Source organism: Ursus americanus, chromosome 15 (genome assembly GCF_024610735.1).
Source record: "Ursus americanus isolate L20-20 chromosome 15, mUrsAme1.1.p, whole genome shotgun sequence".
Taxonomy (NCBI): Eukaryota; Metazoa; Chordata; class Mammalia; order Carnivora; family Ursidae; genus Ursus; species Ursus americanus.
In genome coordinates, this window is record NC_142141.1 from 26,429,407 (window position 1) to 26,501,495 (window position 72,089).

The window sequence follows — 72,089 nt, forward strand, 5'->3', positions numbered from 1 at the left end:
AGTTCTCTGACACTCCTCCCATAGAGTGGAGACTTTGTCCCCTCCCCTGGAATCTCAGTGGGCTTGCAACTTCTTTGACCAATACAGGATGGTAGAAATGACGTTATATAACTTCCAAGGCTAGATCACAGAAGGCCAGACAACTTCTACCTTGTTCAGTCTTAGAACCTCAAGGCACCATATAAGAAGTCTGCCTACCCTGAGGCCACCATGTTGTAAGGAAGCACAAGCCATGTGGAAAAGCCACATGCAGTCAGCAATCCCAACTGGGCTCAGAATTCCGATTCCAGGTGCTAGCTCTATGAATGAAGAAAGATGTTTCCAGATGTTTCCAGACCCGAGATATTCCAATTATCCCCAGCCAATTGAGTTTTCCCAGCCGAGGTGCCAGACTTCATGGAATAGAGGCAAGCCATCCCTGCTGTCTCCTGCCCAAACTCCTCGCCCAGAGAATTCATGAGCCATAACAAGGTAGTAGCTATTTTATGTCTCTGAGTTTTAGGTTGTTTTGCGTGACAATATAACATGAATAAACATCATGAATAGTACAGTCACATTTTTCAGAAAGTCTGAATGTAGGTGCATGCCCAGGAAAAACCTAGGAGGTTTGACCCCAAACACTTAACAGAGATTATTTGGGAAGAGGGGTACACTCTTCTTTATACTTTTCTATATTTTTAAAATTCTTCAAAATGAGTTCATATTACTTAATCAGGAAAAAAGAAAATGATTTTCATTTAGAAAAGAAGTTAACACTGAAATACGGTGGTTGTGTTTTCAGCCACAAGTAATGAAAGACTCTTGGTGAAAGTTGAGGCATCTCTGGATGGTAACTATAATTAACACACCAATTATTTTGCAGTCAAAGTTTATTTCAGTGATGTGACTACAAATCCCAGAGCTGAGTCTCGTCTCTTCAGAGCTGGGTCATATGGAAGTAGTGGTGACTGAAAAGAAGGTTCAGGCACTTCCCTGGCACTGTCCTTCAGGTGGCCAGACCCAGAGCTCAGACAACCACCCCATTCTTTGGGAATGGGGGAGGGAAGCGGTTGTGCAGCAGTGTGGGGAGGGGAGCAGGTGGAAAGGACAAGAGAAGTGGGAGTGAACTCTCAGGGCCTAGAAGATGGACACAGGGTGCTGGGGCTTCCCTCTCCTGGCAAGGGAAGGGGACAGTTTACGCATCTCCACTGGCTTGGCATAGGGGTGCCCCCACACAACCACGGAACTGGGCCTGTGTGCTGCCGATGTTATGTCTGCCACTGCTAACATTTCTAATGTAAAGTGTGTCACTGGAGCACATCCTTTTCCTTCAGAGGAGTAGTATTCAAAGGTTAACAACACGTCCTGCCAAGAGCACAAACACAAATCTTGGCATGACAAATGAAGCCTTGGCCCTCTTGAATGGTCACACTTTAGAAACCAAGGGAAAGCAGGGAGAAGCAAAAGGCCACAATTGAAAAGAACAGTCCTTGTGACTTCCACAAAAAAATGTCAGAATGGAGCCAAGGGTGAGTTAAGTATTATATGCATGGTTTCTAAGGAAACTTTAAAAGCAAATAGTGCATCAGGGAGGAAGACACTCATTACACAGATAAGTTCCCAATCCCAGGTACCAGCCTTCCCTCCCAGCTTCCACAGAACATACCATGCCAACGATCCCAGGCACAAAGGCACCCAGTGGCCTCCACACAGGTGGAGGGAGTCTCAAGAGACCAGGCAAGAATGAGGTGCTAAGGTGCTTTGAGCTCTGCTGGGCCCATGTGAGAGACTTACGGTGTGTCTTCCAAGGTGCCATCACTCCATGAACAGCCAAGAGCATTTTCTGCTAAACTGGTGATCCTCTGTGTACCCACTTGCCCCTCAGCAGGTACTTGGGTACAGTTAACTACTTATGAGGCTCTGGTTTCTAGAGAGGAAGACATGGGTGGAAAGCAAAGCAAATACTTCCAGCTGCTGCCTTTAGTTCTTCCCATCACATTGCCCTGACAAAATGAAACATCTTCATTTCCCAGGCAAGGCAGTTTGGATCTGGGGAAAGCCCCAAACCCATCTGCTTTACAGTCTATATGATATTCTCTGCCTGTTCTGGAACCTCTTTGGCTGGTCTTCCGTGTTTATGCACCTCTGATAGCTTCACACTCCACACTCCACACTCACTAACCATTCCTGGGCCAGAAAAATCTCCCTCTCATTCCCAGTGAGCTTTGTTCTCACTCACAATTCCTGAGGACCACAGCACACCCCATGCCACCCCATTTTAGTGTGTACATGGGGGTATTCACCCTCTTTAATATTCTCATGAAATTTCATAGATTATTTTATACGTGTTGAATGTTTATTCCTATGTGTTCATTTCTTGCTACGAGTGTGATTGTTATTTTTTTTTCTTTCTGTTTTATAATTGATTATTCTTTGACTATAAGGCAGCTTGGTTGAATGTCTTTGATAATAGATTTTTTTCTCCACTAAAATTATTACCTTCCAGAACACAGTTGGGGAATGTCATAGAGTGTTAGAAAATGGTTATTATATGGGGTGACAGCATAATTCTTTATGAAAAAATGAATTCATAGTAGTGAAGTCTGCTTTATTCTGCATTTTGATATATTACACTGTAAGTTTGTCTCAGCTAGAAATAGCTTCGGTTTTCTTGTTACAGGACACAGCATCCATTTTCATAGTGTAAACACAATATTCAGCTCTAGTGCTGAAGTTGCATATGCCTGTCCTAAGATTGAACTTGTTTCAATATGCCTTTGCCCATTGAAACTTTGCATCTACAAAAAGTAGAATCCTAATGCACTCATATTTTTTTTTCCTTTAAGAGAGAGAGAAATTAAGTGCGTGCATGCATGAGCTGGGGGGAAGGGCAGAAAGAGAGAGGGAATCCTAAGCAGGCTCCACAGCCAGTGTGGAGCCCAAAGCAGGGCTCAATCTCACAACCCTGAGATCATGACCTGAGCCAAAATCAAAAGTCAGATGCTTAACCAACTGAGCCACCCAGACGCTCCTTGCACTCATGCTTTTAAGTAAAAGAATGAGAAGGTCTCTATGTGATTCATCACTCTAAAATAAAATAAATCATAATTAATCATGGCTATTTTAGAACATATAGAATTTCTAGATCAGAGATAGCATAGTTATTTACCCATACCAATCCTATTTCAAAAACCTATGCAGAGATAAGAAGAATGGGCACAGTATATCACCATTTGTATAAAAAGGAGTGACACATCCTTACATATGTTTATATATGTATAGAATATCTCTACAATGATATATAAAAATCTGGCATCAGTGGTAGCCTCTGGGAGAGACTGAAGGATACAGGCAAGCAGGAGACTTACTTTCCACTGTGAACTCTCTGGTACTCTTTGAATTTTCTATCACACGTGGGTATTGTACTTATTAGTAAGCTTCTATGTCAAGAAGATATTGAAAAACAGTAATATTTTATGCCAGCAATGGCATGGTGAGAATGAGATGGGAGTTTTTTAAATTTGCAAATGGGATATAAATTGGTATAATTGCATTTGACACGTCAGAAGCCTTAAAAAGTTCTTTTATCTGCATTTCTGATTCTTCCTACAGGATAGATTCCTAGAATCTATTGCATGTGGTAGGCAGAATAATGGTTTCCTCAAATGGTCCCACATGTCCTAATCCTTGGAACCTGTGACTATGTTATGTTACATGGCAGGAAGGAATCAGGTTGCAGAGGGAATCGAGGTTGCTAATCAGATGATTTTGAGATGGAGAGATTATCCAGGATTATCCAGGCAGTCCCAGTGTAATCACTAGGATCCTTTTTGTTTGTTTGTCTGTTTGTTTTTTAAAGATTTATTTATTTATTTGACAGAGAGAGAGACAGCCAGCGAGAGAGGGAACACAAGCAGGGGGAGTGGGAGAGGAAGAAGCAGGCTCCCAGCGTAGGAGCCTGATGTGGGGCTCGATCCCATAATGCCGGGATCACGCCCTGAGCTGAAGGCAGAAACTTTAACGACTGAGCCACCCAGGCGCCCCAATCACTAGGATCCTTATCAAGTGAAAGAGGGGGACAAAAGAGTCAGTGTATAAAAAGGAGCCAACCAGCCATTGCTGGCTTTCAAGATGTAAGGGGCCATGACTCAAGGAATGTGGGCAGCTTCAGGAAGTTGGAAAAAGCAAGGAAATGATCTTTCCCTCCAGCCTCCAGCCCTGGGAACACCTTGATTTTAGCCCAGTGAGCTCATTTTGGACTTCCAACCTCCAAAACTGCAAGACACGTTTATGTTGTTTGTGGTTTCAGCCACCAGGTCTGTACTAAGCGGTTATAGAAGCAACGTAAAACTAATATGTTGTGTCAAAGAAATACTCATTTATAAGAGTAAAAAATTTGGAGAGAATCTAAATGTCCACTAACAAAAGAATAGAAAATAAACGATGCTACGTTTATATGAAGGAATATTACCCTACTGTCAAACACTTGATTTTGAAATTTTTAAAATGTTTATGAGAAAATATTAAGTTGAAAAAAAAAGCAGTTTGTAAACCTGTATCGGATTCCAATTATAGAAATCATATACTCATATATACATCACATCAGTCAGGATTCAGCCACAGAAAAGAGAAATTACTCAAGCTACTTCAAATAGACATATAAAAAATCAGATCTATTCAAAATGCCGGGGAACTGTAGGAGAGGGACTCAAGAGGCCTCTTGAGAGGTCGGCCAGCCTGCCAAGGTCCTAGCTACCTCCACCCTGATCACAAGGGGGTGTCAGACGGAGCCTAGCCAGAGGCTATGCCTCCAAAGGCAGTGGAGAGATGATCCCTTTTCTTCCCTTCCTTTTCCCATAATCACTACATTCTACTCATATAATGTAAAGAATGTTTAAATTGAGCACCACATTTTCCTGCCTCCATATTTAGAAACAAGAAACAAACATCAAAGAATCAATTGCTATGAAGAATGTAGGCTCTGGAGTTCAATGACCCAGATTTAAATCCCACGCCATCTTTTCCCTCTTTTCTTACACGACCCTCCCTCTTGGTGCCTGAGCACCTTTGTGGGTAAAGGGAGTAGTATCAGTGCCTTCCTCACAGGGTTGCCTGAGGGTCCAAGGTCAGGGGGCCACGCACTTAGTAAAGTAAACTGCTCAAAAAATGGTAACAATTGTCTTTATAATATTTTCCTATACTTATCAGGTATTATTTATCATGTATTGATTTTATCATCAGAGAAACAAAAACCTCATTTTAGAAAAATCCGAGCTGGATGTTAAGCTTCCAAAAACAATCACAGTCTGAAGAAAAATATATAACTTTTAAAACTGCTTGTGTTGCATCAGGTTCTGTCCGCGGTATATCTGCTTCCTGTTGATAAGGGGAAGAATAAAGACACAAGCTCTATTTAAAAGTCAGGAGTCAGTAGACTGAGTATTTTCATTCTCAAGGCCATTAATTCTGCACAGCAAATGCCACTCTCCATCTTTTGCATAGAAAGCACCCTGTTTTGGCATTTGACAATGAAGGAACACATTTGGGGGGACAAAGGGAAGAAGTGATCATAAAAAAGGGTAAAGAAGAAGATTGGTTTTCAGTGAAGGCTGCTTTGCTAGTTTGACTATTGATTAGATAGCCGTCTAAATGTGGACATTTATAACTGATTAAATGTAAACTCAGAGGTCACCCCTTTGGGAGCAGCTACTCAATGTCCAGCCCGGTGCCCAGATGTGGGGGCCACTATCTCTCCTTATGGAGCAGGGACCCTGAGGGAATATGCTTGACAGTTTACATTTTCACATACGTGCTTTGTCACTCAATGCCATGGCCTCCCTTTGGGTTAATCAGCTCCAGATTCTCTTGCCAAAAGGGGACTCTAAGTCCGGTGCTCCCATCATTGCCCTGTGCTGCAGAGGACATCTTCAAAGAGCCACGTGGGTGATTCACTTTACAACAACAGCCACCCTTTTTAATTACTTTTAAAACCTCCCTGCTTGGATGAGTCAGGTCTTAAATCCTTGCAAATCTTCAGCAGGTTGGGGAGTTGGAAAGACATTCACCAGAGCATGGATAGTAGGTAAACCATGACCGTCCCTGAATTTCAGTGTGGCATAGTTTATGGCTTGTTCCTTTTCAACCTCATGGTCTCCAGAGACACAAAATCATCCAAGTACATGAACTTTAAAGGACTTAAGTATAAACCCCAATAGGAAGTGATTTTACTTTTATTTCCAAATTCCATTACACACAAGTAAAGGAAGTAAAGCTATTAATTTGGTCAGCATTACAGATAAGGACCAAGCAGGAAATGACTTTTTATGTGACATCATTGAGGGCCTGTGTCAGAGCGGGGACGGGCGGGACCTGTCCTTTGTCCCTTACAGATCTTTCCCAGCCTTCTCTGAATGAAAGAATGGTACAGGCAGGAACAAATTTAATTATGTTACCTCAGCATGGATTGTACTGTTCTGTGTGACCATGATGCAGACATTAATAATGAAAGAAACAAAGAATGAGAAAAGAGGGTAGAGGGGTCAGGGGGGAGGAAGTTAAAGCTCTAATTATTTAATAAGATAAACCTTAGCTGGAGAAGCCAATGCATGTTTCTAGGAATTTTATATCCTAGTTAAGTAATTGTGTCCTTGTGTCATTTTTAATAAGAGCATTTCTACTTTAGAGAATACTTAGGATGGTGCTTGATGGAAATCACATTCATCTCACACATGCAACCTTTAATTGTCAGGCATGAGGATGCAGAAGAAAGACAAATTGGGCTCAAATCCCAGTTTGCGCGACTCTGGGCAAGTCGCTTAGTTTCTTCACCTGCAACATAGTGTCAATTACACCTACCACCCAGGGTGGTTGTGAGGATTAAATGAGATGATGCTTGACACCCAATAAATGTTTGTGGTAACTTCCTCCCCATGACTGCTTAGTAGATAACTGATTTTTGTTTTTGTTTTTTTAGATTTTTCTTTAAATTGTGGTAAAACATAAATGACATAAAATTTGCCATTTCGTTCCTTTTTGAGTGTACAGTTTAGTAATATTAAGTACATTCCCACTGCTGTGCAACCAAACTCCAGAACTGTTTTCATCTTGCAAAACTGGAATGCTCTACCCATCAGCCAGCTCCTATCTCCCCCTCTCCCCAGCCCTTAGCAGCCAACATTCTATTTTCTCTTTGTGAATTTGACCACGCTAGGTCCCTCATATGAGTGGAATTTGCCTTTTTGTGACCAGCTTATTTCAGATAATCAGTTTTTTAGATCACTTCCCATGACTTGACAAATTTTTACGCTCAGAGAGGTTTTGGCAACTGTATGTTATATTGCAATACTGCATGATTCCTAACTAGGTAAAAGCATGAAGTTGTCAAAAATAAAGGTGATCCATTATGACCTAGATCATGTGAGTTGCATGGATGGATTTTACCCAAGTACAGTCAATTCTCAAATCACCTGCCATCACTTGTGACTTACCCCTTTTACTGCTTGTAAATTCCTAGAGGTCAGGTGGTCCCTGGCATGCATTAAGAGTGTGATAGCTACTAATGGACTAATTAATAAATCTATGAACTGCTAGCAAGAAAATATTCATCACAGGGTATTTCCCTTACTGGTGATTCTGTGCCACATCTTTATTCATCAGCTGATGGTACTTAGAGAATGCAAAAAAGATGAACTTTTGGATCATGGACACATCTGTGTCCCATCAGCTTCTTAATGTCAACATGCGTCAGATTTGTTTAGTTTTCAAATTCTATAGTATTAATTGAGTTTTAACAGCAGGATTGGCAAAGATTTTAAACATTAAAACATTCAGAATTGGTCAGGGTGAGAAGAAATAGGGGCTTGAATACAAGTGCTAATAGAAATATAAACCTTTAAGAGGGCAATTAAAATTTTTGTGCATTCTCCCCCTCTCCACAACTCTGTAAGTTTCTCATTAATTTATTCCACAGAGATGATCATATAAATGTTCAAAGATATAGGACTGTGGCAAACTGAATAATGGTTCCCTAGAAATGTCTACGTCCTAATCCCCAGAACCTGAGAAACCACAGGTCATGTTGCTGACAGGGAGTAATAAAGTTTGCAGATAGAATTAAGGCCGCTAATCAGCTGACCTTAATATAAGATTATATCAGGTGGGTCCAATGCAACCCGGAGGGTCATTTAAATATGGATGAAGAAGGCAGAAGAGTCAGCGTAGGAGTGATTCAAGGTTAGTGTGAAAAGACTCAACCAACATTTGCTGGTTTTTTAAGGTGGAAGGGAGCCAGAAGCCAAGGGATGTAGCGGCCTTTAGAAGCTAAAAAAGGCAAGAAAAAGGATCTCAAGAGCCTCCAGAGCCAAATGCAGCCCTGCCAACACCTTGATTTTAGCTCAATGAAATCTGTTTTGGATTTCTGACTTCCAGAACTGGAAGGTTATACATTTGTGTTGTTTGAAGCCACCAGGTTCATGATAATTTGTTACAGCAACAATAGGAAACTAACACAATGACTGCAGATGTTCAGAGCAGCATCATTTGTTACAAAATCTGTAAGCAACCTAGAGCCCATCAATAAAAGCCTGATAAAACGTGTGTCATTACCATGGATGTGAAAGTTTCTAGACCAGAGAGAGAGCTGCTGGAGGTAACCTCTCTCTGGTTTTGGCAAGGGCTTGCCAATCAATTTAAAATAAAAGAGAGGGAAAATACAGAAAAGAAGTTCCAGTTCATAGATTGTCCTGCTTGTAAATGCACCGTAAGTATAACAACATGGAGACAGTAGTACCTTTGGGTCACCCAGTCTTATATCTTTCTGAAAATAAATCTATAAATATGCCAAGCACTGTACCAACCAGGGGTAGGCACAGAGAAAAGAAGCTGACTGAGCAGAGAAGGAGAAGCAGGCACGAGAATTCTATGAAATGCAGGAAAGGCCAAAGCAGAGGGAAGCATGGGCACATTGGGAGCACAGGGAGGGGTACCTCACTAAGTCAGGGTAGGAAGGCGGGACAGGGAGAGCTGCCAGGAGGAGGAAATGCCTGAACCCAGTCCCAAAGGAGGAGTGGGATTCAGCCAGACAAAGAAGACTTGGAAGGCCTTACTGGCGGAGGAAACAGCTTACAAAAGGCTAGCTGGCATGATGTCCAGTGTGGTGTGTGGGTGGGGTGGCACAGGAGAAAACCAGTCAATTCAAAAATGCTACACAAAGACGTTTACAGAATTAACTGTTTTACGTTCTCAGAACCTGTTTCCACACCTTCATAATAGAATTATGAAACCTTCCTTGCAGGAGAGGATGAAGGGATCTGCCCAGAGTCTCAGGGCCAGAAAAGGAAGATCTGGCTCCCGGGAGTTGCCGCCCCATACTCGTTCCTTCAGGCCCTGGCTGCTCCCCAGAGGAGCCCCTCAGCCCCAGGCAGGCTGGAACCACTTCCGGTTCTTTAAAACCTCGATGCATTAAAGAATGAAAAACATTTCGTGGTATATTTTCATTATTTATATTTAACAGATCACTGCTCTTAACACATACAAAATACAATGAAATAAAGTTGTGCTTTTCAAATGGATTACAGACTAAAATTATATTAATTCATCGTTCATTGCAGGCCATGTGTTCTGGTAATGGAGCAGACATTAGAATTTATATAATGAATGTTTTCTTCTTTCAATCCCTTCACTGACTCTCTCTGACTCTCCATAAAACCTCACTGAGACAAGAGAGAACCTTTGAGCGCCTTAGAGAATGAGCAGCCTCAACAGCCTGCCGGTGCTAGGCCCTGTTTATACTGCCTTTAAGAATGAAAGCAATTATTCAAAAGCCTCAAAATCTTTGGGTGCGGAGGGCAGGGGAGGCTTTTAAAACATACCGAAGCCTGGGGGCACCTGGGTGGCTCAGTCGTTAAGCGTCTGCCTTCGGCTCAGGGCATGATCCCGGCGTTCTGGGATCGAGCCCCACATCGGGCTCCTCTCCTGGGAGCCTGCTTCTTCCTCTCCCACTCGCCCTGCTTGTCTCTCTCTCACCTGCTGTCTCTGTGTCAAATAAAAAAAATCTTTAAAAAAATAAAAATAAAATAAAATAAAAAATAAAACATACCGAAGCCTGTGCCCCACTCTCTAGCTTCTGATTCAGTTGGTTTAGAGTGTGGTCCAGGCATCTTCATAGTTTTGGAAGTTTCTCAGCTGATGCTAATGTAAAGCTAGGGCTGAAAAATACCACACCTGCAAGTAGGAGAGCCTGGCAAAGGAGTCCTCTCAAGTTTTATTAACTCATTTGCATATATTTGTGAAAAGACGAACAATGGTTAAAAAAAAAAATCAAATAGGAGCAAAAGGAAGTTTCAATAAAAAGTCTCACTGAGGACAGACTGGGGAGTAGAGAATAGGCACCCTGGCCAGCAGGCAGAGCACAGGGCACAATGAAGGCCCAACCACCAAGAGCAACAGACCAGATAGATGTTTGTACATTAAGGGAGAGGGAAGGAATCCAAAAGAACAGTCTGATAAAGTTTGCCCATTCAGTCTGCAGACGTCGTGCGGCAGCATCCTGAGCAGAGAGTTATGAGGTCCCCAGGTGGATGGAGAGACACCTGCTGGGCCCTCAACCCCTGTTGGAGATCCCAGCTCTGGTCAGAGGGAGCCACCACGGCAACCAGGCAGACAGAACTGCGCTGAGAGAAAGAAAAGATTCTCAGGCCGTAACCAGGATGGCCAATCTCCTGCTAAAATATGGATATGCGTCCCCAGAACTTTGGAAGTCAGTTTTCTGTGTCAGACCTCTCTAGTCGGGCTACTGTACCCGGGGGCAGGGATGAGGTAGCCCCTAAGAACTTAAGAGTATTCTCTGAGAGCTGAGTTATAAAATCAATATTTAATAGATCAGAAGAGTCACTCTAAGAACAAATGGCTCTTGAATCGCAGCAAGATAGACCATTTAACTATAAAGGAAAAAGTTATCCATCAAAAGGGCAATCGTCAGCCGTGGAGGCATAGAAAACAAAGGAAGACACTGTTTGTTCTTGGGCTTGCTAAGCTCCACACTGGGGACACGGTGCCCTAGTCAAGGAACTCAACCTGACTATCCTCAGCCTCCACTGCTTCCACCTTAGTGTGGGCCCCCATTATACCTGGATTATCAGGAAGTCTCCTAACTGGTCTCCCTGTTTCTGCCTTTTCTAACCCCATAGATCGCCAAAGTGACCCTGTTACAACATGAGGTAACTCATGCTTTTCTTTCTGCCCAAACCCTCCCCATCTCAGAGAAAAAGCCAAAGTCCTTATAATAGCCTATATGTGGCCTTCTATGACCTGGATCTCCCCACCTCTAGGAGTCATCTCTTCCTGCTCAGCCCTGTACCACCACCACCTCTACCCTCTGCCCCCCACACCTCATTTCCACTTCCATCCCATCCCATCCCATCCCACCTCCCTGATGGGCTTCTAACATGCCAGGTAAGCTCTCCTGCCTCAGGGCCTTTGCACTTGCTGTTAGTGTTCTAGAATGTTCTTCCCCTGGGTATTCACATGGCTCAACACTTGAGTCCTTCGGGTCTTTACTTCAGGTTGGAGGCTTGTTCTGGCCACTTTACTTAAAATAACAAATTCTCCCACCCCTTACTACTCATACCCCCCTTCCCCACTTTATTTTTCCCCACATCCCTTATCACCACCTATATAGTATATATTTCACTAATTTGAATATTATATCTCCTCCCATTGGAATATACATTCATGAGGGCAGGGATGTGGCCTGGTTTTGTTCACTGCTGTATTCCTAGTGCTTAGACCAATGCCTGGAAATTAGGAATTCAATAAATATTTGTTGACAAATGAACAAAGTAATCAACCCAAGTGTCTAGGGTGTCTCTGCTGTGCCGGTGGCTTCGTCCAGCTCTTGAAGCTAAATGCCTCGAATGTGAGTTGATGCTGGGTAACTACCTTTTCCATAGCAACCTTTCAACCTTTTGATGATGATTGGGTCTCCCACGAGGCAAAGTAGGAGAAAATATGCCGGTCAGAAGACACGTAGCCTGGTCCCATTCAAGGTTTCTGTCATGACGTTGTAAAAGAACCAGCATGGCAATTTGTCACTTGTTCATCTCATTCAGGGCTTCAGACGGCAAACAGCTCTGAGGGCGGTGAGTTCCCGGTCTTGACCGTGAGAGGCCCCGGCCGCCCGCTCCGAGGCCAGCCTTCCCGTGACTCCCGCAGCCTGGCTTGCACTTCTCGTTCAGACCCCGCCGGCTGTGTCCAGGGGGAGCAGACAGGAGTCACCTGGCCTACGGGGATCTGACAGTCCAAACAGAAGCCGTTCCCAAATGGCTGGGGAGGGCGTGAGGTGCTGCCACGGGTCGCGTCGCTGCCACAGGAGCAGCCCCGCCGCGGAACAAAGGCGGCACTGTGGCTGGCCCGGCTGCTGTCCCCTCCTGCGGCCGCCGCCTCCGGCCCCTGCAGGCACAACAGAGGGCTGTCTGTGGCAACTGCCCCAGGAGCAGCCCCACCGCTTGTGCTGATAGTGCGGGCGCGCAGGCCTAGCGTTTGGCATTCCGTGCTTTCAGAAGGTGAAGTTCCGTGTTATTCAGAAACCTGGTGAGTCACAGTTCTCCAAACTACAGTTTTCCTGTCCTTACCGCCGACGCCCAGCATCTCCCAAGGAGGAGAAAGTCAGGGGCAGGGCTTGTCCGCAGGGAGACTACCACACCACCTCCTCATGGGTCCAGAGCTTCGCCCTGCATTCCCGAGTAGGTTGTGGGCTGGCTGGTGACGCGCTGTGGAGTCAGGGGACCTGGGTTCAAATCCCAGTGCTGCCTCTTTCTGGCCGAGTGGCCACTGAGGACTGTTTCCTTGTTTGTAAAATGGTCTTGCAGGAGAGCTCTGTAGATCAAATAATGTGGGTGATGGTAGGTAACAGTATCCAATCTAGAGCTTTGAGGAACACTTGATGTCTAAGTGGTGGGATTAAGAAGTAGATGTCAGCCCAGATCTGTGGATGGTCTATCTAGCTGCTAAATGCCATCACCAAAGTGATAGGGGTGTAGGCAAAGCTTGAGACACTGGGATTGGAGCATGGTGGGAGGCTTCCCAGGACAGGGAGGAAGATGAGGGGTTACCACAGAGGACAATGGACTATGGTTTGGTCATCTCTCCCTTTACGGTCTACTGTATATGTTCTCCTGAACAGCACACGTCCTAACGCTGCGGCATTTCAACAAGGAGTGACACAATGAAAACTGACTTGGTCATTATTGTGAGTCCATTGTCCGTACAAGATTGTTCCTTCTACGCTTGTACAATTTTTTCCAGGTCTCAGAGGGGTTGGCGCAGAGCTGGAGTCCACCCTCCTTCCTACATTTTTTTTTTTTCCGGTAGTGCCTCTATCAATTTTAAAATTCATCTTTAGTTATCTTTAATTTTATTTTTATTTTTTAAATGGAAAATACATTCAAATTCAAAAGATAAAAATGTATACAATAAAAATCTTCCTCCCACCCCCGTCCCCCAGCCACCCAGTTCCCAGACCCCAAAGCAAACGTTACCTTGTTACCAACTGTTCCCATCTACTTACAGAAATAACCTATGAATATATAAGGAAATATATTTATTTTCTCTTTTAAAGTATAGCATATAAAATAGTTCTGCCCCCTTTTATTCCCCTTGGGAAAATTCCATATTGCTATATAAAGAGCTTTCTTGTCTTTTTTTTTTTAATGACACCTACAGTTTTTAATCCTTCAGATAACTGTGCAATTTATCATGAAATCACCTGTCAGCATGCGCACCTAAAAGGTCAAATTTTCTTTCCATGGATTCCAGAACAGGAGCCATTAAAAAGCAACATTTTTCAAGAAGGCCCTTTTTCTGGGAGTACAGGTTTCACCTTCCCTGTGAGTACGCTGGTTCAGATAAAGAACACAGGCTCACGGACTTGATGGTATGCCCAGTTGCAGCTTGTACCAAATATGTAACTGGCACTTGCTACTCCAATTGGCTCACAAGAGAGTCCACAAATGGGCCAGGTGATAAAAAATGATCAAAGCTAGATGTGGACGTATACCAACAGATACACTGAAACATCATCAGTTTAAAGCTGAAGCTAACTTGCTAAATCCTTACCTGTTCTCCAATATTTTTTTCCAAGATTTTTCTCCTCAAGGGAATCATTTTGCATTAAAACCGAAAACTGCATTTTCTAAAACTTCTAGGTTGAACAAAAGCAGAACCAAGCGGTCTAACCAAACTTGGTCTACACCAATATTTGATTTGATTCAGGGCACGGTTACTCCAAAAGCCACTCCAAAAGGCATTAAGTTCGACTTCCCAGAGTGACCGTCATTTAGAAATATCTGCAATTGGCAGGAGGTCAGGGCTAAGATACTAAACACTGAGCATACTGCCCCTCTTAATCCTGGGCTTCAAGTACCTTATTTTTAAGGTGTGAAAGCAGCAGACATCAATACAATCATCATTAATCTGGTGAACAGAAACAGAATTCTGAGCTGTCTTCTGCAGATATTTCTGGTAAGAGCTGCAGGACCACTTTCTAAATATACTGGTAGCTGGCTCTTTAAGACCAAGTGGGGAGCCTTATTGGAAAGGGGTTCTCTCTGAAGAGGTGAGCTCCTCCCAAGTGCAAGAGAAGGAATTTGGAGTCTGGGAAGTGATGTACGAGGCTTCCAGGAGGAATACGTGAGGACGCTGTGCAGGGTTCTGGGAGCAGGGACCTGGAGAGGTGTCTGGACCTGGGGCCGGGCTGGTTTGGGGGAGAGCTAGCCAAAGCAGGTAGAAGGTGAAGAGCCGTGCCGAAAGCAGGATCTCCTGACTCACTGGGCCCGAAGCGTGGATTCTTTAATTTTCCACAGCAGAGCTGATACGAAGTTCTTATGGCTTAAATCCTTCATCCTACCCCTTCTCACATAATCACAGAGGATCTTTATTGTTCTCACTCCTGCTTTGGGCTCAGGGCTTTTGATTTGTTATTCAGTTCTCACAAGACTTCTGTGAAGGGGATACTATGTCCCCCTGCAGACAGAAAACTGTCTCAGAGGGATTAAGTGACTAGTTCATTGTCACCCAGTGTTTGGGAATGTGGCTATCATTTATTAAGTACCTACTTCTGGAATTGTTTTTAAATCACTTCCCATGTTATTTATAAAGGGAATACTGCAAAATGATTGAGGACTTTACTTTCCGGTTAATCTCACACTCTCAATAATTCGATAAAATCTAAGTAGGCCTGTCCTACCACTGAGGAAACGGAGGCTCAGAGGCGGGTTGGTGAGTTGTCTGAGGTCACTCAGTAGAGAAGTGAGGCTGTGACCCCTAGTTCCAGCATACAGCCTTGCTCACTGTAATGCTGGGTCAGCTTCCCCGCTGTGCTTGCAGACAAGTCCAACAACTCAGCAGTTATTAAGCCCCGAGAGCCATTTCCTGGAGCGACTGAAAATTTAAACCACTACTAAAATAAGTTCTGATGCATCTGGCCCCTTTCAAGTTAGAAAGCATTTCCAGATAGGCTGATGGGACTCATAGCAATGGAATACCACGTGTTTCTAAGCCCCTTTGAAGGTAGCTTCATAGGGACAATTGGCCTTGCCCTAATCAGTCTTCTGGTACAAGCTCACCCAAGGAAGTGAACCTGTCCTTCAGACAGGCCGCTATAGCAGTATTGGAGCTCCATCTCTGCTGCAGGAATGATGGGATTGGGACATCTTGGACACAGAGCCCAGTGGGAGGAGCCAGTGATCCCTAGAAAGGCTTTTGCTGTGACCCAATCCCAGATTAACGGCTCCCCAGCCCAGAGGCCAGGGACAGAGGCAGATGCCCAGCTGGCTTCTCCAGGTTCCTGCTCCTAGATCCCTAGCACAGCATCCTTCTGTACTCTACCCAGAAGTCTACCTTACTTCCCAGAGCTTACTACATGAGGATTTCTTTTTTCTTTTTTTTTTTTAAGATTTTATTTATTTATTTGACAGAGAGACAGCCAGCGAAGAGAGGGAACACAAGCAGGGGGAGTGGGAGAGAAAGAAGCAGGCTCCCAGTGGAGCAGGGAGCCCAATGCGGGGCTCGATCCCAGGACTCTGGGATCACGCCCTTGAGCCAAAGACAGACGCTTAACGACTGAGCCACCCAGGCGCCCCTACATGAGGATTTCTCTTGCTTCTGTGACCAAGTAGAACTTGCCATGGCCAACTGTGACCCTGACCAACTGGAATTCAACATTCAACTTGACATTAGTGTCCTGTGGTTCTGCCAGGGCCATCTGACGGCAACTGAAAACTTCTATTTGCATGGAGGTGGGAGTTGGAGAGAAGAGGAAACCACTGGGTTTTGGTTCATTTCCTCTCTCCCTTATCACTATGGAAATGTTACACCTTGCCTGCTTCCCCCATTGAGACAGAGCAGAGCAGCACATAAATAGCTGGGGACATGGTGACAGGACCACAGACTCTCATCTTTCCCAACAGAAATGAATGCAGAGAGGGGACTTTCAGAGCTTCCCTTTGCACCACCTTCAGGCCCAGGGCACAAAGCAGAAGAGAATACCTATCGATCTAGCAGTGGGGACCTGGGAAAGGTGCTGGCGTTTCTGAGAAGCAGGGAAATGGCATCCAGTGTAATCTGGTTTAAACTAGCACAGATTTGAGTCAAATCCCCATTTGACTCTGCTCCATTGCTCAGTTTGTGTAATCTTGGGCAAAAGATACTAGATATCTCTGATCCTTTTAATTCATCTATAAACAGGAGATAAAATCTCCAGGTTTATTGTGAGGACTACCACATAAAGTCCATTTTAAGAGGTTTCAACCATTTCCTTTCTTCCCTCACATACCCTTTAAGAGAACCTCTCCATCTCATACCCACCCCGCTCCCAACCCACAGCTGATTTGTCCAGCTTGGGTCAGGTGTCCCCCAAGGACACCTGGGAACTAAGGAACCCTGGAAACCAGAAGATGTCTGGGCCATTTCAGACATACTGGAAGATGCTGAGAAAGCCATGCCACAGAAAGTAAAAAAAGGAAAAAAGAATAAAACAGATTCATAAAGAAAAGAAGCTGACAGAGATTACAAAGCCCCATTTAGAAGGCAAGCTTAGTTCCAGATGAGACTTTGGCCTCGTGTGGGATTCACCAGGTCCCTATACCCATCCATGATCTTTTATAGCTTGAATGAGGATGGTCTGAGCTGTCTGATTTCTGGCAACTAACAGCGACAGACCCCAAGAGAGACGGTATGAAGTACTTTACTCAAGTACCTATTATGTGTCAGGTGCTAGACTCACAGTAGCTATTATTTCAAAACATCTCACAATTCACTGTTCTATGCCTCATAGTTATGGAAGATACCAACATAAGCAGATACTCAGTGGGACAACCTGAATGGCTTTAGTCAAACTAGCTCGTTTCATGAACAATGTCTATGGCAACTGCAGAAGGAAGCTTAGGAGAGTGAACACCCTCTTCTGTTTTTCTATAGAAGTCTTTCACATTAAATAAATGCCTCCTTGAGTACTGGAGAAAAAATAATTATCATATTCCACTGAAGCTGAGAAATAAAGCAAACTTGGTTTATTTTTTTAAAAGATAAACATGACTGATCTGCACTAATCATAACATTTGAATGAAATAAAACAATGTTCAACATTTTTAGTCTATAAATAACTAATACCCTATTTTACTTATTCTGTTAGTCAAAGATAAGACTGCAAATGAGAAAATTGGATAATGCTTATTGATTTAAAGGTATCAGACATGGTATTTGATTCTGAGGAAATGAAGACATAAATGGGGGAAAAAAACACCTATAGCAACGAACTTGGTAAAGAATGACATTTAAAGGTCGATACATAAATTTTACATGCTTGACTTGACAGACTGACACATTTTTCAAGTCCTTAATTATGAGAACAGCAGCAAAACACAAGACAATTAAAACCTGGCATTTAAGAATCTGCTATGTTGTTACGAATACATGCATGACAACTCTATCAGTGAAGCCCAGGAAACTACTCTATTCCCAATTACTACTCTATGCAAGCCAATGTGCACGGACTTTGTTTCACTTTCCAATGTGTCCCCTTGTTCTGGGTTTAAACTGTAGGTTTAGATACGACAGCCTGAGCGTCGCGGGGTTGTAATGCATGGCTGCAGACCCAGTCTCGCTGCATGACAATTACAGCACAGCAACAAGTCCGTTTGTAATGATAATTAAAAAAAAAACAGGCTCAAGTGGACGCCCTCATGTTATAAATACATCACATATCAAAATTACAAATTACAGAAATAAAGACAAATAATGGCATGAAGGGCATGATAGTTTATTTTAAAAAATTGTACCACACTGATCATAATGACCAGCATACACATTATGATGGCTTTTCTCTTGGGTATTAACATTGCAGTATGTTTGTATACTGAAATGTTTCAATAGGACCAAGAACGTTAGAGAAATAAAGATCTTAGATGAAAATGAACACTAATAATTCTGGTGTCCTACCCCCACAGAATTCATTTAAACCCCTTATGAATCAGTGGCATTATAATGTTATGTAGTTATGAAGAACAAAAGTTCTCTTCTAAGTAGGCAGCATGAACTTATACCTCCTTGTACTTTAATCTTTAGTTTTTATAATTTAAGCTATGTCCACCCTGGCTAAAGCACAATCATAAAGACACCCCAGATAATTTCCATGCTACCACTGCACAACTTTAGTGATTTTACTTAAAAAAAAAAAAAGAAAAAAGAAAAAATCAAACCACCATCAAAATAAAGAGGCAAATAAAACTGATTTTCAAATCATTTGAAAAGCATAGTGCTTATCTGTCCAATACAGACTCAAACTTAAATTAAATGCTATAATTATAACCTCCAAACTTCTGCAATAAAATTAACATATATATATGGGTTTTGTTCGTAGAACTGTATTTTGCAATCAACAAGAGGAAGTTACTTTTGAGAGAACAATATATTTGGTTACAATTCCATGTATCTGTAGTAGAGACGAAGCCACATGATGTTAAATCTGGCTCTAAGTTACCTAAAGTATAAAATTTTGATCAAAATTATGACACTCTGATAAAAACTTAACCCATATGAGATGAGTTTTTAGAGTAAATGTGCTATTGAGTAATTATCTCAATAATCGTTTCTTTTTTGACTGTCTGCAAATTGACCCTTTCTTTTTTAACTAATGTGACTCACCAATATTTCAAATTGACCTCTTTACTTCCGTGTTGCCATTTCAATATCCAGGGACTTCTGAGGCAGCATAAGTCTGACTTCATAAAAACAGTAGATACTTTAACCTTTCAGTGACAATTTTTAAATCTGTAAACTCAAGAATCACATTATTTATAGCTCAGCAACTATAAAAACATTGAGATTTTGGCATCTTCAGCCAGAATCTCTTTGTGCTTTTTAAATTAAGCTGCTTTTGAATCTTTTTGGTATTTATCAGCCATTCATATTTCCCTTATAATAATAAAAGAATATATTTAAAATAATTTTTAAGGTTAAATGTCCTGGGGGCTTATCAATATTTAAAAAAAAACAATTTTTTTTTTTCCTTCAGCATTTGGAATAGTAGAAATTATTTCTGGTCCCTCTTTAGATCAACCAACACTACTTTCAATCACGTGTAACACTGAATTTTACAGACATCCCTGAAAAGTTTTTGATTAAGTAAACGAGTGAATCACAGTGGAGTCTCAATCAGTTAACAGTGTAGATCCATTAAAACAAAACAAAACAAAACTGAATATTAAAATCTTCAAGCTAAAAGAAAAAGAAAGAAAGAAAAGAAAAGAAAACCCTCCTAAGAATTAAAACCAAGTGTGTGTCATCACTGATTCTGTGCTTGTGTCCCCAACTGATTAGACTCCTCCTCCTCTGTTATAAGACATGTTCGTTTCGATCTCCACACCAAGTTTCCAGGACACTTGAGTGAAGAGGCTATGCTAGTACAGCATCTAAGGGAATTGAGTGGCACCATTTTCTTCCCTAATAGAGGTCATGTTCAAAGATGAGCATCAGGCCTCCCTCCACTGTGCTCACCAGCGTGCATCAGGATCCGAAACTCACCCTGCAAACCGATGACAGCTGATCCGCCCACCCCGCCCCCAGCGCCAATATGAGGTTACCAACAGGTTTGTCATTATATGCACTGGCCTTTCACTCTTTCCATCAGAAAAGTTGTGGTTGCTTAAAAAAAAGACAGGGGGGTGGAGAAATGAAAAACCAAGAGTTTAAAGGCACAAAGTCGCATAGCTGCTCTAGTTGGAGTTTGTAAACAGAGAATAGGTTGAATTTAGGTAATCCCAATCTATGAGAGTAAAAAGGCATCCACAGCAGGCTTTTAACCAGCCAGCTTCTTTGAGACCCTTCATGGGTTTTGAGGTCTACAAAGTATGCACTAAAATACCCATACTTCAAAAAGCAATAAGGCAAACAGTATAATCATTATTCCAAAAGTTACAATGGTAGTGTAGGCATACATAGTATAATTTAGTTACAATGTGTGGTACTGTTTCTATTATATAACCATATTAACTGTTTCTTTCCTACATAATTATATATTCAGCGGAGCTTCAGTTGAACACAAAACCATCCTTGTACCACCACTGATAGTTGGCAATAGCTCTTTGATAGCAGTTTTTATTCTGCTGTAGAAATATCCTTGAACTGAAGAAAGTCCACAACCCAACGTCCAGTCATTAAACACTATCATATTTGTGAAGAGCTTCTTCCAACTTCTGTGTCACTTTTTGGAAAAATATTATTTGCTGTTGTAAGAAATGCTGCATCTGTGATTTAAAGTCTCTTACTCGAATTTGATGGAAGTGGTGAATTTCGGCCAAAGTGGCAAAAGAAATAGTGTTACAGCGATCTTGAATGCCATCAGCCTTTTGCAGCTCCATCTTCCCTTCTTCCACGTGTCGCCTACTCTCCTTTACTTTGGTAAGAGCTCCTGTAGTTAAAAAAAAATTAATTAAATATATATTCGCATGTATCCCAGTGGCATAGCTACATAGTAAAGAGACTCTTGAGCATTATAAATACTTGCCTAAGCTATTTAAAGCCCTTTGGAACTTAAAGAGGTAACTGTTATTAAAAAACAAAGAAATCGACAGGGTTTCTGAAACCCACCCTCCACTGCTGCGATTTCACTTCTCAAAACCAGCACTTGCCAAGTGATCAAGTATCGACAGTATGTTTTATCTCCTCCAAGTAGAGAGACTATATGGAATAGATCATAAACTGCAAGGAGCTGTCTCTAAACTACAAACCAAGAAACTGTGATTTTTTACTTAAGAGAAAGGGTGTGACGCCATGACACACACCTATATAATAAGAAAGTTAACCATAAACACATTATCCCAAAGAAGGTGCAAATCTACTTCCTCAGCAAGTCTCCCTGAAGAATTCTTGTAGAAGATTCTAGAACTGTACTCTGAAACAAGTTAGTGCCAACTTTGTGTCTTAGAAATCATGCCATGTCATGGAGGCGTGTTGGAAATGATGGCAGTCTACAATGGGAGGCCACCATCAGTGGGGTTGGCCAATGAAGGGGCGAATTCATGTTCCACCTGGAGCACTGAGCCCTATGAAGTAAGAATTTGCCACCTTTTCTTTAGGGGCTGTAAGGATCAAGGAGTTTTGAGTCTGCTCTAGGGATGACCTAGGAATGAAGCCAGAGGGGCCACAGCCTCTTGTCAAGAAATGTCACCACAGTGTGTGTGCAAGGGGGAAGGAAAGGGACGGTCACTCTGGCAGGTGCCACATGATGGCATAACTTCCCCCAAAAGCATCATCACATAAAGACACAGAGAGCTAATAAGGATGTTTAGGGGTAGGAAACGAAGGATGATCTTCATGGGTTCTTGGAATTAAATGATGATAAAGCTCAAAAAACTTGAACATGGCCAGCTCAAGAATTCAGATTTCCCGACTCCATCTAGCACTTACTCTACCAACCCATGACGAAAGGTGAGAGAGAAATGTCCAGGACACCTGGCTGGGCAGTCTTGAACATGGTGATACTAAGGGGGACAAAAGAAGGGAACCTGTTTAGGAGGAGGTGGGAAAGCTGAGGAAGTCTGGTTCAGAAATACTCAGTTTTAGCTAATGGTGAAATACACAAGGGGTAAAGCCCTATTTCTAAATTTCTTCAAATCTTCTAAATAATATAGAGTTAAACCTAGCATTACATAAAACCCTTAAGGGGTAAACAGCGTGCTTGTTTTTGGGGGGTGTTTTGGGGCATATCTCAAGGACCTGAGAAATTAAAAGTGTTATACATCCATTTACAGATATGTATGTACATTTTCATTTCTTTATTCTAAATGAGGTCTTCAAGTGAGCAGCAGTAGAGACTTCCACTTGACCCCATAGCAGAGATGCAGGTAGCTCCTCTGCAGAGAGAAATCATTTGCATTAACATGGCTTCAGGAAGCACCCTGACCAATCCCACCAGGAAGCCATCCCTCTGAAACTGGGCACTTGTCACCGGTCTGCCATTGCTAGAAGGACTAGTGAAGCCATAAAATCTGCCTGCTTGTCATTCATAACGAGACAGAACTCTCCCCCAAAAAAGAGAAAGAAATTTTTATAGCAAATTTATCTTTCTTATAATTTACAAGTCTCACAACTTATATACAAAAAAATACAGTCAAAAAGACCAGGAAAGCATATGAGGCAGAAATAAAGGAAAAATTCTGCAAAAAGATGACTGAGAATATGCAATTATGAAATATATAAAATGGCAAAGATAGAGACAGACAGACTGACAGAAAATGGGAAGTTAAGAGAAAAGACTCAGGTGATTTGACTATTTTTTTTAAAGATTTTATTTATTTATTTGACAGAGCGAGAGAGCACAAGCAGGGGGAACAGCAGAGGGAGAGGGAGAAGCAGGCTCCCCACCGAGCAGGGAGCCCGCCGCCGGGCTTTGATCCCAGGACCCTGGGATCATGACCTGAGCCGAAGGCAGACATTAACCATCTGAGCCACCCAGGCACCCCGAGTGATTTGACTATTTTATCATGATTCCACTCCCAGGCGCCCGAGAGCACTGGGCAAACACGGAAGACACACGGCGTCCCACCCTGCACATCCATGCTGCGTCTCTGCAGCACGCTGCAAATAGTACTTGTTCTAGTTACTAGAGCCTGGAGAACAGAGTCCTGCAGACAGGGCTTCTGAAGCCTGGCCTGGAGCTCGGTGAACGTCAACTAAGTAGCAGCTTGTCCAACTCTAAATGAGATCACCATACTGTTAGAAAAGACCCTATAGGATACAGAATTACAGATGTGCCTCTCTAGAAACCAAGTCTGAAGTCCTCGCAATTTTATCACATGGGCATACATTTTTAAAACTCTTGGACACGACAGCAAGTATTAAATCTCCCTGAGGCCGAAGGACCTTTGGCATTTAAGTTTTAAATGTAAGTTTTTTAAGTGTACATCCCAAAGGAGTCAACAAGAATTTAAGACTCATTTTCTCCCAACTATGAATTTAGTAAATAACACAAATGTTGGTACCTTCAAAGTCCCCAACAGGTTCGGCTCTGAGGCAAGGGTTTTAATTCGTCCAACAAACGTTTATGGAAGACCTGACATGTATAGACCATACTGCTACAGGGAGATTTAAATATTTCAGCATTCAACACCCCACTCCCCACTTCCTTCTCGAGGAAGCCACTTGGCAAAGCACACGGAGGACGGCACAATCAGGACATGAAGTGAAATAGGGCCACAAAGTACGTAATTCTGCATGGAAGTTAAATATGTCTTTCTCCAAGATAATATGTGAAATTGTATCCAAGGGAAAACGCTCAGAAGACCTACTCCATGCCAGGCACTGTACTAAGGACAAGTGTGTGTGGGGAAGTAAGCAGGGAACAGGTATATATAAAAAGTAAATGGCAACTTCCAAACACAGTAACAATATACACTAGACACTATCCTAAAATGTGTATGGAACCACAAAAGACCCTGAATAGCCAAAGCAATCTTGAAAATGAAGAACAAACCTAGAAGTATCACAATTCCAGATTTCAAGATATACAAAGCTGTAACAAAACAGTATGGTACTGGCACAAAAACAGACACACAGGTCAATGGAACAGAATAGAGTCCAGAAATAAACTCACATTTTTATGGTCAATTACTAAAAAGGAGGCAAGAATTTACAATGGGAAGAAGACAACATACAGTGCTGGGAAAACTGGACAGCTATATGCAAAACACTGAAAATGGACCACTTTCTTATACCATGAACAAAAATAAACTCAAAATGGATTAAAGACCTAAATGTGAGACCTGAAACCATAAAACTCCTAGAAGAGAACACAGGCAGTAATTTCTTTGGCATCAGTGGTAGACACTTTTTCTAGATATGTCTTCTCTGGCAAGGGAAAGAAAAGCAAAATTAAATTATCAGGACTACAGCAAAATAAAAAGGTTTTGCACAGCCAACAAAACCATCAACAAAAAACCCATTTACTGAATTGGATATTTGCAAATGATATTTCTGATAAGGGATTAACATCTAAAATATATAAAGGACTTCTACAACTCAACACCAAGAAAACCAAATAATCCAATTAAAAAATGGGCAGAGGACCGGGACAGACATTTTCCTAAAGAAGACATACAGATAGATGGCCAAGAGATACATGAAAAGACGCTCAACATCACATATCATCAGGGGAAATGCAAATTAAAACCACAATGAGATTATCACTTTATACATGTCAGAATGACTAAAATAAAAAAACACAAGAAATAACAAGTTTTGGTGAAGATGTGGAGAAAAGGGAACCTTCATACACTGTTTGTAGGAATGCAAATTGGTGTAGCCAATGTGGAAAACAGCATGAAGGTTACTCAAAAAATTAAAAACAGAATTACCACATCATCCAGTAATTCCACTATTGAGTATCTGCCCAAAGAAAATGAAAACACTAATTTGAAAAGATACACACACCCCTATGTTTATGGCAGCATTATTTACAATGGCCAAGATATGGAAGCAACCTGAGAGTCCCTGACAGACTGGATTAAAAAGATGTGTGATACACACACACACACACACACACACACACACACACACACAGAGGAATATTACTCATCCTTAAAAATTAATGAAATCTTGCTATTTGCAACAACATGGGTGGAGCAAGACGGTATAATGCTAGGTGAAATAAATCAGCCAGAGAGACACAAATATCATATCCTGTCACTCATATGTGGAATTTAAGAAACAAAACAAAGTGAAAAAAGAGACAAACAAACAAAATAGATTCTTAAATACAGAGAACAAACTGGTGGTTGCCAGAGGGGAGGTGGGTGGGGTATGGATGAAACAGATAAAGGGGATTAAGAGTACGCTTATCTTGATGAGCACTAAGTAATGTACAGAATTGTTGAATCATTAAATTGTACACCTGACACTAATGTAACACTGTATATTAATTATACTTGTGTAATATATATATGTGCGTGTGTGTACATACATACATACACACACACACATATATATATATATAGAGAGAGAGAGAGAGAGGCAATTTTCATATACTATCACTATCACTAACCCTATTGCAATTTTACAACAGATGTTACTCTTATTTTTATAAGAAAACTGAGGAAGCTACTCAACCTCTTCGAGTTTCAAACTGGCCAGGTAACCAGGTAAGATGTGGAGATGGAATGGGAATGCATGATTGACTTCAAAGCAAACACTATTTAGAAATACTCAGAAAAGAAACTGAAGCCTGAATGGGCAAAGCAGCCAGGCGGACCTAGGTGAGCAGGGTGCTGGGGGATAACAGCTGGGGGGCTGAGAATCAGCTAGTTCTCCTCCTTTGGGCCATGGACCTCCCCACATGCCCCATACCCGTGGCTGAGACTCCTGTACCACCCTCCTCACCTTCCTGATGACGTCCCTGGCTTCTGTTTTGATACGCAATTCAGAAGGCCTTGTGAGCATATAAAAGAACTATATAGGTTTTGAAAATTTCTCTCTGGAATCCTATTAACCTCACTGAATTCACTAATTGTGCCTGTAAAGCAATTTAATATTTATAAGATGTCTGATTTTCTTGCCTTTGTAACAACACTTAGGTGCCACAAAACAAAACATTGAAGAAGCAGCATATACTTCATGATTTTGAAAAATCTAAGCCCAAACGTACAGGGGAGGGAAGGGGGTATCTTTCTCTCGCTTGTTCTCACTCTCTATCTGCTTAGATCCTATTGAAAGATTATATAAATTAAGAACTGCAACCAAAAATAGTAACACACAATCCCTTTAGGGATACACAGACTTTGCCTCTGTTTGCTCTGATACAGTTGGACATCCCAGCAAAAAAAAAAAAAAAAAAAAAAAAAAAAAAAAAAAAATTACTTTATTTGCAAACTAGGAAGGACAGAATAAACCATTAAGGACAGTAAGCACCCAAAGGCCAATTCCACTTGGAATTTTGATTTAACCCACTTAATGAAATTCAAATCCATTAGCATAATGTGTCAGGACTACAGTAGTAGGGTGATAGAAGATATAAGAGATTTTTTTTTTAAAGAGACATAGTTCCTGTTTTGGGGCCTCAAATTATTTTTTAAGGTGACTTCCATGCCTCAAACAGTTAAGGACCCATACAAAACAGCATCTGAAGGTACTGAAGAACACACTTTAAACGTACAAACTCTGGTAGAATAGTGAATGCCATGTATAAGCAAGGAGTTGTGAGACTGGTACCATGAATTAAGAGCAAATTTTAAAACAACCTCCTTTTTAACTGAAATGTAGCTAAACTGATTTACTCCAGATCTGCTTTCAGAAGAAAGATGATTAACAACAAAACAAGCTGAAAGCAATATACTTTTTAAAAAATCATTAAGAGTTCCTGAATATATCCTGCGTTGAAGTGACAGCAGCCCAGTACCCTCTATGAGCTAGTTGTTAAAGTTCAGTAAAAGGAAAAAAAGCACCATCTTTTGAACAGCTCGAGCTGTCCATGTGAACAAACAGCAAGGGTGTTTCTTCTCTTGCGGTGTGACAAACGGATCTACTTTCTGAAGTTCCCCAGAAGCTTCCCTCTACCTTCCCTCCACCGGCTGCGCTTCTAAACCAAGTCCTGTCATGATGAACGCAGGGACCTATTTCTCCAATAGAAAAGGCATCACAAACACTGCTTGGATGTAAATGAAATAGTATTATTAGAACTAGAATTTGGGTTTTGTCATAAGCGGCTGTGTTCCTACAGTTGATTTGACAATTCTCAAACTGGGAATTATCTGTACGTGTTTTTACCTGTCGCACACATTTTCATATTTAAAATTTTGAATGTCACAAGAAAGGCGGAGATGGCCAAATTTTCAATCAGGTTTAGCCTCTAAGGAGTGAGAGGCTGGAAAAAAAAAAAATTGGGACAGAGTTAGATCACTACACACTTGCTACTTTTAGGATGGCTTTAAAAATTAATGTGTAGCTGCCTAAGAAGCAAGAGCAGAGGTTCGTGGAACCAGCTGCAGAGCCGTAACAAGGCATTACAGCACCATTTAAACATCCTCTCAGCTGCACTGCTTCTTACCAAACCCAAGAGGAGTGTAAATAAAAGTCAAAAACATTGCCCAGAATCCAGAGAACAAAGGGAACACACACTTTTATCACAGAATAAATATAAAAACAGGCAAAGGTTTTCAAAAATCTCTACTTTTTAAGTGGCTAATTTAGGAGGAATCTGCCTCCTGCCAGCCCGCTCCCCTCATAAACATCATCCTGCCACATTGCCTTCAAAATAAACAACAACAACAAAAAATGAAATGAAATGAAATGAAATGAAATGAAATGAAATGAAAGAACACAGCAGAGAAATTACATCCGAAAAGTCAAAGGTCCAAAGTGGCCACTGCTGGATTAAACAAGAGACCCCGCGATACTCATGGGTAGGACAACGGTTTTAAAACAAAAGAAAATTTAAAATAGGTACGATGAGAGGGAAGAACATTTTAGAATGGGAATGTAAGCACAAAACTATGAAACTGTTTCTTGGGCTAATGGGCAGACATTAGGTAGTTGCAAAGATTTTTAAGTTACTAGGAGTTTCTTATGAAAAGAAAACGTTGGCTTGTATTTAATTCTGAGATTAAATAAGAAGGGGCTGACAACACAGAGCAGCGTGAGTACATTCTTCTTCATAAAATAAATAGCCAAGAGAATGGTCACATTTTTGGTTTAGAGGAAAAGAAACCTGTAAGGTTAGCACATGAAACACTGCGGCCTCCCCAAGTTATGCAACTGAAAATATGTTCTTCTATTTGAAGTACAGGAAAAAGTATGATCCAAAGTGAGGCAACATATTTCAACCATTCCCCATGACTGTGCTCCCTAACCAGCCACAGTCACTGGGCTGCACCCCAGGACCCCCGGCTGAGTCCGTGCATTTCAGTTGCTTCTCTGCCTCAGGAATCTGTGGAAGGAGGCAGAAAGGAGGGATGGCCTCCCAAAAAGGCTTACAGGTTAAGAATGAACTTTCCGTTGAGCACTCAATTTATTAAATTAGCTGGGCGAATTATTAGAATCTCTCCACAAAACAGCAAGTTCACTGAGGAACTAATAACCTGAAGACTTTATTCCAAAAGGAGGAGCAGGGACCCTGAGGACTTTCCTCTCCTCACTGCAGCCCTGACAAGACACCCACTGGAGAAGTCAGTAGGGCTGATTCTGAGATGACAAGAGTACAGCCAGTTCCCAGAGTCTGCATGTGTGTTGCTGTTGTTTTCTTAAGAGTGAAAGGGCCTTCGAAGAAAGAGTTTCTGGTACAATTCTCTCAATCTTACCAGTAAGAGGCTAAGTGCCTCGTCCAAAGTACCACAGCTACTTCACGACAAAGAACCCCCCATACCCACCTGCCAGCCAGTCCTGCCACTCTCCATTTCACACTCCCTGCAGGGCTCTGCTCCACTCTGTTGAAGAGGGTCCCTTCCTTTGCACAGTGGGAGCAGTGACACGAAAACTACACCAGGATTTTCACTTTGCTCTGGGACCTGTCGTAAACATGATCTCCTGGACGTCTTTGGCATTGTCAGCTGACTCTGCACATGCGCAGTTCCTTCCGACAGGTTCATTTTTATACTTACCGCCATCGCCCAGGCTCAAAGAAAGGCACTCTGCCCCCTGCCCCATCACTGCCCCCAAGCTCCACGGAACTCATGTCCTGAATTCAATCCCGCCCTTCTTCTACCATTTTCTTTGGATCTCTCCACTGGGAGCCATCTCCCACAGTTTTAAAGCATGCTCAGGCTGCAAAGAGCCAAGCATATGAAACCACTATGTCCTGGTTCATAATCCACATGTGCTCAATTTCTGAGCCATTACATTACGCATGTTTCCAAAGAATACAAAATAATTACAACTAAGGAATTGAATCATATGACAGGGTTCATTCCTGCAACAACTTTAAAGGACTCAAATTCGTTTTATAGATTAATTATGATCCGGGAAGTCAGCACCATTTTCAAAGGCACCCTATTATTTACATAGCATTAAATTATTTCCATCAGTAAAAACTGTTTAAGGAGCATTTCAGTGTCACTTTGGTTTCTGTAAAATGAGAGGAGCAAGGACTGGTGTCGTGTAGTCAATTAGCACATATCAAGAGCCCGTTGCCAGCTCGGCTAGACGCACCAGCAAATGCAGTCAGTCACACTCAACGTTTCATTTCCTTCTGATTTCCTGGCAAAACTGGACGGGCAAGGGGGGGGGAACCTCTCAAACGCTGTACTGTTTCAGGCATTTTAAACAGGAGTCTTCAACTCAGTTGAAGAAGTTGGGTGGCCTCCTTTCAGCTTCCCTCTTTATGCCCCTCTCTTCTACCTCCTCCGGCCCCCCAGGGCTTGCTGGCTGCTTCAAAGGCTTCCACCTCCAGCCAGGGCCAGCAGTGTCAGCACCTGAACTTTGCCTTCCTTCCCTCAACCAAATCTCTTATGCTCAGTAGGTTTCGTCCCTCCCAGACCAATTATACAAAAGGCCTAGTCACTAAGCAACAGGGATCCAAAGGCTACATTTTCTGTTTTTTTTTTTTTTAAAAAAGGAGGGGAAAAAAAAAGCCAGCACTTTATTTAATTTTGAAATCATGAATGTGGCAAAAACATTAACTAGATTTTGTTTTCCCAGGGCCTTGTCCCAGAAAACCCGAAGCCATGGTGCGAGGGACAGAACAGGAGGAGGTGGGCTGAAAGGCAACAGAACTGAGTAGAAGTTGCCCAAGACTGGACTAGGCCTGTTTTTCTTCATTCCCTCCTACACATAAAACGTTGAAAGAAAATGCTAATTTGGTCAAAGTGACCAATCTGCTCTTATCCTCTCATCACTGGTCACCACACCCTCTGGCCCTGCTAACTCCCCATTAACCTCTGCCCCTCCCCTTTCCTTCCTCCCTTTCGGTCTCCACCCACACTGGTTGATTACTCTTTCCCCTCTCCGCTCCAATATTTACTTTTCTGTATTTTTTGAATAAAACATCCCAAAAAATGAAGGCCAACATCCCCTTCAGAGAGAGAGGCAGAATGGCTGTCCATCCAGGCAAAACAGTCATAAGTGAGTGAATCACACCTACTGTGTAAGCCTGTGCTCTGCACTTGACGTATCTCATTTCCTTCTCTTTAACCTCAAAAGAAAAACAATTACCGCTCCCATTTTCAGGGGCAGAAAGTGAAGTTTAGGGACGGTAAATCACTTTATTGAAGATGTCTGGATGCATGGGAACCGGGTCTGCCCAGCTTCCCAACTCAGGTAGGTAGTTCCCTTGTCCTTGGCCCAACTAAGGCTACCCCATCCATCATGTCCAAGACCTTGGAGGAGCCCCAAAGCAACACACGAGGGCGGCACAAGGACAGGCCCTTCGGGAGCCTCATTTTGGGGATAAGCAACCCTAGAACCACCTCACTCCAGGCTCTCAAATCTCTTTTCCTGCATCAAGTCATACCCCGTGGTTTCCAGTTTGGACCACATTAATGAACCCTGGGGGGTGCTAATAGGAATACTGAACTCAAGTCAGGGAAAGAAATTTTTTGAAGGGACTATAGGTCCCTAAAGCCAAGAACTATCAAAATCCAAAGGTAAAATTAATGTAAAATTTACTTTCAATTCATAAATACAATAAATGGCAAAGAGAACTTTTGAGTAATTTTAAAAAGGAGGGAAGAGGGTCAGATACAAGGGTAATAAACTGCAAAAAAGAAAAAAAATATTGGTTGCTTGATGATGTAAAAATTAATCGTTTAAAGAATTGAGGCCTCTAAGCTTGGTTGGGTCCTGAAGATAGAGTAAGCAGGAGTCTGTTCTAAGTAAAAGCCTAGTTCTATCCTAATGAAGCAGCCCTTTCAGCTCCATTCAGCAATCACCAGATGTGTAAGGGCAAGAATGACAGTATAAATGAGAGCTACTCACTCAAGTGTATCACATCTTACGACATTTGATTACTTTTATTCACCATGCACATACATTCCCACACCTCACCTTGTTCCAAAAATGAAGAGGGAAACCGCATGATTCTACCTCTTGTGGCTTCTTTGGCAGAATAGGCTGTTCTTTGCAAAGAAATTTTATATGAAGATTCTTGTGTTTCAGCTTATACTGAATATTAAATATGTATTAAAGTTACTAGAGTGATAGAGTCAAGAGAACTCTGTAAACACAGTATGTTCTTACTTCAGAAGAGTCCGGATACAATGGTGAAAATGTTTACTTCCCCATGGCCATGCAAATATAAAGACTTTAAAATTTGAGAACAGGAAAAGAAAAGCATGTATTGTTTCTTTTCTTAAAGATTTTATACCCACAGAATCCTAAGCAAATGAGGTAGAAAGAACATCCTTGATAATCATGAAAATAAAATAAAATTTTTAAAAACAACCAATTTTGTAAAATAAAGTCCACATAATGGTTTAGATCAGAGAACACAATTGATGCCTACAGTCTGCAGCTCATAATCCCTAATTTCCTAAGTCTTTTAAGTCTTTTGTTAGCTTACATACATGCAGGCACACTGATCTGTACCAATCCAGGAGCATTAGGGATGTTGGCGAGCTGCCAGCACTTTGGGTTTAGATGACCTCTGACATACGATAAAACATATCTGAACCAAAGAGAAGAGTGAACTTTGGAAACTGCCTTTAATAGTTTCTTTCTTCTCTAGGAAGATAAAGGGAGACCCGTGCTAAAACCTCTCACAGAAGCTGCTAAACAGACAAGCCGCTCTGTCGGGGCAGAAGGAGAGCAAGGTGGCAGCAGCTTGGTAGAGAAACCAGGGAGGTGGGAGCCACACGTCCGAAGCCAGGTTCTTGACTGTATAAGTGCTTCTGAGAGGGCCACCGCTAGCACTGTACTTAGACATGTAGTCTCAAAGAACAGATTTTGTGCTTTCAAGTATTTTTCCCAAACAACGTCTAGTTTTTAACTTTCGAACTGTAACTGTAAACCCCAATGTTAGAAACTGCCACTTAAACTATGGGGGGAGTAAGTGGTGAGCAGCACAGTATTTAGCACGGCCACTATGACTGTGTGAAAGGTGAAATGAAATAGGGTCACTTATGTCAGGGGGTTTTAAGGGTGGAGCTGGGAGGCCACGAACGAGATGGGCCTTCTGTACGTTCTCGTGTCCTCACTGTGTGGGACTAAGAACTTGTGAACTGGGCCAAGAGACCAGTGTCCCAAGGACTCAGCCCAAACCCCTGCCGCTTGCCACAGCGAGACTCTGCTGGGTGACAGTCTTAGAAACCAATTATATTCAGCCCAGCCTTTAGTTTTCTGCCACCAACACCCATCGAAATTCTTTGTATGCAACATATACATTCCCTTTTGATTTAAAAACCCTTGATTTTGTTCCCTGGGAGGCACTATTTGGTCTGCTGCCCAAATCTGTGTTCATGCAACTGTAATCCTGAGACCCTAAATAAATGCTTTTGTTTTAATTTCAGCTCGGCCTCTTTCTTTGGTTGATAAGCAGTACTTCACGGCACTTTACAATCACTAAGCTCTGGGGACAATTCCTAAATCAGCTGTTTCAAACTTAAGAACACCTCTGACCCTGGGGCTTTCCTGCTTCCTCATGCTGGCAGGGACCAGGTTTCCAGGGGTGATGAGTCTTTACTCTGGCTGCATCTGAGCTTCCTTGAACTAGACCATAAGTAACCATCTCAAGACAAAACAAAGCACTTATAAATACATCATTTTTAAAAAGACCTGAAACACATGTCATAAAACATAAAAACTTACAGAGGACCCCATGCTGACACCCATTTTTATTTAAAGATGTCTCACGCAGACAATAGGTAGCTTCTGTGATTTTCACAAATGTCAATATAACTAAATACAGTAAAGGCCCAGGAAATAGGACTTCTAAGACTCCCTTCACCCCCATTCCTTATCTTTCCTTGTAATCCTGCTCTTCTTCTTAACCTGCCTATTTCTCTTCCTGGCATCACTACTTTCTGTCACCAAATTTAAAACCTGGAAGGTAACTCTAGACTCCTCAGGAGAGCCGCTCCTCACCAAGTCTGGCCACTCTACTTGGCAGGTATCTCGAGTTCACCTGCTTACTTTCCAAAGCCACCCTCATGCCTAGACAACCTGGACTACTCCGGCAGCCCTCTCATCTCTGCACTCAGCCAACAGGAAGAAGCTTCCGGAAGCCCTGGCCCTGGAGCCAGGCTGTACATAGGTGAAGGACAGCACCAAGAGCTCGCAGTTAAATTTCTGTGGCTCACCTCCTTTCTGAAAAATGGGGATAATGAGAGTATTTACCTTAAAATCTCCTATGCGGTTTAAATGGATATAAAGAATATAAACACGAAGCAACATGCCTGGCACATGGTAAGTCCTCGAAACATATTATTTTTATCATGATTCAGACGTCACTCTTCAGTTTCAGACCCTTAATGGCTGTTGCCTGTCCACAGAACAAAAAATTTTCTGGCAGGCATGCTACTGATTGCAGCATGAAGAACACAGGTTTTAAGTCAAGGCAAAAAATGAACGCAAATTCTGGCTCTTCTTATTAGCTGTGCAATCCTGAAATTCACCAAACCTCCTGGAGCCTCAGTTTTCAAAGGTATCACATGGGGACAATACCCCTTTGGGGAAGTTAATAGCGGTACTGGGTTGAACAGTATCTCCTCCCCCCCCCCCCCCCATTCACATCCACCTACAGCCTGTGACTGTGACCTTAATAGGAAATAGTCTCTGCACATATAATTGGTTTAGGTGAGGTCATACTGGATTAGGGTAGGCCCTAAATCCAGAATGACCAGTGTCCTTACAAGAAGAGGAGACAAAGAGTCAGCACACAGGGAGAACATCAAGTGAGGAAGATGGACGCAGAGACTGGAGTGGCGAGTCCACAGACCAAGAACAGCAAGGATGGCCGGCAACCCCCAGAGGCTGGAAGAGGCATGGAAGGATCTGCCAGGCGCTTTATATGGAGTGTGGCTGTGCCGACACCTTCATTTCGAACTTCTAGCCTCCAGAACGGCAGGAGAATAAATTTGTTTTTTTAAGCCACCAGCTTGTGGTAATTTGTTACAGCAGCTCCGGGAACCTAATACAATAGCTAATACTTCATGCTTCAAAGTATTTGGCATGCAAAATGATTACTCCATGTTACAGACAAGGAAACTGCAACAGGTTACGCAGTGACGCTGGCGGGAACTCCACGCCCCCTGGTTGTAGAGGGCACGTCTTCATGCCCGCTCCTAAATGGGATCGGACACAGTGTATGTAACTGCCCACAACACTGCTACTCACACAGCACGGACTCCACAGAGTGGTAGCAAGGGCCATGAGTACTCATACTCCAGCTCCCAAACCTGCCTTTTCCTTAGGAGTCAGATAGTAAATATTTGAAGTTTTGCACATCAAGGCAAAATCGAGGCTTTTATACTCATTAAAAATGGAATAATTCAGAAATGTAAAAGCCACTCTTAGCTCAAGTGCTATAAACAGGCACATGGGTGGGTTTGGCCTGCAGACCCCTGCTCCATCACCCAGCATCTCTGTTGGTAGCTCCAGTCTCTAGTCTGCTGGTCATTTTATTCTCCTCCCTACCCTGTACCTCACTCCTGCAGGCAAATACCCCTTCTGTCTCCTCCTCCCCAACCCCACAGATACCGCCTCAGTTTAGGATTTCATCATGTCTTGCCTGAATCACTGCAAGAAGCTCCTATCTCTCTTCACCCTGAGCCATCCTTTACACCTGTCACTAGGACCTGTCCATCTCAAGTGCAGGCCTACACATGTCAACATCCTGTTTGATCTTCCACGATGCTCCCCTCCATCCCCTCCAGCAGCAGCTGTAAACCCAGTGGCACATTAAATCCCACGAGGAGCTCTTTCAAGAACACCAATGTACAGGCCACATGTCCCTAACATTCTGATTAGATTGAGGGTGGGGACCAAATTACAGCTGTAACCACTCAAGGGCTGAATCTGAGAGGCAGCCAGGATTTAATCCCTGATTTTTATACATGATTGATTCCCTCTGCCCAGAATGCCTTCCCCCATTCTGCCTGGTAGGCAAACTTCCATTTTTTTTTTTTTTTCCAAAAATCTTCTCAGAGTAAGACTGGGAGAAGCCACCCCTGAACTCTCTCCTCTCCCCAGAGTTGATTACCCCAACTCTGGCCTATTTCACACCACGGCACATGCCCATGACTGCATGTGTCACACTGCATGGTGACAGCTACTCACTTGTCAGGTGGCCTTGTTGACCTGAATACTGGGCATGCAGTGTATCAGTTATAATATGCTCACCCTAAAGCATTTTCAAGATCAAGGATGCACTTTCTATTTTCCTCTGAAAAGTCAAAATATGACCATCTTTCAGAGGCAAAAAAAACAAATGCTACCCACCCAAGCCCCTACCACAGTTGACAATGACTCTTCATCCTCTGGACTCCCACGCATGCTTACCATTGGCACTAAGTTAAATCGATCTCAATCTCCCAATTCTCTGTACAGACATCCTACTTCCGTTACAGAACTGGACCTTCCATGACGGTAGGCACCTACTACTCAACACCTAAGCTCAGTGCTTTGTGTATCCAAGTCATTCAAAGAGGTGAAATGTATTCTCTCTAGATCTTGTGCTTGGAATTAAGCAAAAGGGACTCCAATAAATGTATTATATGAAAGCTTACCAAAGACGAAAAGAGTGTGTAATGCAAGTTTAAACATCAAAAATCAATATAAAGTGAAATCATGAGGTACATAACATTAATTTTTCTGGCATATAAAATAAAGCATTTTTAAACTTCCTCTCTTCTCCCCAGTAAGTTTTGGAAAGTTACTTCATAGATATGTAAGTTTAAGACTTCTAAAGCATTTTCACATTAATTAACAACTTCACCTATAAAATATATCCAGATCCTATCTTTATTTCCTATACTCTTTTATAAACTCTGGTATCCACCACCATATGAACAGAAAAACACATTCTATAATAGAAGACATCTATTTCAAAATCAAGAAGTACTTATCGAATGCCTACTTTCTCATTCAACAAGCATTCTTTAAGCACTTACTATGCACATACAAAGTAGTGGTGTTACATAGTAGAGGAACATAAAAACATGACCCCCACACACTACCCAATAATCAAACAATGTATACTGTTTGGCACACCAGTGAGCATGCTACCAGCCGTGACTACTTGGAAAGGACTGGGCTCCAAGTAGAAAACTCCAAGGAGGGAACAAGATCTAGGGCTTGACTAACTGTGTATGTGTTGGGTGGGGAGATGTCAACAGAATGTAGGACCCCATCAAAATAAAAGGATGAAACTCAAGTCCTGATTCCCATTCCCACCTCTCTTCCACTCACGCCTTTCCTCATTTCAGTGGATGGAAACTCCATTCTTATTGTTGGTCAGGCCAAAAACTGCAGAGTCCCCCTTAATGATTCCTCTTCCTCTCACATGCCCCATCTGATCCTTTAGGAAAATCTGATGATTCTACCTTTAAAATATATCCAGACTGGGATGCCTCCTCACCATCTCCATCGTCCCCACTCTAGTCTGTACTCCACCGTCTCTCATCTGGATCATTGGGGTAGTTTTCTACTGGCTCTCTGCTCCTACCTTTGACACCTTACCTCCTCTCCACTCTGTTGTCAACACAGCAACTGGAGTAAGTCTGTTAGAAGATCCAGGTGGATGTCATTCCTTGGCTTAAAATCCTGTCATGGCTCCCACCTCATTATAGCTTTTACTCTAAGTCCTGACAATGACCTACAAAGCCCTACTAGTTGGACCTTCCAAGACCTCATCTCCTACCCAGATCCTCTTAGCTCCAATCACCTGGCCTCCTACTGCCTGGCAGCACACACCCACCTCAGCACCTCTGCTCTAGCCATCTCCTCTGCCTGAAAGGCTCTCCTCCGCACACAGCTGTTTGGCTAACTCCCTCACCTTCTCCATGCTTCCACCTAAATCTCACCTTCTCAATGAGAGCTACGTTGATCACTTGCCCCGCTCCACTTTTATGTTTTCCCCTACCGCATATGTGATAATGTACTCACTGTGTGTGCTTTTCGTTGTGTCTCTGCCCTGCTAGAATGTAAGCTCCACAAGGGCGGTGATCTTTGTTTTGACCACTGATGCAACCTGAGCATCTTTAACAGTGCCCGATCTAAAACGGGCACTTACATATTTGTTGAATAAAGCAGATGTCTCTCTCAGACGATCCTCTGAATAAATCTAATGATCTTGGCTCCTGTCCCTAACTGCTGTCTCCCTACCTGCCAATAATACATAAAATTTCTTTATCAGAAGAGTAAAGTCCAATTACAGTGAGAGATAAAATTCTAAAAAAAGGAGTAAAAATGACAAGTGAAGTAACACTCATTCACACTAAAGTTCAATTAAGCTACAAATACAAGATCAACAATACAAGATTGTTTCTACTTTTCAAGAGGGGATAGTGTTTAAAATTAAAAGTGAAGTACACTTTGTAGGAGGGAAAGCCCATCACAATTTCTCTCTCTGGTGGCTCTACTAATGATAGCCCTCCTTCGGGTCAGAGAGAATTTCTCCAGCTGTCCACCACACCTCAGCTTCCAAATACCTGGGAGCTCTCACCAGCAGGCAGGAGGCCCGGTGGTCATCACTTTTACACTCACAGCACCTGGTGGGGTAAGCCCAATGCGTGTTTGCTGATCTGAACCAAAAGTTCATGAATTTTCTTTCACATCAACTTGCCAGTTGCCAATATCAACTGATAAAGGATGTTCATGCTCCCAGGTGTACTTTCCTAAGTATTTTATTTTCAATGTATGGATGTTGCTCTTTTTTTTCTAAAAAGTCAATCAACAAATGATACCTAGGAGATCAAGAATCTTATATTTACAGATTAGGGAAATGAAGCTCAGAAATGTCAAAGTGATTTGTGCAAGGACACAAGTAATTTAGAGGATGGGAACAGTTAGCTGACAGGAGACAATTTACACAAATCCTTAATGTGAACAACAAACCAGTGACTCTAAATAACACTGGCATTTATTGGTTACCATTTTTCTGGTGGGCAGTACACACCAGCCATGTTAAAATACAGTATTTAACTGCTACACCAATGACTTATTGGCTTTTTATACTTTTGCCTGCAATTCTGGTGGCAGCTGGCTACCAGGATGGAAGGTAAGATTACTGGAATTGTCTTTTAAAGAAGAATGCTTCCTATTTTAAAAGTATCTTTCTACTTTTCAAAATTAAGCATTTAGTGAGTAACTACTGAGAACCATAACATTTAATCTTCAATGTGACCTTATGAAGAAGCGTTCCCACTTTACCAACGAGGAAACTGAGACTTACCGAGGTTAAAATAACTTGTCCAAAATTCCCCTCACAGCCATACAGTGGTCCCCAGATTCCATAGTGGCCCACACTGAGGAGACTCTGGACATGAACCCTCTTTGTTTGTGGGGCCAACTAAGCTCCCTTGTCAGACTCAGGCCAGCCCCATCTCTCCTGAGTAGCCTTGGGGGGGCTCTCAGTAACCTGGCACATGGTTTCTCTGCCACCAAAGAACTCAGTGAGGATCAGAGTCCTGCCCCCGCCCCCATGCGTGAATCTAGCCTGTGCTAAGTGAAGGGTGACAGATGGGACAGGTCCTCCAAGGACAGTATCTCCAAACAAAGAGCTAAGCTTTACTGTGCCATTTTATTTGTGATAATCATTTAGTTTGTGGTATTATAAAGTTTCATAAATAGATGGCCAATTAAATCGAACTTCGTATTAAACTTTGATTTTAAAATACTTCGAGACAATAAAGCAATAAATTTTTATTCAGCCTGAAGAAAAAGAACATAATTTAAAGGAACGGTCATGTTTATAACAGGATTGACACCTTCTCACAGAACTTCTTCGTTGTTTGGGTTCTGCCTTCCTGTTTGGAAATCCTAAGATGACCATACAGGAACCTGTGGGATGACATTTCCCAATAAAGAGGGAAATCCAACTGAGCCAAAGAGTTATCTGAAGAACATGAGTGGGAGCTTAGGTACCTGCCTTTTGATTCTGCTGTGATCAGCCTAACAGGCTAGGATTCCCCAGTGTGATTTCAAGGAGTCATGGCTCAAAAAAGAAGTCTGAAAAACCAAGGACAGGCTTATATGAATAGTAACCCCACCTAACTTCATGACCAAGACTGACTGTGGCCGGTCACACTGACGTTTTAACCAAAGAACTCAGTCATCTCTTTCAAAAGCCCCAAAGGTAACCTCATTTTCATTAAGAAAATACAGATAGGGACAAAGGTTACAGCTAGAACTGAAGTCTCCTTAAAAAACAGCTGGAGGTGGAAGTAAGGGAGAGGAGAAATGGGTTCAATTAAGACGGAGCTAAAACAAAACAAAACAAAAAATGAATGACCTCAATTTCTAGCTCAGAAATTTCAAAATAAAGATGAGTTTGTAAACAGCCTGCTTATTAGACCCTTTCTCTGTATTCCTGGCACCGCCCTCTCAGGTCTATTTTTAGCCACAGGAGAATGGGGAGCAGACAGGGAAGGGCTGACTGTGGCCCAGCCTTACCTTGGGTGCACTGCCAGGACTCTAGCTATCTTTAATTAATGTCTGAGGGACATAAGACGGACCCTACACGTGGTGAAAGGAAGCACAATGGTGAAACTCTACCCCGGAGAACTGACAGGCCCACGACTGGTGTACCATTCCTGAGGTCCCAGGGCTGGGTTTTGTTGAAAAGAAGGCTCCATCTGGAACGTTTACAGAGGGCAATGTGGAAACGCTGCATATTTAATTTAGGAGTACAGAAAATAGGACTGTTTGTTTACCTAGTTCTGCCACCCTGCTTCATACACTCACACTACATTTTATCAACAAATCACTTTTACATGACCTATACCTTTTCTCAGGAATAAAGAAACTTCCTTTTAAGTAACTCCCTCCTGCTATCTAGTCGACATTCCTAAATAAAGATGAAACCAACATTTCTCATCACCCCGCATCACAGTCTTTCCCTTTCATGATATTCCCCAGGAGATAAGCCTAAAGCTTTTAAACCACAACAACTCACTGTCATCCAGAGTAAGCCTTATTAAATATTAGAGATTAATCATATCTTTGGAAACAGAACCAAATAATCTAAGAAACTGATAGTGAAATTGATTCTATGTACTACCCCAAACTGGCCAACATCAGCATTCTAAAGGCATACTACAGGCAGAGATGATAAACGGGAGGAGATAAAATGCTACCATTTCAAAAAAAGAAAATCAGACCACAGGGTTACAAAGCTCGGCAGTGACAGACATGTGACTAGTCAGGAATCAATGAGCCGCCTGTGAACAAAGAATTTAAGGGACTCCTGTTAAGACAGAGCAAAGTATGAATAAAATTCAAACAGCTTCTGAATTCCCAACTACTATACTTCAGACTACAGCAAATTGCCTTCTTCCTACACTCAACTCCATTAACCAAAATAGGTCTGTTTTCTAAGACTCCATGAGTTGATGAAAAAAAATTAGAATTCTAGAATTCTCTTTTAGCTAAAGAAGCCATATGGCTTTCTTCGCTTCTACAGAAAGTACTTACACTAAAACCATTATTAAGTTTAAGCAACGGTTTTAGTACTAAGTATAGTCAGAAAAATGCCAGTCGACCACATTTAAAGGTGCTTGAGTTTTCCACCCTCGCTCTGGAGCTGGTTCCTCACCAGTCTCAGACATCCATTCTGAAACCAGTTGTATTTTCTGAATGAACGATGAAGGCAGGATGCAGAGCAGATGAGCATCCTCACACCGCAGAAATATTACTCACTAGTCGAGTGCCTGGGACGCTCTGTCGAGAGGGGTCTGGCAGGGCCTGCTTTTCCTCCCAGTTTTTATTACTTAAGCCCATGTGGAAAGGAGGGGATGCCATGAGATGACCAAGTGAAAAGTAAACTCTCTGGAGAGTATGTGCAGAGATTATCAACTGCTGGAGGAACCAGAAAGGACAGACAGTTCAGCTATGGCAGCACGGCACCGCCCAACAGAACCTTCAGCAGTGATGAAAGGGTCTGCTCCGTGTCCGTTGTCCAGTGTGCTAGCCACTTGCTACAAAGCACAGGAAATACAGCTAGTGTGATTAAGGAACTGAATTATATTATTTTAATTAACTTAAATCTAAGTAGTCAGATGTGGCTCAAGACCCAGCATCGAACAGCACACGTTTTAGGACACTGAAAAAGCTGACCACAGCAGTCTCCCGGATAAGAAAAAAGCTCAGAAGAGACTACCATTCCTGTCCTTTCCCCCAGGAATTAAAGGGAAAAAAAATTTAACTCCCCTTCTTAACTGTGTTAGTAATTAAAAAGCACTTTCTAATCATTTCTGTCTCATCTGAATGTGGACCTAACATATGATTAGAACACGTAAAACACAGAAGCACTGAAACTGCTTTTTCTCTTCCTGTAAACAATGAGAACTTAAGAGTTGAAGTAATTATTTTTAATTTTTAAATTTCTCCCTAAGTTGAAATACAAACTTTGAACTAAAAAACAAGACAGTTTGAGCGGCTTAAAGATTTTTTTTCATTTGCTGCTTCTTTTTGTTCTCCTCTCAAAAGTCACAGTAAAATCTTTCATGTGATTACACTTTGAGACCTTAGAGGAAAAAAACAACCTGTCAACAAAATCCCCAAGTGCTCAGACTAAAAAAGATTCATTCCAATAGCAACTGTGTAGTTAAGTCGGGGGGGGGGGGGGGAGCTGCTCTTTACAGTCACAAGTTCTGAATATCCACAATATGTTCAAAAAGCTTTAGCATAACTTACAAAATTTGTCTCATCTGTATTCCTAAAAATCGCCAACACCAGCATCCTTGATAAAAACTGGTTGCAAGCAAATGCTTTTAGCCTTATGCTTGCACACTATAGCTTTAAATGGCAAGTACATTCTAAAGACATGTCATCTAGGGACACACACTCCCTGTACGTTACACCAAGGCCACAGCGGAAACAAAGTATACTTCATATTAACTGATTTTCTCTCTGAACTTCCTAAAGATGATATTTAGTGCCCTTGAGTCTGTTTAAACAACATAAAATGGTACTGGTTTTAATGAAGTTTTTCAAATCCCAAGAAACAGAATACAAGTTTAGTTCTAGGATTAAAAAAAAAAAAAATAGCAAATTACACAGTTTAATAAACTAAAAAAACTGCTGTAAACTCAAAATCGACCTTAGAACAAACACCATACCTTTTCTAATAAACAGTTCCAACAGCAGGACACTTGACAAGGCCGTGTGTGGTCTGAGTGACAGTGAAGTCAGTGAATGAACTGATGGCACTCTGCAGTAGCCAGTCACCTGCATCTGCCTTCTTGTCTGTACTTGTCTCCACCCTTTCCACTATTTACCAACAATTTGCATAAACTCACAAAATATGTAAAAAGGCAGATGGGTCCAGGCTGATGTAACACAATGGTATTTAAATATAAGGTCTTGCATTAAAGGCTCAGAGGCAGTCCCACCAGCACCAGAACCAGCCAAAAAGTCAAGGAGTCACAGCAATTTACACACAAAAAGGCATTAGGAATGTAGATGCAGGTTCAGTATGGTTGCTCAAACAGCTAATTCAATCTCAGACTGCATTTACAAAATGTAAACTGCCAAGAAAGTTACTATTTTCTACCAAAATCAGTCCTGCAGATGCTTCAGGATACTGCATTTTAGCAGAGCCAACAACACATTCAAGGATTTGGAAGGACCCCCTCCTTGGTGAGTAAGAAGACTAGTCAGTCACACACTTGGAAGGAGGAGAGCAGCAGAGGGGGAAAGGAAGGAAGCAAGACTGCAAAAAAGTGTAAAGAGCTAATGTGTGGATGAGGAATAGACTTACTCTGTGTGGTTACAGGGAACAGAAAGACAAACAGAGAGGCAAATTGTAGTTCAATGCAAGGAAGAGTATGCCAAAGATCAGGGTTGTTCATCAGTGGACTGGCCCACCTGGAAAGGCAGTGAGCATCTCCTTACTTAAGGCCAAACCTCGTGACCATCATAGGAAGTTAGATCGGGTAACTCCCTGCCCCCCACACCCGCCACACTGAGCAGGAGACATTCACAAGGCAAGACTGCCTCCCTAACTCCAATACCTCCCTGTTCTCTCACTCCAGGCTTTACTGCTCTAATTTATTTTCTAAGAAAAAAAAAATCTGCAAATTTTCGTGCTTTAACAAAAGTCAGGGGCACTAACAACTAATGATGAAACAAGCTGAGAGTTGGGCAGTTCACTGGAATAAGAAGAGCACTGCCCTCAGCCATGATACTCAGACTCTGTGTGTTTTGTAGTTTCCCCATATCATTTTCCTAAATAATGCTCTTTAAATTCAGTCGGCTAATAAACTCCAAACTCAAAATGACTGAGCTTAAAGAAATTAATTTTCTTAAAACGTCCTGAAATTAGAGTGAGCCGTTCACCGCATTCTACAAAGGTTGTAAGCAAGGAGCCTATGCAGGACATTCTTAAACTGCCCTGGCTAAAACCTCAGAAAATGGATTCTAATTCCTCTACCAAACCAGGGATTGAGAGGCGTGGAAAGTAGAAGTGGGACTTACCTTTACTTGCAGATATCCGACCTTTATTTGCAGATATCCGTCCTTCCCCAGTATTTCCGTGCTTCCTGAAACCCATCACTAAGTGACCCAGCAGTGTTCAAATGGATGCCTAACAGGGTTTGGGTCCTCTTCTAATTCTACCCTAGGCACAAGATTACAGATCCCAGAAGCTCATTACCCAACTATTCAAACTCTAAAATGATAGCACTGTCCTAAGAAGTACTCTCAGAACTTTCTCTGAAGAGTACCCATTCCCTGTCTGAAAATACTTGAAGGAGGCAGCTACCTGCCCACAATCCTTCGTACACTCAGAAAAACAGGCCAGCTGTCCACATTGCCTGCTTGATTCCCATCCTGTAGGACACTAGTCTGAAACAGATTACCTTATCTCTGTCCAAATGACCCCTTTCATCAGCCTCAACAACACATTCCAGACCATCTGCTCTAACGGCCAGGCTTTACCTTTCTGAACGTGAATGATGTCGGGGAAGTTGGCCAGGTGCCCCTGATACAGCGCTAACAGGTCCATGACGGGGTCCAGGTCCTGCCTGGGCTGCTCAGCAAAGAGCTCGCCGATGGCGTCGTAGGCATCTCCGGTGAAGGCGATGGCCTGGTTCAGGCCGGCCGAGAAGGCCTGCTGGTCCAGCTCAAAGGCCTGGCTGAGGCCGCGGAAGGACTGGCCCACCTTCTGATACTCCTTCTTGAAGCCTGTCACCTGCTTGCGCGCGAACTCGTTGGCCGTGTGGTTGAGCTGCAGCGCGCTGTCATCCATCTTCTTGGTGAAGCACTTGAAGCCGTCGATCTTGCTCTCCACCTCCTGCAGGTCGAGGGCGGCGGCGGGGGGTGTGCTCAGGGTCAGGAAGAAGTTGGCGCCCACCATCTCATCTTTCTCGGCCTTCCTCTTGCCTTGCTTCCAGGCCTTCTCGTCCGTGCTGCTAGGGCAGGTCAAGAAGTGCTGAAAGACGTCGCACTGCGCCAGCACCGGGTGGCTGGCCATGTGGTTCATCCACCAGATCAGGCCCTTCCTGCGTTTAGAGATGAAGTCCTCCTCGAAGCGGCCGGTGGCCTGCTTCTCGGGCAGGTGGGGCACCGAGATGACGGGGAACTTCTCCGCCAGGCGCGCGTACAGCCAGTCGAAATGCTTGTAGCGCCGGTGCACAGGCACCTGCGTGTGCGTCGGCACCAGCTTGTACGAGATATAGCTCTTCATGCCCTTGAACTTGGTCTGTTTGGTGGGATCATCGATGGTGCACTGGAAGGGGTAAGGGTTCTCCTGCCATTCGGGGCCGTAGGGCCCCAGCACCACGCACAGCTTGTCCCCATCCTTCACGAAGCCAGATGCTTCGCCCAGCACGAAGGCCTCACCGCCCGACTTGACGAAGGTGGAAAAGCGGTTGAGGTTGCGGCTTACTGTAGCGGAGCTCTTGGCCCCGGACGGGTGGTGCTGCGGGGGCGCCGACCCGCCGCGGGAACCCAGCGACAGGTCCGAGCGCGTGGACAGACGGTAGCGGCCCGCCGCACCGCCCGCGGACGACGAGCCGTCGAGGTCCGGGTAGGCGCTGCTGCCTAGCGCGCCAGGTTCGTCGGCCACCGTGGAGCTGTCGTCCCACTCGTCGTCCCAGTCATCGTCGCTGCCCTGGCTGGCCTGGTAGCCGCCGCCGTAGAGCTGCTGAGGCGACGGCTGCAGGGCGCCCCCGCCGTAGGGGAAGCCCGCGGCCGGCGGCTGGAAGGTGCTCGGCGGCGGCGCCTGCTGCGGTTGCAGCAGCGGCTGGAAGGCGTCGGGCGGCGGCTTGAAGGAGGCGGGCGGCGCGGCGGGCAGGGGCTCGAAGCCGCCAGGCGGGACGTTGGCGTAGCGAGCCGGGGCTCCCGGGCCGCCGTCGCCCGCCGGGCCGGGCTCCGGGGCGCGGATCACCTGCACGTACGAGGCCGGGAAAAGGCCACGGTCGCCGCGGCTGTTGACCCCCTCGAGCCAGCCCTCGATGTCCTGTTCGCTGCACAGACTCAGCACCTCGTGCTCCCGCAGCGAGATCTCGCCCGGGTTCTCCGACCTAAAGTCGTACAGCGCCCGGGCGCGCAGCGCCATGGTCCCGGCGCCCCGGCGGGCGGCCCCGGACTCCCTACACCGCGAGCCCGAGGCCCGCCGTGTCGCCCGCGCCCCTGCGCGCGGAACGGAGCCCAAAAGACAGCGCGCAGACCCGCGTCCCGGCCCGCCGGTCGCGCCCTCCGCGCCGCTCGGCTCGCAGCGCCGACTGCCGCGCTGGGCCGCCGCCGCCGCCGCCGCCGGCCGGGGGCGGGGCCCGCGGCCTCCCACGTCCCCAGCTGCACTAATCCACGGCCGAGAGCCGCGCGCCAGGCGAGAGCAAGCGATGGCCGAGCCACCGCACCCGCCGGCGGGACCCACTCGGCGGCCGCCACTGCCCCCTCCAGGCCGGCGCCGCGCCGTGAAGCGCCGGGTGAAGGTTTTCACTCAGAAAGAAGTGAATTGTGTGAGAGAATTGTTCAGGCTTTTAAGTTAGAAAACGCAACCTAGAAAGTAGATTAATATTCGCATGCCTGACAAACGTCCCTACTCTGAGGGCTCAGTGAATGCTTCTAGAATACCTTAACCACACATCTAATAAAGGATTTTCAGTGAATATTAGCGACAGCACCAAGAAGAAAAACAACATGCCTGTGTCGGGCGCTGTCCGCTCCCTTTCATCTTCCACCCGCTGGAACCTTCTGGCAAGAAGGGGAGGAGGATGACTCGAACAAAGTAAGGAAGGTGTTATGTTTGACCAATTAAGAGGCTATGGGTGGTAGAGAGGGTGAGAAGAGAGGCGTCGGTGTAGGAGAGTTTACAGTAAAATAAGTGGGCACGGAGAGCAGCTGTCATTTTGCGTGTGTCCCTTCTCCTCGCTGAGACACAGGTGGTGCTGTGGACGTGAGAGAGAGCTTACACTTCCGAGTCAGGCTGCTGGGTTCGAATCTGCTGTCTGACAGCACCTAGCTTATGACCTTGAGCAAGTCACTTATTGTACCTCTCTCCTAGGGTTGTGGGGATTCGATAATCATGTAGTCCCTACGTTACAGATGAGGACAGTGAAACAGAGAGATTAATATATGGCAAATACTCCACCTGGGAAGTATAGTTCAGGTGTTTGCTGCCACTGTTGCTAATGTTACTGTTATTTGGGAAAGCAAAAACCCTGTCCTCCTTCATGGAGAGAATAGGGATCCTAAAATCACAGTCCCAGGGCGTGTGCATCAGGAAAGACCCCCGTGTTCACACCCCGACTCCTAATCTGAGATCAGTGACCATCTTTCTCCATTCATTTTTGTCTCACTCAATTTTTATTATGTTTAAGATAAGTAGATAAAAAGTCACTTCCTGAAATATTAATCAACTCCAATCTCCAAAGTTGCCTTGTTTCACATCTTCTTTTCTTTCAGTGTGTAATTTGCCCCAAGCTTTTCCTTCTCATAATTATTAAGTCTAGCCTAATTATTCCTTTGAAGACACCTCTAATTGGGATTCACAATTCATATGTCATTAATTTCAGCCTGTCCTCTGACCCTTCTCAAGCAAATCTAGGAAACAGGCCAGAAGAGTTTATAATTATTGTTAAGGAAGGGCTGTGATATTCTAAGCATCTTGCACAAAACCACCAACCTAATATGCCAGAATTACTCCCACAGTGTTTATCCCCAATGCAAAAACCTTAAAAACCTTAATTCAATTCTGTAAGCAAATTCTGAATAACAACATTTTTAGCTGAAAACTCTGGGTTAGGATCCTTCTTACAGTAAGCAGCAGAGGTCACTGAATTTCAATGTCAACAATGTATGTGGTTGAAAACATGAAGTCTACATTTATGAAACATCTAGAATACAATTGATTTTACATATTAACTATGAGAAGCTAACCTAGAATATTTAGGATAAATACGTTGAATTTCACCCTTACTATTCATCTGGTAGTTACTTTTTTAGGTTAAAGAGTTAACTAAAGTAACATGAAACTTACAGTGCTTCAGGTTTTGAAACAGAGAGACTAAAAATCTATTTCAGGTATGGAAATTCCAGGAATTTGAAGTGATGGCTTTTACAGACAGGTTGGGCTGCTCCTTAGAAACAGTGGTTGAGGAACTACTAGAGGTCAGAGGTTGTTTGTAGTACCAATGCACGCGCAAGTGTTCAGTTTGTAGGAGTTCGGTGGGAGGCCCGGCATCAGGATTGGTAAAGGACAGGGACAGGCTATCCATGGTGCCTGGATTTATAGTACCTGGGTGGCTGGATATGCCCCATAGCGTCTTGGATATTTTTTAAAATGTGCTCAAGTATTAGAAATTTATAACTGTTCACGCAGGGATGTAAATGGAGTAACACATCTTTAAAAGATTTCTCTAGAAAACAGAACATATTATTCATAATTTACACAATCGTCTTTATAACCATCAACTATTTCTATTTCATTATGTTTTTGTAAAAACACATCATTAGGGGAAACTAAATGGCTCTAAACACCCATATTTTCACACTTCTTCCTTTGGCCCGGGAGGCCTTATGTGGCCTGGCCCCTGCCTCTCTTTCCATTCCTTTCTTCCACTAAAGTGAAACCACAGTGGTTTCTTTGCTATTTCTGGAACATGCCAAGCACATTAGTGCCTCAGATTTTTTTATTAATAGACTTTATTTTTTAGAGCAATTTTAGTTTCATAGCAAAATTGAGCAGAAGGTACAAGAGATTTTCCATATACCCACTCTTCATGCATGTGCATAGCCCCCTCCCCACTTTTAACATCTCCAGTCAGAGTGGTGCATTTGTTGCCATTGATAAACCCACACTGGCACATAATTACGGCTCAAAGTCCATAGTTGACATGAAGATTCACTCTTTATGTTGTACCTTCTATGGGTTTGGACAAATGTATAATGACATGTATCTGCGTCTATCATTGTAGTATCCAACAGACTAGTTTCACTGCCCTAAAAACCTCTGTGCTCTGCCTATTCATCCCTTCTTTCCTTCCTAACCCTTGGTAAACGCTGATCTTTTCTACTGTCTCCATAGTTTTGCCTCTTCCAGAGTGTCGTGTAGTTGGAATCATGCAGTATGTAGCCTTTTTAGGTTGGCTTTTCACTTAGTCATATGCATTTAAGCTTCCTCCATGTCTTTTCATAGCTTGATAGCTCATTTTTCTTACCCCAATAATATTCCATTTTCTGTATGTATCACAGTTTATTTATTATTTACCTACCTGAACAACATCTTGGTTGCGTCTAGGTTTTGGCAATTATGAATAAAGCTGCTATAAACGTTCCTGTGCAGGTGTTTGTGTGGATATAAAATTTAAACTCCTTTGGGTAAATGCCAAGGAGTATGATTACTGGATTATATGGTAAGGGTATGTTTAGTTTTGTAAGAAACTGCCAACTTCCAAAATGACTCTCCCACTTTGCATTACCACCAGCAGTGAATGAGAATTTCTGTTGCTCCACATCCTTGTCAGCATTTGTTATTGTCAGTGTTCTGGATTTTGGCCATTCTGATTAATGTGTAGTGGTATCTCGTTGTTTTAATTTGCATTTCCCTGATGACATATGGTGTAGAGCATTTTTTCATGTGCTTATTTGCTATCCATATATCTTCTGCAGTGAGGTGGTCTGTTAAGATCTTTGGCCCATTTTTAAATTGGGGTGTTGCCTTATTGTTGAGTTTTAAGAATTTTTCTGCATATTGGAAATAAATCCTTTATCAGACGTGTATTTTGCAAATATTGCTCACAGTCTGTGGCTTGTCTTCTCATTCTCTTGGCATTGTCTTTCACAAAGCAGAAGCTTTTAATTTAAATGAAGTCTACCTTATCAATTATTTCTTTCATGGATCATGCCTTTGGAGTTATGTCTAAAAAGTCATTGCCATGCCCAAGGTCATCTAGATTTTCTCCTATGTTATGTTCTATGGTTTTATAGTTTTGCATTTCATATTGAGGTCTCCAATCCACTTTGAGTTAACTTTTGTTGAAGGTGCAAGATCTGTGTCTAGGTTTATTTCTTTTTGCATGCAGATGTCCAGCTGCTCCAGCGCCATTTGTCAACAAGACTATCTGTGCTTCTTTGTGTTGTCTTGGCTCCTTTGCCAAAGATCAGTTGACTGTATTTATGTGAATCTATTTCTGGTCTCTCTATTCTGTCCCATTGATCTGTCTAATCTTTCACCAATACCACACTGTCTGATTACTGCAGCTTTAGAATAAGACTTAAAGTTGAGTAGTGTCAGTCCTCTTTCCTCTTCTACTTCAGTATTGTCTTGGCTGTTCTGGGTCTTCTGCCTCTCCATGTAAACTTTATAATCAGTTTGTTGATATCTACAAAATAATGCTGGGATTTTGATTAGGATTACATTGAATCTACAGATCAAGTTGGAAAGAGCTGACATCTTGAGTATTCCTATCCAAGAACACGGATTATCTCTCCTTTTACTTAGTTTTTTAATTTCTTTCTTCAGAGTTTTGATTTCTCCTCATATAGATCTTGTATGTATTTTGTCAGATTTATACCTAAGTATTTCATGTTCAGGGGGTGGTATGGTGAGTAGGATCATGTTTTCAGTTTCAATTTTGCTTGTTCATTGCTAGTACATGTAGGAAGACAATTGGTCTTTGCATATTAACTGTGCATCCTGCAGTCTTGCTATAATAACTTTTGAGCTCCAGAGGTGGGGAGAAAGGTTTAGTTGATTCTCTTGGGTTTTCTACATAGCCAATCATGTCATCTGCAAACAAAGACAGTTTTATTTCTTCCTAATCTGTATACCTTTTATTTTGTGGTCTTCTTCCTTGCATTAGCTAGAACTTCCAATATGATGTCGAAAAGCATTGGTGAGAGGGGGCTTCTTTGCCTTGTTCCTGATCTTAGTGAGAATATTTCAAGCTTCTTACAATTAAGTGCAATGTCAGGCATAAGGTCTTTTTATAGATATTCTTTATCAAGTTGAGGAAGTTCCCTTCTATTCTTAGTATTTATCATGAATGGGTATTGGATTTTATCAAATGATTTTTCTGCTTCTATTGAAATGATCATGTGGTTTTTCTTCTTTGACCTATTGATATGATAGGTTACATTAATTGATTTTCAGATGTTGACACAGCCTGGCATACCTACATAATCCCATTTGGTCATGGTGTATAATTTGTTTTATGCATTGTTGGATTCTATTTGATAATATTTTGTTGTATTTATGCTCATAAGAGATATTGATCTGTAGTTTTCTTCTGATGTCTGTTTGGTTTGGGTATTAGGATGATGCTGGTCTCATAGAATGAGTTAGGAAGTTTTGTTTTGGAAGGTTATTCATTATTGATTCAATTTCTTTAATATATACAGGGCTATTAAGTTGTCTATTTCTTCTTGTGTGAATTTTGGCACGTTGTGACTTTTAAGGAATTGGTCCATTTCAAGTAGGTTATCACATTTGTAGGCATAGAGCTGTTCATAGTATTCATTATTCTTTTAATGTCCATGGGATCTGTAGTTGTATTTCCCATTTAATTTCTGATAGTAGTAATTTGTGTTCTCTCTCTTTGTTTCTTGGCCTGGCTAGAGGCTTATTGATCTTTTCAAAAAAACCACTTTTGATTTCATTGATTCTCTCTATTGATTTTCTGTTTTCAATTTCATTGATTTATGCTGTATTTTTTTTATTTCTTTTCTTCTGCTTAGTTTGTATTTAATTGCTCATCTATTTTAGTTTCTGAAGGTGGAAACTTTGATAATTGATTTTAGATTTTTCTGCTTTCCTAATACATGCATTCATGGCTATACATTTCCCTTTGACCACTGTTCTCACTGCATCCCACATCTCACATTTTTAACTTTCTTTCTTTCTTTCTTTCTTTCTTTCTTTCTTTCTTTCTTTCTTTCTTTCTTTTATCTTTTTATTTATCTATTTGAGAGAGAGAGAGAGAGAGACAGCAAGCATGAACAGGGGGACGGGGAGAAGGAGAGGGAGAAGCAGGCTTCCTGCTGAGCAGGGAGCCTGATGCAGGGCTCGATCCCAGGACCCTGAGATCATGACCTGAGTCAAAGGCAGACACCCAGGCACCCCTCACATCTCACATTTTGATATGTTGTCTTTTCATTTCATTTAGTCAAAAAAATTTTTTTTAATTTCTCTTGAGATTTCTTCTTTGATCCATGTGTTATTTAGAAGTATGTTCTGTTTGCTTTTCAGTTTTTGAGATATCCTCGGTTATTCAGTTTTTCAGTCTATTGAGATATCCTCAAGCTCAGAGATTCCTTCCTCAGTCATGTTCATCTACTACAAGTCCATCGAAACATGCTTCATTTCTATAACAGTGTTTTTGACCTCTAGCATCTCTTTTTGGGTCTTTCTTAGAATTTCCACCCCCCTGTTTACATTGCCTATGCTGTCTAGAGCCCTTAGCATATTAATCACAGTTGTTTTAAATTCTTGATGTAATAATTCCAACACCCTGACATATATGAATCTGGTTATGATACTTGCTCTCTCTCTCTTCCAACTGTGTTTTTTGTTTGTTTGTTTTGTTTGTTTTGTTTTATTTTGCTTTGTTTTTGCCTTTTAGTATGCCTTGTAATATTGTCTTCATAGCCAGGCATGTTGTGCTAGGTAAAAGGAACTTTTGTAAATAGGCATTTTGTTATGTGTGGTAAGGTGTACTGGGGAAGGGAAGCATTTTACCATGATCATTAGGTTGCAGTCTTTTAGCGAGCCTCTGCTTCTGGACTGTGAACTTCACATGTCCTTCTCAGTTTTTTCCCTTCCCTTAAGTGGGACAGGATGGCTAGAGTGGGCTGGAGTTGAGTATTCCCTTTCCTCCATGTCAGTTGGGCCCTAATAAAACCCCAGAAAGTTAGGCTCAGGTTAGATAGTTTCTCCTGACATCAGACCTTGTTAAAAGAACAGAACGCTCCAGCTTATTTAAAAATGGTTTTTTTTTCTCCCCTTCCCCTGCCTGAAGCACTAGAGGATTTTTCTCCATTATTCACTGTGAAGACGTGGTAGAGAATCAAGGGTAAAACTCACAAAAGTGTGGGGACACTCTAAATACTGGGTCTGCCGGGAGTTTTTAACTCTGAGTTGTCCACACTGATCCTCCAGCAACTCACCAATTACAGTCAGGTTTTCCTACCCTAGCACTATTTCCTACAGAGTTTCTGCTCTGGTGAGTTGTGATTCTTATATTCACCTGTCTGTCTCTCCACAATGGATATAGTGGTTTGCCCTGTGACCTCACGTCTCTTATGGATCTAAGATTTTATTTTTCCCGTTTATTCATCTTTTTACTTCTCCTTAGAACAGAGTAGCAACTTACAGGCTTCTTACATGTCAGACCAGAAACCACAATTTGCCTCAGGTTTTGTCTTTGCTGTTTTTTTGTTTGTTTTGTTTTTTCTGTCTGGAATCCTCCTCCTCCTGAGATTCACCATGCTGCATCTCCACTTCATTCACAATCACTGTAGCTCCTCTATCCCTCCTTTCTTCTTCTGCCTTGAAGAACCCAGAAGTAAGGTGGAGAGGGCCTGGGTCCCTAAATCACCAATCCCAATCAGACTTTATGCGATGAGAAAACTTTGTTGATTAAGCCACTGAGATTACATGATTTGTTTTTTGATGCAGGTGGCTTTAAGTATCTTAAGTAATACTCTCTTCCTCCCTTGCACCTCTCCACACCATCATCTAATGCTTCTTTTTGTAGTACTGATTACCTACCATTAATACAGGTATATATTAATTGTCTCCTTTGTTAGAATGTAAACCTTTTCAGAGCAGGAAGTTTGTCCCAGGCACTGAGGATACAGCAATGAACAAAACAAACATGGTAGGCAACTAACAAATACTTGTTCGATGAATTTCCTCCTGGGAGTCAGCTCTTCTCAGCAGCTCTTTGTGTGTCTGGGTCTTTTTGTCTCTGCCCCTCTGTTGCCAGCTATAACTAAATGCTTTTAAGGGCAATTAAATGACACTTCTCTTCAAATCAGCAACCTTAAAGTTAACTCAACAACCCAGAACAGTACTCCAGATTTCCTGAGATCGCTGGAAATTCACCATTGGTTGATTTATATTTGTATTTGGCTGTTTGTATAGTATTATAAATTACACTATATTTATATTTACTTGAAAGTTCTTTGTAAAATATACCAAACATTGCACAAATGTATACATAAGATTTCATAAGAACTTTCACATCTTAAAATCTTATTTCCTGCTGTACTTTCACCACAGCTCTTCCATGGACAGAGCAGATATTATTATCTCAACTGTCACAGCGCAGGAAACCCAGCTGCAGAGGGGTCTCTGCTGAGGTCACATGGCTGGGGAGTAGGCCAGGGGCTACTTAGCTGTCCTGAGGACTTTCATTGTCTGAGTCATAGATCTGCCCCCTGCTGGCTCCATAAATTTCCATTAAAGAGTAATGACCACTTGCTAGAACCTTTGTACCTGAGAATTAATAGAAGGCCTGGATTCAAAGAAGGGGCTAGGTCTGGAAGGAAGGCTATTTACTGTACCTCCACGTCTATTTGGTTTCACCAGGAACATAAGCTCCATGAGGGCAGGAATTTTATCTGCTTTGTTCACTACTCTATGTCCCGCATATGAAATCAAATAAATATTTGTCAAATGAATAAATGAATGAACAAGTGAAACTTTTTGAAACTTAGTGTCTGAAAAATGGTAATAAAAAACTCATTTCATAACACGGCTTAATGACATAATAAGTTCATACAGTGTTCATAAGTTCACACAATGTTCAGAGTGTAAAATTAATTTTAATATAATTTAAAATATAGTTCAATTAATTAAAATTAATTTCTCAAATTGTGTAATACGTTCTTGAGGCAAGTGGAGAGCTCATTGACTTGGACATATTTTCATATTTGGATTTTATGATGTCCATTTCTGCAGTGCTATGTATAGCTGAGAATATACCACAAGTCTTTAAAAACTTATCCGCTACTCTTAAAGAAATCCCTCATCTTTCAATACTGGACCTCGTTCGCACACAGCTCATTCCTATTCCAAAATTGAACTGAGGACCTGATCCAATATTCATTACCTGATAGCCCCTTTTATAAATTTTCCTCTTTCCTCAAATATGTGTTTCCTAAATTAACTCAACTAGTGGCTAACGAGTGTGTTCTTGTGGATACTTTTCTGTCCCCTTTTGAACTATGACCTGTTTTTCTTCCCATCATCAATATATACACAATGTCATAGTTTGTAAGTCACCATTCCTTAATGTTTTATACCAAAAGTCACAAATTGCCAAGCCACAGCCTGAATCTGGCCTAATGTTTAGTTTGACTAGCATTTAAAATGTAGGAGACTTCTCATTCATTAAAAAATAGGGACTTTTGACTTCTTTCAGGGGAAAAAAAAATCAGAAATCTGGCTACACTGGGCCAGCACCTCTCCATAGCAATTATTAGCTTGTCCCCTTTAGACAGGGCTGTTATTGCTAGTTCACCACTGTCCCCACTACTCTTTGGTGTCTCATACCCAAGACTACCTTCCATCTCAGCCCCTATAGACCTAGGAGAGTTTGTCCCTCATACATCTTCCAGGGTGAAAACAATCACCCCATTGACATCACCATGGGTAATTCAAATCTCTGTCTGCCACAGCTGTCTTCTGAGCTCCACACTCATTTCCATATATGTTCTGGACATTTTCCACAGAATATGTGCCAGTCTGTCCTTCCCTCTTTGCTTGCTTCCTTCCATCAAGCAAATAGGCATCAGGATGTAAAGAAGATACCTGCTTTATCCCTTATGGAGCTGGTGGGTGAAATTGGCATGCATGGAAACCATATGTTATGTGCTATGGTTAGGGTGTATGCAGGAAATTATGGAACTTAGCAGACCAGAGAGGGAGGTGGGGCAGTAGTCAGCAGGGAAGGCTTTCTGAAGCAAATCGGAGCTAATTTGATTAACTCAGGCAAAAGTAGGATGAGAGAAGGGTAGAGGATGACATTTTTTTCCAGGAGGGTTGAAACATTAAGGCCCATTCTGCCTCCTTCATTTATCGTACCAATATTTGAGTGTCTGCTATGTGTGGGCCACCCGCTGGTAACCAAGACCGAAGTGGTCCCATGGAACTTACAATCGAGAGGAGCCTGAGGAACCAAGTAGATGGAGGGTCGTTTGTTGAGATGAGGCATCCATGAGAGTGCAGGGAGGTGAGTGCAGTTTTGAATATTGAGTTTGAGGTGTCTGCACCCTGGTGGAAATGCCCAGTAGGCAGTTGCACAAAAGTCTGGAACCTAGAGAGAGATGGAGGGAGACATGGAGTTAGAAGTTAGTGCATAGGTGGTAATTCAGGAGCTGTGAAATAGGAAATTACCAGAATGAAAGAGCATACACAAGAGATAGGAACAGCAGACTGATGACACATAGCCACCTTCAGTCACTGCTTTTCCTCTGCAAGCCTGAGGAGGGATTGCATAGGTAAGAAAAAATGTAGGAGGGCGATGTCTTAGAAAATAAGAGAAAAAAATTTCAGAGAAGAAGGGGAAAAGTCATATCAGAAAACAGTAAAGACCATCCATTTGGATTTAGCCAAAGAGGTCATTCAACAGAATCAGTGTCCCAAGCCTGCTGGCTGACCCCAGACCTGCGGCTCTTGGGTTTTTTTCCTCTGATGATGTTGTTAGCATGCAGCAAGGCTCCCAGAGAGGAAACTTTTGTTGCCGCTGACTCCTACTGCTCCTTCATTTCCTGCCTGTACACTGAAGGTAGCCCCTCTTCACCCATTCCGCTACCCCACACATTTAGGCTGCCTTTCTTACTGTAACGGTTTGTTTCAAGTGCCCTCTGATATGCTGGTATTACTTCCTTCTCTCTTCAGCCATACTAGCTTTTCCACCATTTCCTCAACAGGTTATATGGGTGTTGAGATTTGAGACTTTCACATAGGCTCTTTCCTCTCCCTGGAGTACCCACCTTTCTTCATGTGCTTGACAAAACCATTAGTCATCCTTCAAAATCCTGTTCCTCTTCCCCCAGGAAGCTTCTGGCAGAATAACTTATTCCTTTCCTTGAGTTCTCAAAGCATTCTGTGCATACCTGTTTCGTGGGTCTATACCACTGTGTTACAGATGCATTAACAACCTACACATCTGCCCCCTTTACATGGATTTCAGGACGAACACTCCAGGAGTTTGAGGTCATGGTTTTCACAGACTGGCATTATCCTGGGTTTATGCCTATATTCTCTGTGGCTGTCCTAATGGCAGGAATACAGGAGATACTCAACTATTTCATGTTGGAAGTAATCAGATGTGTAGTAGCTATAGGAAATGCAAGCATATTATAAATGTGAACATTAGCCAATTTTGGGAGAAGAATTGAAGGAAATGTTTTGGGATAAACACGGTAAGTTTTAGTTCCTAGATGTGGACATGGAAAGAATCTTCTGTTTTCGTCCTTTAGCTCAAAAATGACAAATGTCATTTTTAAAGCTAAAATGTAGGAGATTTGGGGGTGGGGAAGCATCCTGTTACTCCAAGCAAAGAACCTAGTACTCTGAGAGAACCCTTACTTCCCTTATTGCTGATAATGTTGGCTCTCTCTGGAGCAGCTGTGTCTGCCTTTCTCTGATTAATTCTAATGGGACCTTTATCTCATTAACATATTAGAAGCCTATTCATTCACCTTGCCTGGAGGTCAGAAAGTACAGGAGAATCTAAAATTCAAAGAAGTAAATCGACAAGAAAACCTAAAGAATAAACAACCAAGCAAAACCTAAGTGAAATTTTACTAAAGATTCATTTTCACAATATATTGACAACTCCTCTAAGACACTGAGCAAAACATAGTAATGTCTAAGACAGGGAAATGACTTGGAAGAGAAATAATATGTACATAATAGAACATTTATCACACTAAGAACTTAACATAGCATTGTAGGAGAGTATTGCTATTTACGGATTAGATTTTGTAAGGGTAACACTATGTGTTAATCTAACAATCTAATCTACATGGGCTGGGCACAGAGCAGACCTATTATTTAAACATAGAGATGGATGCTTCAATATGAGATATAAATAACATTTTAAGTAAGAAGCCATCAATTCAAATGCCTGCATGGAAAGGCAAGTCATGTGAGCAGGCCTGGTGGAGGGGTCCAGAGGAGTAGGGAGTCGGGGGCCTATAGAGAACTGAGAAGAGAGCACCTCATCGAAAGAAGACAGAGACTCAGCCCCTGCCTCCTGGTGACAGGCCAGACATGGGCCCTACATTGCCATATGGCTTGACTTTTCTAAGAAGCCAGTAATCTTCATTTGTATATTAAAATGTCCTGATCTTTAAAACATTATGTGAGTCAAATGATATGTCTCTGAAGACAACATTTGCTTTACCGGCTTCCAGTTTGCAACACGCATTTTGAAAGTCCAAGTTACTTCTTACCTGCCTTAATCCTTGCTGGAGAAAACGTCTGAGCCCTGTGAGGTGATGCTGTGTAGCACACACTGTATTTCTCCTGGAATGCTTTAAGAGCTTCAAGGAGGTTAGGCCACAGGCAAGACAGACATCTGGAGGAGAATCGCCCATTTCCAATCAAGGTAGTAGAATTGATTTTCCCCAGAGCAGCTGTGGACCAGCTCCTCCTTTAGAGAAAACCTCTGCTCCCTTTAAGATGACAAATGTCATTCAAATGTCTACTGTCATAACAGGAAAAGGCAGGCTGCTTGGAATTAACATTTTCCCCGTCCCATCTATGCATATTGGCTCAGCTGAGAGAACATGTTTATAAAAATCAGAGGCAGGGTGGGTTGGGAGCTGGCAGAAGACCTAACACTGTGTCATTTCTGTGTCTAGAAAGGAAGAGTGTTTGCACCACTGGGTGGACTACCAAAGCTGTACTCTCAGGAGGAAGAGATTTTCCCCCAGTGAGATAATCAGGCTTTTCTCAACTCCAGCAGATTCTCAGGGGACCCAGCTTCAACGGTAAGTCAAACTACTCCTAGAAGGAAATGGGACGCACGTTCCTGCCTAACTAAAGTAGGATTTTTCCTTTTAGAGGAATCCAAAGAAAGCTGTTAGCATTGCCTATTTGTGCTGCTGATTGGAATCTGGGCTTCCATAAATTTTAAGCCAGCTTGATCAGCAAATTGAAGCATAGTCTGGATCTGAAGTATTAAAAGTGCAAGTACTTGGAGGAGCTGCTTGCTGGGAGAGCAGTGAGAAGGGCAACGTGGGGACAACCTTTGTCCTCCATTCAACTTTCAACTGTATCTAATGAGAACCTACGATAAGAAAGGAAAAGAATCTCCATCTTTGGCTCTGATTGGTCCATAAATACTTTTTTGGTCTTCACAGAGGGGCAAGGTATAGGGAGAGAAGGAACTCGCAATAATACCCACCTTCGGAGTTAGAGGACCTGATTAAAATTTTTCAAGATATTTCTGTTGTTTTTTTCCCTCTGTTCAGAGAGTCTGAAGAACTGGCCATGCTTAGTTCATCAAAAATTTAACAAATATTTCTTGAGCACTTAAATGTGCCAGTACTGGAGATAAAAATACTAATAAATCATAGAAATCTGTGGGGATGGGAACATGGAGAGTAGAGGCTGAGAGAAATAGACACAAATGGAACACTTGATCATTTCAATGCTGTGTGTTAGACAAATGCACACATATATGGATATATTTGCAAGTGTATATGTTAATGTGGACAAATATAGATGTATTTATATGTGGGTATGTACATATATATGTGTATATATGCATATAGATATATATCTCTCATATGTAGATATAAAATACCAGGTACTAATTGCATGTAAATTACTGTGTTAATTATATTACAAACATTATCACACTTAATATTCACCCAAAAGGGTTGTTTTAAGGATTGTCATTCCCAAATTATAAAGGAGGAGAATGGAGACTCAGAGAATACAAGACTTTCCTAAAGTCAAAAAGCTGGTAAGTGCAGTTATGGGATTAAATGCAGGTGGGCCTGGTGCCAAGCCTCTGTTCTCAGCCACTTCACTGGACTTCCTATCATATGAAAGAGACATAGAAGAGTAGAGGTAATGTCTGAGGTTTTGTGTTTTATTTTGTTTTAGGTACCTGTCTTTTGCATAGATATCAAATTCACATCACTCAAAACTCAACAACATTAAAGCACACGGTGGGAAGTTTTGCTCCCGTATTGACTACTCTCTACTTCCAACCCTCTTCACCATCCTTGTCCAAAAGCAAAAACTTTTGTAGTTCCTTGTTGTTATTCAAGAGTTCCCTTACACAAATGCGTTTATCCCTCCCCTTCCATTACACAGAGAGGTACACTATACGCATTGTTCTGCAACTTGCTTTTTAAATTTAATGATGTATCTTAGAAATATTTCCATGTCAGAATATAGTGTCCTCATTCTTTCTTACAGCACTATAACATCATATGATATGGATGTACCATAATTTATTTAAATGTTCCATTCCCAATTTGATGGACATTTCTGGGTACTATCTTGACCAGGCAACCTTATAGAATTCTCTTACTGCTGGTAGTAATTTTTCTGTTGTTTCTTTTGGGTTTTCCTGGATCACAATATTCTTTCCAAATATTATACTTCTGAATTCCTTTTCTTGTATCATGTCATTGGCTATTACAAGACCCGAGTTTTTAAAGGAAAAGGGTTTAGTCAAAAAGAGGATTGGTATCTGAGGCAGGGAAAACATCAAAAACACAAGGATATGAAACACCGTGGTTGGTACTGAGAAATACAGGAAATCAGAAATATTACGATGTAAAATAATACAAGGTGAGATGTAGAAGGAATAAAGGGGAACACATGCTGTAAGGAAATGGGGCTGTATGAAGATGGGAAGTGTTTGCAATGAGGGACATGACAAGATCAAGCAATAGTAAGACAGATCCATTGAAGGCGGCAAGCCTTAGGGAGCTCTTTAATGATTCCAGGTGAAACATGATCAAGTTAAACAATGTCGGCAGGGAGAGAAAAGGGTAATAACAATACTTAGCAGATAAAACTGGCAAGCCTTGATGATGCAGAGGCATGAAGATGGAGAATCTGGATGGACAGATGATGTCTGTAAGCCAGATAAAGTGTGCAGGTGGAGGAATAAGTTTTAGAAGGAAGACAAGAAATTTGACTTTCAAAATGATAATCTTAAGATATACTTCACTAAATAAAGGGTACTGTGGTACCCCAGCTTTACTACCTGATGGCCAGATGGGTGTGTTGATCTCTTATTTGATAAGTCATAGAGCTTGGACCTAAATGCAGCTTTCTTTTTTTTTTTTTTTTAAAGATTTTATTTATTTATTCGACAGAGATAGAGACAGCCAGCGAGAGAGGGAACACAAGCAGGGGGAGTGGGGGAGGAAGAAGCAGGCTCATAGCGGAAGAGCCTGATGTGGAGCTCGATCCCACAACGCCAGGATCACGCCCTGAGCCGAAGGGAGATGCTTAACCGCTGTGCCACCCAGGCGCCCCTAAATGCAGCTTTCTTAATCCCCAAATCAGCAATCATTCCACTGTGCATGCTGCTTTTGAAATCAGCAGAGCATGTGAAAGAACATAATTGAAAACAAGCACAGCTAATTAAAATGAGAAGAAAAAAACTGCAAGAGAGATAGTAGACAAAGTGTGCTACATAGACAGACTGGGACCACATAGCAGAATCCCAACATTTGGGGCTTTGACCCAGTCTAGGTGACCCAAATTTAGAGAATACAACAGAAAATAATAGCTTTTTTTAAGGTTATGCACATTTTGAGTAATCCCCTTACACCATCTCTGTTGAGAAGGTCATCTACCATGAGCTCTGAACATCCCCACACATGCTTGCTTGGAGTATCAAGAAACCAAGGCCCTGGCCACACTTTACCTAGTCTCAGAGTGTGTTTGCAAAGAGCAACCTTGAGGAATGAGATAATGTCTCTCTCTGGGACAAAGCGGAGGCCATTTACTCTGACTGAAAACAGTGGGTTCCCCAGGCACAGTGTCCTCTGCTGTAATGCAACTCCCTGTATGTACACATGGCCATCTGGTCCCCTCTGCGTTGCTCCTGTGAGACTCGGTAGGGGTGGGAGCGAGAGGAACACATGCAAATGTGCTGGGGGTGATGCTGCTCGCTGTGCCTGAGTATTAAAGTCCCTTCTCTCTGAAGTATGAGTACATATCTTCTGCCAGTATTCATGAAAGAGTCAAAGACTAATTTATTAGCTTAGAAATAAGATAAAGTCATATCCTAGATCCTGCCATCCCTGCCCTGACAATTTTGAATCATGGTACTCAGTTTGCCCTTATCAGCTTCTGAGAGCCCCCTTAGCAGCCAAGGGATAGTTATGTAAGAAAAAACAAGGTGAGAGAGCCCACATGGCCTGGGCCCCTTTGTGCTTGAGCAGCCCCCCCCCCAAGCCTTCTCCCTTCATCCTCATTGTTTCTTCATGATATGAGAGGATGTCATAGCTTGTGGACTTGTCATTATGAATTTTGTTTCTCATAAACAGAGGGAGTGAGGCAGGATTGTTCAGGGTCTTTCTAAAAGCTCAGCGCCGAATTTCCACTCAACCACTTCTGTATTTCTGTCTTTCCAGTTTACTGATTGTGCTCCCCACCGTGACCTTTTGCTATGCCACTGGCATCAATCAATGTGCCAGAATCACCATTACTGATAGGATCAGAGAGAGCAGAGATCTGAGAGAGGAAATGCAGAGCCAACACAGGAATGTATAGCAATCCATTAATTGCTTTCTCGTTATTTTTATAACACTTTCCCTGTGGTAAGTAATCCTTTGCTTTGGCCTGAGACCCAAAAGGCCTCTCACAGCCACAGGAGAAAGTGTAAATCAGAAATAAACCAGGGGCGCATAGGTGGCTCAGTCGTTAAGAGTCTGCCTTCAGCTCAGGGTGTGATCCCATAGTCCTGGGATCGAGCCCCACATCGGGCTCCTCCACTGGGAGCCTGCTTCTTCCTCTCCCACTCCCCCTGCTTGTGTTCCCTCTCTCACTGGCTGTCTTTCTCTCTGTCAAATAAATAAATAAAATCTTAAAAGGAAAGAAAGAAAGAAAGAAAGAAAGAAAGAAAGAAAGAAAGAAAGAAAGAAAGAAAGAAAGAAAGAAAGAAAGAAAGAAAGGAGGAAAGAAACCAGCTCATACAAGTCTTGGCTTATCATCATCTGGTGGTTCACAAAGCCTCAAAGCTTAAACTTGAGTTAAGCTGATCCCAGATTGCCAGCAACCTCTCAGAAGCAAACATTTTTGAGGATGATTACAGAAGTCTCTGCTTCAAAATACTTCTATAAACTATATTCAAGCACAACCCCAACATTCAATGATAGCCAGAACTATGAGGAGACAAGACCATGAATAAGATCCAATAGAAACGATAAACAACAAATCTACAAGGAATCTAGGTACTGGAATCATTAGACACAGACTGTACAACAGTGGTTTGCATTTCCTCACAGATATATCCGTGCTTGGCTGGTGTAATCTTGAATGGCACATAAACTTTCACCTAATCAGTCACTTGTCCTCTCCTCTCTGGTCATTCCCATCTTCTCCTAAAATTCCCCTCTTTCATTTTACCCTTTCCAGAACCATCTCTGTCTCTTTTCCCTCAGACATCTTCTCTTCTGTTTTCCAAGGTGCTCAGATTTCCCTGTAATAGTTAAATATGCAGGCTCTGGAGACACCCTGCCTTGAATTCAAATCCTGGCTCTGCAGTTTCCCCAGGGCAAGTTGCTAAACCTCTAAGCCTCCATTTCCACATCTGTCATGTGTACCTACCTTAGAGGGTTGTTATTAGGATGAAATTAATTAATACAGGCAAAGTGCTTATCATGGGGCATGGCATTAGACAGTGCTCAGTAACTACTAGCTACGAAACCCCCAAACCAGTAAGCTTTAGCATTAGGGTTATAGTCAGGGCGCATAACCAACTGCTTCCCTCTGCCTGGAGCTTCTGAACTGAGTTTCATTTTATTCTTGGGCTTCTGTCATGATAGTCTCCCTGCCAACACTGGCCCCAGAGACCTACTGCAACTCTGGAGCTATGGCCCAAGCTTGGACAAAAATCCACCACCCCACCCCACCCATCACTCACCAGCTCCTTAACACCACCAGTGCCACCCACACGTAGGGGCTCCAAATGTCTTTTTTAATTTACCAAAATACTGAAAGAGAACAAAAGAGAAAGTATCTGAAACATAAACCCTGTGGCTTATAAGGACCTGTCTCTATTCCTACCACAACTTTTAAGCCTCCAGCACCCAGCCTGGTGCTATTCTGCCTGTCTCGGGACAGAGCAGTTCCCTCACAGCTTCCAAAGGCAGGGGATGGGAGGTGCTCATGGGCTTTTGGCCCTCACCCTTCACTCTAGCTCCAGCAGCCTCTCAGCATGCAGAAGAAACTTCGTGGCCTACCATCAGAGCCACCATTGGACACCTTGATCCTTCTGTAACTGAGGCTGAAGAATCAGTCTAATTGGATTCTGGTAGGAGAAGGCAGGTGACAGGACTGTGGTGACTGTCCAGAGGTACAGTGACTTCACCTCAGGTGGGCCTTAGCTCCTCTGGTCAAGAAGACCACCCCCACATCAGACCAAATGTCACAAGAGTACCATGCAGATCTGGGACGTGTTTGTCCTCAGGTACGCTCTTGCCAGTCTGCCTGCTTTGCTCTGTATCGTGGGCCTGACCTCTGCTGGCTGCAGTTCCCTGGCTCGCCTGTCTGCTAATATGCAGCTGGGCTTGGTCACTGAAGGTGCTGGCAGGAGAATGTTGAAGGGATAGAAGAGAAAAACCAGAGTATTCCCTTTTCCCTCTTCAGCTGCTGCTCTTCATCATCCAGCTTTCCCCCAACAGGCCCACCGTTACCAAGTTCTATGGGTAAAATTGGCCTCTAACTTCCAGCAACGCTGCCTCTTCCTTTTGACCCTTTAGACTTGGAGTAGAAGTGGCTCCTAATCTCTGGGTTGCCTCACTGTCCCCTGTTTGTCCTCCTCTTTTCCATTACCTGCATTACACATCCCCTATTTCAAGAAGTCATCATGGTTTTTGCTTCCCTGGGGGGACTGAACTGATATAAATATCTTCTCGATAACGTAACTGTGCCCTTTGTACAGGAAAGAGTATACACATGTGATACTGTGGGCTGACATTAACCAGACATTCCTCTCTTTACCTGATGTGACAGTGTTGTAAGGGAAGAAGCCAAGTTTCATTTCCTCTCTTCCTGGTTTTCAAGCTCATTGTTGAATTTCCTGGCTTTGTACCAATTCTCATCTTCAACCACCTCTTTGAACTAGCTGACCAGAAATTCTTCAGTCGTGCAGGGGGTCAGTTACCATCCATAGCACTAGGTTGCCCACATTCCCCCTTCCACCAATATTTCTCTTCTTCCTCCTCTGTCATCTATTTGTCAGGGAGCTTCGCTTCTCACAGTTTCAGCTCTTGGGTATGTATAAAATTTCAGATTCATACCTCTAGCCATGCTTGTCCTCTAGGAAGGCCCTTTGGAAAAGATGAGAACATGTGTCACCATGCCCTGCCCATCCATGGCCCAGCCAAGGCATAAAGGATCAAGCTCTCTTTGTTTTCCCACCTCCTCATGTTTACACAGCGTCCGTTCCCCCAAACTGAAACCCTTGAAATCTTTGGACTTCATACACTGAGCAATACAAAATTGTCCTTGAGCAGGAGCATAATAGGATTAATCTTGCCTTTTCTTTTTTATCTCCACCTCCAAACTCCGGTGCTTGGCTTTCCAGCCCTCCCCACCTCCCGCCATTAAACCAGCCCCACCTACCTTTCAGCTCAAGTTACAGCCTCCAGAGTCCAAACCTTCATAGTAGTCAGGCTGGTCTCCTCACTGAGCCCCTTCACAAGGAAGGAACACTGCACCCCCCTCTCTTGTACTGAGAAATCACAAGCAGAGTGATGTGAGAGAATGAAGTCCAGGGTCAGACTGCCTGGGTTCAAACCCCAGTTCTATCTCTTTTAACCTTGGACAGATTGCCACTGTCTATGCTTTGGTATCGTCAGCTGGGGGAAATAATAATCTCTCTATCATAGGGTTGTTGTAAGGAATAAGTGTCTTAATATGTGTAAAGTAGTTAAAACCTTCCGGGCAGTTAGGTCACATGCGATCGGAAAACCAGGCAGCGAGGAACTGTGTCACCTATTTCTTAGCCATAGCTTGGCTGTGTCACCATGTAGTCATCAAGCAGTGATATGACTTTCTAATTTTAACCAGTATTTTATGTTTTATTCCAATTGCACAAAAGTACGAACTGCTATAAGTCTTAGAAAAAAAATTTCTCTGTTTAGGGTTCCTTTTCCTCCCTCACCCTCACCCAAGTTTGATCCCATTCTTTAAGAGCCAGCCTGAGTCCCACTTCTGTAAAACTCATTCCAATCGCTTCAGCCTGCTCCAAACTCTCGTTTCTGGACATATTTGTATGGTAGGTTCACACCATATAAATAAGCATTGAATTGTTTTTGTGAGTCTGCATGTTCTATCGGGGTCTCCAGGGGGTCCCATCCATCGATAAATAGCTCTCCACTCTCAAACTGAGTTCTCAAGAAATGAAGAACTATACACCAAGTGATTGGCAGGTGGAGCCCCAATTATCACCTTTACTCTTGACTGAGCTGAACTATAGGATATATGACTGAGTGAGAGTCAAATGGGCTTCTAACTGCATGGGAAAATGTGTCTCTTCTTCATGTGGTTGCCCCCAAAGTTGCTCCACTCCAGGGAAATCATTCCACTTCTCCCAGGGAGAACAAGAACGTGAGTGCCAGGGATGGGTGGGATAAAGCACCCCCTACCACGAATCCTGCAAGATCTTCTCAGGCAGACTATAAACTCTTTGAGGGCAGGACCTGTATCTTAAGCCTCTCATGCATTCTCTATAATACTGTAAAGGATGGGCACATAAAAGCTGTTCATTAATAGTAAATTCAGGCTGCGCTCTAATCACCTTCCGTATATGAGCTTAATCAATCCTTGTAACAACCCTATGAAGCAGCTGGTATTAACACTGATGTTTCGTAGATGAGCAAACTGAAGCATATAGTTCACATGGTCAATAAATGGTAAAGCTGGGATTTAGACCAATTGGGCTTCAGAGTTCATGCTTTTTTTTTTTTAGATTTTATTTATTTATTTGAGAGAGAGAGAAAGCAAGAGACAGAACATGAGCAGAGGGGGAAAGGCAGAGGGAGAGGGAGAAGCAGACTCCCCACTGAGAAGGGAGCCTGAAGTTGGGCTCCATCCCGGACCCTGGGATCATGACCTGAGCCGAAGGCAGATGCCCAACCGACTGAGCCACGCAGGCGCCCTAGAATTCATGCTTTTAATCATTATCTGGTACTGCCCTGATTGAATTTCAAGAGCAATAGTGTTGGTAGAAATGGAGATTATGAGATCAGAGCTGGATGGGAACAGCTCTGATTATGTCAAGTTAAGAGAAGTTCTGTGACTAACATCTAATACTTAGAATTACTGGAGAAGGCTGTATAGCACACTTCCTTTTTCCTAAACTATCAGAAATCCTGTGAAATAATCAAATTATGTACTACTATATGAACTTGGAAAGCACTCTGTAAATGCATCCTACTGAACTACTGAAATAATTTCTTTGTGTAATACCTGATCATGAGCGTGAAAATGAATCAAAGCGGCTCACACTCGATTGGAAAAGAAAATAGTTTCTGGCTCAATAATTTTTTGCTCATATAATTAAACTACAATTTGTGTTATAAAAGACAAGGAAGTTTTTCTTTATTGTCGTACAAGAAGATATGAAAGTTAAAGTCCTGTCCAAATATTAATTATATTTCACCTTATAGCTTCACATTTTATTTCTGTGATCAATTTCAGTCTGAATCCTAAGAAGTAAAATAAATAAATAAATGGCCTTCATGTGTTTTGTCTGTTCACCACTAGAGGACACTATCTAGTCTTGTATGCCTAAGAGTTCTGCTTTGTTTCCCGTGTTTATCACGGAAAGAGGAGGCATGAAAGGAATAGAATCAACATTCTGGCACAGGTTTATTATTGTGAAGTCCTGTAAAGTAGAAATGAATTTCAAAGCAAACCTGCTGATACATTTTATCTGATGGTGACCACTGTTGATTCAGTGCCAACTACAGGCCACAGCATTACCCTCATTTCACAGGTGAGGAAATTGTTCAGGAAATTCATATACCTTCACCACAGTCACACAATTGCACAACAGGACTTAATTCAAGCTGTGATTCTAGACCAGAATTGAAAAAAAAAGAAAATTTCCATAATGCCGCTAACTGATTTCGTGACCCAAGAAGAAGCCCAGGGGAGTTTATTCCTCTTAATAGAGCATCTGGCAGTTCAGTTTGGTGATGGGAGGTTATAGGGAGTGTAAGATAAAGACCAGCAACAACTCTAAATGTCATTTACAGCTAAATAGAGTCCAACAAAAACAGCCAGCTAGACAGCTTTGCTTTAAATTCCACTTAATCTAATTTGTCCCCACCTGTTGGCTTAAATGTAGTGTGATAATTGAAGGGGCCAGGTATAACAAGACGGTTTATTTCATAAAGGAACTGTGTTTCTGCCTTAGGTCTGTGGGTGACCATCATTAAGTGCTCTTTCTTGAGTGATCATGATATAAGTGTATATGCCTGGGAAAGGGGTCATTTTTACATTTAGCATCGATGGACCTTGATAGTGTTATTTCCGGCATGAAATTGTGCTGTAATTCATTTTTCCACAAACATAACTATATTTGGCAGTGATGTGCATTAAATTTATCTCATGTACTAAATAATGATTCTGTTGAAATTGGTCAGGCATGCACTTTATGCCATCAGGGTTAGTAAATACCAGTCCTGGTATTGTCCTGAATCCGAACCTGTTCACTGAGATCATAATGAGCTTAGGGTTATTCATTATAATGCCCGTACATTTCTTGGTCTAAGGCAGTTTAATAAGCTGCTTATATTATTTCCATATGAGGAAGTGGAAAATAAAATTTCAGTCCCAACTGCACCAATTATATATAGAAAAAGGGCATCTGGATTCATCTGTATGAAACACATCCCTAAGATGAAACCAGTTAAACCTTCATCTTCCGGGACAGGAATAAAGAGCACATACTATCCAACAGTGAGATTCAGGACCAAGACTTCTATTTGTTCTGTAACCTTAGCCTACCAAGCCATATCTGTATTAAGTCTGTGAAATGTAAAGTCATAGAGCTAAAAAAAATCTGGAAATAAAAAAGTACAAGGAAACTTGGAAACTTTATATACTTCACACATGTTCCAAACACTCATTTCAATTGAGTTAGACATCGGACAACTTTCAATCTAGAAATGTCTTAGATGGGGATCAGATTTTTGATTTCCCTTCTCCTCTGGAATCTTGGAGAAGCTGTCTTCCCCAAATGAGCTTATTAATATAGTTCTGTTTTGTTTTGTTTTGTTAGAGATTTATTTATTTATTTATTTATTTGAGAGAGAGCAAGCGAGTGCAAGCAGGAGGGGCAGAGGGAGAGACTCTCCAGCAGACTCTGCACTCAGTGTAGAGCCAGATGTGGGGCTTCTTCTCAAGACCCTGAGATCATGACCTGGGCAGAAATCAGGAGTTGGACATTTAATCAGCTGAGGTGCCCCATAGATTTGTTTTTTAAATTACTCCTTATTCCGATGGTAAATAAGCTAGTTAATTCCATTAACTGAAAGCCTCTGAAAGAGAGTGATGACGGCATCTGAGGATTTTTACATCTGCTTCTAGGAGCACAGCCTACCATGCGAGTAGCTCTATCACAGCATGGGTGGAGGAAGCAGACCCAGGCATGTGCAGGAAACAGACCCAACTACAGTCTATTTTGTTCCCTGGCTTTCCAGGGCCTCGGGCCTCTCTCTTGGGCCTGCAATGTGTTCTTCCTTATTCAGGGCAACAGCAGTTATGTTTGACACAAGCAAGATCTAAGTCACAGCAGATCAGGTGACTTGAAGTTCCAGGATGTGTGTCAGGATTTCCCACGATGTTGCAGGCAAGCTGTCCACCGGGGCCATGGTCATCTGAGGGGCCTGGAGGATCCACTTTGCTGTTGGCAGAAGGCTTCGGTGTCTCACTACTCAGGCTGCTCCATAAAGTTGCTCATGACATGGCAATAAGTTCTGTGTCAAAATCCCCTTTTCCATAGAAAGTGGACTTCCTTAATGTTTTAGCCTGATGCTATAACTTTTCAGTCACAGTTATTAGAATAGTTACTGACAGCTGTTAAAACAATGACTTCCTATTATCAAGATTCAGTGATTTTGTTTCAGACTTCTATTTTCATATCCGGTTAATGGCTCTCTTCTCTCCCTCCTCCCATCCCAACACCTGCAGCAGAATGGGGTGTGGGGGTGTGGCCTGGTTCACCCGCACCTACCAGTGTCTTTCCATCACATACCTTGCTGGTAATGGCTAGGATGGAGGGATAAAGAAGGGAGAAGTGCCCTAGTGGGACCAAGCGAATTGTCCTTATGCTCAGTGTGGACAGATGGAGACTGACAGTGTCATCTGACAAGTGATTTGCTCCCAAGCAACAACTCGAGGGGCTAGGAGACCCTTATGAGAGAGATTCATTCTCAATATCAGGCCCAGCTCCCGAACTGGCAGCCTGGTGTCCTATTCCTCTGATGTGTACCCCTCTTCACCCAATTCTGTGCTTTCCCAGATAAAACCGAACCTCTAAATATGATCTGCTCACCACAGTCAACTCTTAGGTCTTCATAGGATCTTCAACTCTTAGGCTTACATAGGATCCATCTTCCAAACCTCTTAGACTTTGAGTGGGGCAGTTTTGCCCCTCCTGCACCTAGCAGTCCCCCTCTATGCCATCTCTTCCAATGTACTTTTCCCCTACCGTGGTAGGACAGGGGCTGGACAGTGAGCCTAGTACCCCAAAACTTCCCGATAGGGACTAGCACATCAGATACCCACAAACCCGTGGGCAGTCCTCTCGACAGCTCCCTCCCTTGACTGTGAGGAGGAGAGGCAACCCAGCCCCACCCCTACCCTTGTTTGGGGAAGTAAATAGTTGTACGTGAGTGGTGTACTTCTACAAAAGGCAACAACCTTCTCCCTTTCAGCCTCATCTTCTATTAGAGTGTGAGGTGGTGGTGCTGGTTCTGCTTTCTGGTTTCTCTTAGCGGCCCTGTTGCGGGATGGACGGCCCCAACAGCTGTCATCCTAGGAATTTAGAGTATGGGGTCTTTAGCCCATTTGATCCTCAGCTATGAGTTTTAGATTGGTGTTAGTCATCAATACTCAGCAGCTGTCACCCGTGTTTAACATTAATCATCTTTCCCCAACTGCACTCTGATCCTTCGTTGCCCGTCTTGGATGATGATGCCTCCCTGAAGTGTGATCAGCTCCCCTGGGATGCAGAACCCGATTCAGTATAAAACCGTGATACTCCTTGGCAAAACAGAATGTTGGTCATCCTACCTCCCAATTTCCATGACTCCAACCAGAACCTGTAAGTAATTCAATTCCTTCCCTACCTTCATTGCTCCTGCACTGTTCACTAATTATATTGTTCCTCTATATCTAACAGCCCTTGTATCTGTGTCCCCTTTTCTCATTCTGCAACTATCTAAACTTCTGCTAGTCATTCTGAACCTTGGTTTCTCATTGGACTCACCAGGACAACTTAGAAACTTCTGATACCCAGATTCCATCTTCAGAGAGTCTGACTTCAATGGTCCTGTTTTGGCCCTGGAAAATTACCAGGTGATTATCCTGTGCATTGTCCTACCTGAACTACTACTACTGACCTAAATGACCTTCTCAGCTCCAAAGCTGTTCTCCTCTCATCCATCCTTGACACTGCAGCCAGATTTATCTTGCTAAAACACAAAGCTGATCATGTCACGGCCCTAATTAAAACTCCACTGTGGGGAGTGGGTCCCCACTGCCTTCTGGTAAAGCTCAAACTCAGCACAACAGAAGGGGAGCAGTGCAT

General features: G+C 42.6%; 1 protein-coding gene across 1 annotated transcript; it reads right to left on the bottom strand.

The window, feature by feature from the left end:
* Positions 1-18,276: 18,276 nt before the first annotated feature.
* Positions 18,277-46,349, bottom strand: SNX18 (sorting nexin 18). Its single transcript, XM_045815273.2, has 2 exons — positions 44,545-46,349; positions 18,277-20,941 (listed from the first exon to the last, which is right to left on the bottom strand). The coding sequence occupies exons 1-2, from the start codon at positions 46,163-46,165 to the stop codon at positions 20,688-20,690; spliced, it is 1,875 nt and encodes a 624-aa protein (XP_045671229.1). The 5' UTR covers positions 46,166-46,349; the 3' UTR covers positions 18,277-20,687.
* Positions 46,350-72,089: the final 25,740 nt, after the last annotated feature.

Excerpts from the sequence above, each read along its gene's own strand:
- SNX18 (XM_045815273.2), bottom strand. The coding sequence starts at position 46,165 with ATGGCGCTGCGCGCCCGGGCGCTGTACGACTTTAGGTCGGAGAACCCG. Across the intron at positions 20,942-44,544 it reads CATCATTCACGTTCAGAAAG|GAGCTCTTACCAAAGTAAAG; the intron begins GTAAAGCCTGGC and ends TTTTAACTACAG.